The sequence below is a fragment of the Eubalaena glacialis genome, chromosome 11 (genome assembly GCF_028564815.1).
Source record: "Eubalaena glacialis isolate mEubGla1 chromosome 11, mEubGla1.1.hap2.+ XY, whole genome shotgun sequence".
Lineage (NCBI taxonomy): Eukaryota > Metazoa > Chordata > Mammalia > Artiodactyla > Balaenidae > Eubalaena > Eubalaena glacialis.
This window is the reverse complement of record NC_083726.1, coordinates 31539324-31611412: the sequence shown is the minus strand read 5'-3', so window position 1 is coordinate 31611412 and position 72089 is coordinate 31539324.

Sequence of the window (72089 nt, the reverse complement as noted above, 5' to 3'; positions counted from 1 at the left end):
TAAATATATCTTTTTAAGAATTTGTCTCTGTGTTTATCGTCTGTCTTCTCCCATCAAAATGTAGCCTCCATGAGGTCAAGGACCTTATATATCTCGTTCACTACAGTATCACTTGTATATGAACAGAACATAGCACATAATAGGGACTCAATAAATATTTGCTGGATGAATAAATTTCAGATATTAAAATTATAAATATAAAAATGTATAGCTTGATGAAAAAAATCTTATAATTGCTTAAACACAAACAATATAAACTATGATTATAACTGTTAAATTATTTTGCATATGAATTAAACAATTACAAGAGCTTAATTTACTGAGGCAGAATAATTATGATTAACATTTTTCCTTATATTATTAGTTACTTTAATATCATTAAAATAATGTTTATGAATTTTTAATCATCCAGCCAGATCTTGCTCAAATGTATTAAATAACATGAAGGGACATCTTGGTGTTTCTGGTGAAAAAAAGCTAGTGGACGGTAACATAAACTCGAAATGCTCACAGACTAATTTACATATAAGGCTTAAATTGATGACCTTAACAATTAGATAATAAATCTTGGTTGAAATTAACATGTTTTTCCAAAATGTACATCTTAAGGTCTGCATTGATCTTAGATGAGTTCTTGAGCTTTAACATAGAGGAAACATAGCATCATCTAGCTTATATGCCTTCAAGTTTTTCCTTAGAGAGTAATGACTACTCACAAAAGATTTGTTTCAGTATAGTTGGCCTCACCATGCCAATGAGGATGATGATGCAACATCATTCCTTTAAAAGGTCCAGGCTGCATGGGGTATGTACCTCCATTATAACAATTACTTTGTAATACTTTGTCATTATTTGTTTATATGCCTGTCTCCCCTATCAGACTATAAACTCCTTGAGGGCAGGAGAAAAGATAAGTTAGTTGTTGAACTAAAATTATTTAATAGTTTATACTTGAGATTAAAGCACCTTAGACACTGATGTTTGCAAAAACCTAGATTTTCAGATAAAAAAATATATCATCTATTTATTTTGTGTATTTACTCTCAAACATGATCCATAAGAATCTCAGTTGGTTTACAATAAAGAATCACAAAAGAGAATAGTGAATTCCAATTAAAAATTTTTGAAGCCAGGGAAAACTTAATTTAAATGTATAGTCATAGCAAGGCCAGTTAGAAGAAAGAAGAGAATCTTGTCTCTAGAGCAGTGGTCCCCAAACACTTTGGCACGAGAGACCGGTTTCGTGGAAGACAATTTTTCCACTGAGGGGAGGGCGTGGTTTCGGGATGATTCAAGCACATTACATTTATTGTGCACTTTATTTCTATTATTATTACACTGTAATATATAATGAAATAATTATACAACTCACCATAATGCAGAATCAGTGGGAGCCCAGAGCTTGTTTGCCTGCAACTAGATGGTCCCATCTGGGGGTGATGGGAGACAGTGACACCCAAAGTGCTTTGCTTATGTCCAGTCTACTGTAAGATGAGGCTTAATTGTCACTTGCCACTCCCTGATAGGGTTTTGATATGAGTCTGCAAGCAACTGATTTATTACGGTCTCTGTGCAGTCAAACCTCTCTGCTAATGATAATCTGTATTTGCAGCCACTACTCAGCGCTAGCATCACTGCCTCAGCTCCACCTCAGATCATCAGGCATTAGATTCTGATAAGGAGTGCGCAACCTAGATCCCTCGCGTGCACAGTTCACAGTAGGGTTTGCGCTCCTAAGAGGCTCTAATGCTGCCGCTGATCTAACAGGAGGAGGAGCTCAGGTGGTAATGTGAGCGATGGGGAGCGGCTGTAAATACAGATGAAGCTTGGCCCGCTCGCCTGCCTCTCACCTCCTGCTGTGTGGCCCGGAACCTAACAGGCACTGGTCTGTGGCCCGGGGGTTGGGGACCCCTGCTCTAGAGAACATAAATCACAGCAACATAGTTGCTGTAGTTGAAGCTCAGATTTGGTGTTGATATTCTCAGTAGCAAAAGCAAAAAAAAAAGGACACAGTCAAGTTATAGTTTTAATTATCATAAAAATCAATTAGGCGGGAGAAGAAACAAATCATTACACTACACACTGAAATGATGCAGTTGGAAGCAGCAACAGAATACTTCACACCAAGTAAATTATCAGTAATAGATGTTTACATGAGAATAAGTTCATACATTTTTTAATGTATAATCAATATGTTATTAATATCCTACGATGTGCATACTGTGCTGGTGGCTATAGAAAAAGGTATGGCTCAGTTCCTTTAGACAAGAGACTTTAAATCTAGCTGGTGAAACACATATTTAAAAGATAGAATGAGAGCCCACAAGGCGTGTTTTAATAAAGTGCTAAAAGAAAAAAACTGACAGTTAAATGAACTATTACCATATTGTGTTGAATTCATTCCCCATGAAAATCAAACAGGAAAGAAGTCAAGTGACCCAGAGTTCAGTCCCAACTGTGACGTTTCCCAGCTAGAATGTAAATTATTTTATTTAACAGTGTTAAGCTTGTTTATTTTGCTGGATTGCACACACTTCAGCTCTAGAGAAGCCTGAAATTGTTATTACACCACCACTAAAAAACTAGATTTCTGTGGAAGAGCTTCTGTGAAAAGGGTTTAACAGATAACGGGCTCAGTTTGCATTTTCAAGGTTTTGGAAACATTTAAAATAGCATAATATTTAAAACACTCCAAGGAGTTATGTACCAGATGTTAACACATTGGAAACCACCAATACATGAACTCCTCCTTTCGGTTTGACTCATTTTCGAATGGGCCTCAGAATAAAGGCTTCTTCTACAAGAATATCCTGAGGTTACAAGGTGAGCTGCTTAAAACCTCCCATTTGCAACTACTTTTTGGTGTAAATCAGGATTTTTTGATAGTGTGCAAACACATAAAAATACTAAGATAAATGAGATGGTAAGGATTGCATGAAATCACAAGTGTCACACAGTAGCTGTGATTCCAAGTGTTTGTATTAATCAAAACAACTCCATGAGTTTCATTTATTCACTATATAAAGAGTAAACATGTTCGGTTTGAACTTATAAAGTTATTTTTACTAATAAAATACCATCTGTTTTTATATAGTAGAGTTCCATTTAAGATTTTATTTTAAAGGAATTCTTTCTGCTAAAAAAAAAATCCATTAGAAGGGATGATCTGAGAAGTCTTTTCCATATCAAATAGTGTATGGTTCTTAGAGCAAAGCTCTGTTTTACAACAGAACTATAAAGCAATTACCTTGTGTCCTAAAAGTTTATAATATCACACACTATACACATCATATGTAAGGCAACTGCCAGAATCTGCTTACTAGTTATAAAATATTTGCTCTTCCTACTTGCTTTTGCACAACACCTGCAATTTAACCAGGATGTTTTTGGGTGTGCCCGCATTTCCCTGTCAACATTACAGTTTTGGGCAAATGCCAACCTGTAAGAGATTTTCATCTTGAGACTGTTTCCCTTCTTGCAACATTGGTTGTACTTTTGCCAAAAACATCAACCTACTGAAGGAACGTCCCCTTTTACTCACTCCCATCCATTTCTGGACTCAAATGATAAACATTTAGTATTGATACTTACATCTGAATTTAACTTTTTCTGTCCTTTTCCTTAGTAACTCCCCTACAACAATCCTCACCAACTTCATAAGTCATTTATTTTCATGTGTTCTTAATACCTTAAGTATTGTTACTCTCTATTTTTTTTATAATCAATATTTTTTTGAAGTGTAGTTGATTTACAATATTGTGTTAATTTCTGCTGTACAGCAGTCATTCAGTCTTACATATATATACATTCTTTTCTAATATTCTTTTCCATTATGGTTTATCATAGGATATTGAATATAGTTCTTTGTGCTACACAGTAGGACCTTGTTTATCCATTCTATATATAAAAGCTTACATCTGCTAACCCCAACCTCCCATTCTATCCCTCCCCCAACCCCCTCCCCCTTGGCAGGCACCAGTCTGTTCTTTATATCTGTGAGTCTGTTTCATAGATAGGTTCATTTGTGTCGTATTTTAGAGTCCACATATAAGTGATATCATATGATATTTGTCTTTCTCTTTCTGACTTACTTCACTTAGTACAGTAATCTCTAGCTGCAAGTTACTCCCTATTTTTAATTTTTGCTTTTGTTTTTTTTCTGTAGGAAAGATTTTCATAACATTTGGGACTTCCAAAATATCTGTTCCATCATCCTGAGAGAACTCAGTCTCTAATTCTACACAGGAGTAGAAAAGTCATTCTGTCATTCCTACCCATTGTGGTATTTTAGGATGCTAACTTCCTTTGTACCAACAAAGAGCTTTGTCCTTGCTTACACAGTGTCCATTACTTCTTAACAGAGATCAAACCCTGGAGCCCATTTCCTAGGGAGATGAAATGCTAGGGGAGATAATTCTGATGACCAAACAATGACTCAATGTATTAAAAAGACAAACCTAAGCTAAAACAATGTTGTGGAAGATAGGCATGGTTTCCTGAAAGAAGTTTACGGACAAGAAAGCTTTATTTATCTAGATCTAAGTCTGTATTCTGTTAGACAGATGTTTTTTCCATCGCTACTGCATTTTTAATATCAGAGCAAACTACAATTGCTCAAAGATGTTAAATATTTATACTTTCTCGGAAGTCCTAAGAGGAAAATGCAGCTAATAGAGACAATCTGCTAGAGTGGTCAATAGGCCTGGTTCGGACTATGGCGGATGATATTATTAAATCTGGTGAGTTATTTAGACTTGGATGTTTCAAGGAATGGAAATATTTGATAGCTAAGTTCTGTCACACTCAGTAATTATCTGTATAGTATTGAGGATAAAACACTGTGCATATTTTTAGAAAAAATTATCCTGTGTCTGTTCACCTGGTACGCTCAGGTTCATTGCATAGATGAGCGCAAATTAGAAGCAAGTTTACCTTTAAATGTGTAAAATATAATAGTGAATGAGATAACAAGTCCTAAGGCAAGAATAAAATCAAAACTCTTTCCTGTGGCCTCCAACACACTTCCGCACACTTGTAATCTTTTCTCCCTCGCTCATTCCACACAAACCACTCTGGACTTCTTGTTCTTCAACATACCTGGCTTTGTGCCTGCTTAGAGACTCTCTACCTACCATTCCTTCTTTGGAAATGGTTTTCCCCAGTTCTTCATAAGACTTAACCACACAGCAGGGACTTTTTAAAGTGGGGAGTTGGGAGCGGGAATCCCAGGACACAGGGAATTAATGTATGTAAATGACTAGAATTTAATTAAGTGATCAATCACTAGAGATCCCTATTGTTTGGGTTGTCATTGCTACCCTTCTGTTCTCAGCTCAAGGATTACTTCCCCCACACAGACAGGTTTCCTCTGAACATTGAATGTACAGTTTCTCCTTCCTCCCTTCTCCAAATGATCACTTTCTGTCATATCACCCTTTTATTTTCCTCCATGCACATGAGGGTTGCCTAATGAGTAGCATTTTACAGAAAAGCTAAACTCGGAATGGATGGCTTTATTTTTAAGAGACAGAAAAGCTTTCTCTAGTTTCTACAGGTAGAAAATATATTAAACCTGTCACAGTGATAGGAACGAAAAGTCAGCACTTATTTTAAAATAAGTGGAATGACAGTGTAAGTGGTATTAGAGCACTGTGGTTTGTTGTTTATGGGAAAAGGGGCCAGTGTAAGGAAATCATCTATAACGTGCTCTTCTCCTCTGGGCATGTCAAGGCGGTACTATCCCCTGGAGATAGTGACTAAGAAGGTACTAGGAAGAGTCTTAATTCTTATTTTCAAATCTAAGATACTTACATTGAGTAATGTATACTAAGTTTGTGTGGGAAGGATGTATGGAGAAGAAGGGAGTCTTGGGAGTGACAGTCCGTTCTCCTCTCAGAGACCATTATTCTTCTCTATCCTCCCTTGAAATTTATGAAATTACTACTTCATGAAAATCATCACCAAAAAATATGCTAGTGGAAAACATAAGTTTGTTTGAGAATATGTTAGTTAAACTCTTGCACAATAGATGTAGTGAATCATTAAACATAATGTTTATCCCTTTGGAAAATTGTCCTTCTTGGAGACAAACCAGGAGGACAATGTGCCTTGGTGCCCCTATAAGAACAGTCCTTAGGTGGCATCGCTGATTGCTCTGACCACTCCACCCCCAATACGGACACCCTGATATTCTGATATTCGTTCTTCCCTTCCCTCTCTCAGGTCATCCTTTTACTCTTTCTTTCTCATCTTCAGACCAAATGAGAGAGAAAAGAAAACATCACCAGTATAAGGTGGAATTGGGTCGGATATTTTGGAAGAATCTATTCTTTCTTCCTCTTCTCACACTTTAATCTTCAATCTAAAATCACTCTGTCGGAGAGGTCAAGAGTCCAGATGTCTTGATTTCTCTGACAGTGATGTTTCCACCAAACACTTTCCCGGTGGCTCTTCACCATAACACAGCTCCAGTCACCTAAGGCAACCCAACATTCTCATTGCACAATCATCTGTTTTACAAACAAGAAAGCTGAAGCCAAGAAACAGTGAACAACTCCTCAGGTTTATTTCAAATCAGTAAAGAAGATGATATCGAAAGTCATTGCTCATACCTTTCTTGACTCATGGATAAAGTGAGAAACAAGTTGCCTCATTTCACACTTTGAAATAACCAAGTATTTATTCTCAAGTTTGCTCTTATAAGTATATATTCTCAAGAGCAACCTGACTCTTGCGTAATCATTTGGAGTAGGAGAATGGGAAAGTCCTGTGAGGGCGGGTGGGAGAGGGAAGGGTGGAGTGGGTGGGAGGCTAAACCCTGGAAGTATGCTTCATGGGCTATGAAGAAACAGTGGGTCCTTGGGCCAACTGGTCTGACTCAGCCCCAGGAAACAGATCATTATCATCAACTTTGTCTTTTAAAGGAAAGATTGGAGCCATAAATGAACATGCAAGTACTTGTTGGACAAGTGGAATAGATCTTCATGTTTATGTATAGGCATATGATTTATTGAGCACTTATCATGTATAATATGTATACTAGGAGCTTTGAATATATTATCTCATTTAGTTCTTACAACAACCCTAGAATGAAGGTATCATTATCTTTATTTTAAGACTAATGCAAATAAGCTTGGAGAAATTAAGTATCTTGCCCAAGATCGCATAGTTATAACATGGAGAAGTCAAGCCGCTAATCCAGATCTTCCTGATTCTAAAAGCTTAAACAAAGGTATTTAAGACTCCCTTAGGAAAAAAAAAATCTCTGTTTTCACAGTGAAAAGTCGTATGTCTGTATATATACCTGACTTTGACGCTGCATGCTCCTTGGGAACATAGAATTTTTTTGTTTGTTTTCATATCTATGTCTTCAAAGCAGCCTAGCCCAAATCCTGCCATACATTAGGTGCTCAATAAATGTCTTTTATTTCTATATAAATGCTCACATTAGCAAGGAGCTAACTGTGATTAATAATAGCAGCAGGAGCTGATAGATAAGTGACAGCAGTAAAATCCCCTGCCCCCTCCCTCACTTAAGCATTTCCAAAGAGTGGTGGGCAAATGAAGCTGTAAGAGGCTACTGTGAGAGTGGTCCAAAATGAAGGAACAGTCAAAGAAAGAATCCGTCAAAGAGCCACAGGTTCAGCATACCCTGTCCTACTTTCACCATTAACCATGTGGCATAGAAGGTGGAGAGTATGGGTTGTACTATTATGGGCTCATTTTAGAGAGGTATTTTTGGCCCCTGAGGTTGCAGCACTTTTCATATCTTCCCTGGAAACACATTGTGTATGTATTTTCATAAGTTCTATCTCAGCCCCCTCCTCCCATCCTCACCATCACCATGTTCTTCCAAAGGCAACCAGCATCACTAATTCATGTGAGGGGCAGTGAATTCAGAGACTTAGAAACAAATGCATTGAATGTTCTCCATCTTTCTTTTTTTTTTTTTAATTTTATTTATTTATTTATTTATCTATTTATGGCTGTGTTGGATCTTCGTTTCTGTGGGAGGGCCTTCTCCAGTTGCGGCAAGCGGGGGCCGCTCTTCATCGCGGTGTGCGGGCCTTTCACTATCGCGGCCTCTCTTGTTGCGGAGCACAGGCTCCAGACGCGCAGGCTCAGCAATTGTGGCTCACGGGCCTAGTCGCTCCGCGGCATGTGGGATCTTCCCAGACCAGGGCTCGAACCCGTGTCCCCTGCATTGGCAGGCAGATTCTCAACCACTGCGCCACCAGGGAAGCCCGCCCATCTTTCTTTATTAAAGCTGTCTACTACAATAAATTATAGCCACCATAAGTTATTCTATAGTTCTTTATAAGCTGTCCTCATGAAGACAATTAAGTTACAGAAATTAAATTACACATATGATCTGGTTTTTTTTTCCTCTATGAACAGAATTTGGGAGAGGAAATCACTACCTATAACATGTTCTTTTCAAACTTTCTCTCAAAATGATAGTATTTCCAATTAAGTAGTGAAAAATTCTTCATTGAGAACTTGCTGTGTACCAAACTCTGCTTAATGATATTGGGAATTCAAAGGAGTATAAGAAAAAGTCACCTGCCACTGAGTTGAAAATCTAGATGTAGAAAAAAGAAGCATCATCTATCAAGGTAAGCAAGAAAACGGGCTGCATGTGCAAACTTCAGATAAGTAACGTGCTGCAGAAATGAGAGGGGAGAGCCAGCTGATTTTTGCCTCAGGTGATCAGGGATGTTTTCATGAAGACAAGATATGATCTAGAACTTGAAGGACTGGTTAACAGGAAAAAAATGGTAATTATGTATTAACTTCTCTTAACACTTATACTATGCTGTGTTTCTTCCCTTCTCTTGATGCTTTTCTCAAATCTCTGTTCCTCTCAGTTGCCCCCTGAAACCTAGAAGTCATCTATAACACTTCCTTCTCCCGACCTCCCCACATCTAATCTGTCAAGGAGTCTTGTTGATTTCCGCCACAAATGAATCTCAAATGCAACCACTTTTCTCTATTTCCACTGCTAACACCCCAGCCTGCAAGACCACTGTATTAGTCCCCTACCTGTCCTCAAGACTACTCTTACCTCTCTCCAAACGCTTCTCATAGTAGCCATGTAATCTTTTATTAAACTTAATAGGTTATTTCTTGAATAAGATCATTCAATGGCTCCTCATAGCCCTTCGAATAACATAAAATGTCCTTCATATGCTCCTTAAGGCTGTGCATGTTTCTGGCCCTCTTTGGCTTCTACAGCCTCATAATCTACTATTCTCTCCTGGGAACAAACACCAACCCAATAGAACTCGACTGCTGCAAAACTCAAGAAGTATTTCCTGACCAAAGTGTTCTGGAATATTCTTCCCCTCATAGAATGGAACAGAATGGATGACTTCTATCCAACCATTATATCTCAGTTTAAATACCCTTTCATAAGAAAAATCTTCTTGTATGTCAATTTAAATTACCCTCTCCCCCTCAGTTCCTGAATATCTCTCAAATGTCCTATACTCTACAATTACATACAGTCGTCCCTTGGTATCCATGGTGGATTGGTTCCAGGATCTCATGAGATACCAAAATCCAAGGATGCACAAGTCTCATAATAAATGGCATAGTATTTGCATACATCCTCCAGTATACTTTAAATCATCTCAAGATTACTTATAATACCTATTACAATGTAAATGCTATGTAAACAGTTGTAAATACTATGTAAGTAGTTGCTGGTAGGTGACAAATTCACATTTTGCTTTTTAAAACTTTCTGGAATTTTTTTTCATATTTTTGATATGCAGTTGGTTGAATCTGCAGATGCAGAACCTATGGATACAGAGGGCCAGTTGTATTTAGTTTTATTAAAGACTGTTTCCCCATTAGTCTCTAGGTTAAATGATAGCAGGAACCATGTGTATTTTTTTCACCACTGTGTTCCTAGGTTCTTGCTCCCCACCAAAAATTAAATGAATAAATGTTACTCGATTTCAATACTCCTGTTAGTTTCCATTCTTTGCCACCAACACTGATCCAGTTTGCTGTAAGTGACAAAGCAAATATCGCGCTTAAAAAAGTTCTACAAGTTTTCAGTATCCAGGGATTATGTATATTTCCATATTAGTCTGTGCCACAAGTTCTGCCCTTCCTTCCCTCTCAGATCTGAGGAGTTAAAAGAAAATTAAAATCCCATGCTTCATGTAGCTTAAAAAGCACTTTATTCCACACCTTTACTTATTCAATGTCTTTCTAGAAAAAAATTATTCTTTCTGGTTTTGCTTCTAAATTTTTTTCCAAACAAGCAAAGCCAAATCACAATGAGGAAATACCTGTTCTTTTAAGACGGATCTCCAGAAGAAAGAAGAATGAAACCCTTTAGAATCCTCAGATGGGAAGAGAAAGAAAAGAACCTTCATCTCCCTAGAATTAGGGGGAGAATGGAGGAAGCATAGCTCACTATGGAGGCCAGACTCAACCCCCAGGCAGATTCCTATTCACAGGGCTTCAAACATAGGCTCTTCCCTCCCCTGGCCTAATTCAATATTTTATCAAAAACATTCATAGGTTACGACAATTCCATGGAAAAGAAAGCAAGAAAAACCTTGCACCCTCTCTAAAAATGTACCCCAGGTTTATTTTTTAATTAAAATAATAATAGTGAATTGAGTGCTTAAAATGAACCAGTCACTTTGCTAAGTGCTTAACATATATTAAAGCATTCAATTCTTCCCCATAAACCCTAGGTACTAGTCATTACTCTCATGAGTCTGAGGAAATGAAGCCCAAAGAGGGTAAATAACTTGCTTACCCTCACAGAGGTATCTAGCAATAAAGCCATTTTTCTGTGATAAAAATCTTACTTGTACCATGTTGCCCTTGTTACCCACACCAGACATTTGCAAGAAGACTAACTGGGTAAATTTTGCAAGTATTCATTCATTCAACACTGTGCTGGACTTTGGAAATTCAAGGACAAGTAAATCATTGCCCTTGCCTTCCTAAAGCATATATAGTCCAATAAGAAAACAAAGCAATAAATAGCACAGCTGACTTACTCTGAATGGTATCAGAGCTCCAAGTAGGAACTGGCTTTCAGTCTGGGGACATCTTTTCAGGGAAAGTCACATCTGAATGGCGAGTAATGTAGTGATTAGTAAGTGATATCACAGGTAAATATGGAACATTCATTGAACATACATACTCACCACTGAGAACCCCTTTAACATTACATAAAGTAAATATTTAACCCCCAAATTTAAAACCGAAAGAACAAAGAGAATTGGTGAGAGGTAGAAGGAAGCTTCAGAGGTGACCAGTGACTGAGCAGAGAGAAGAAGGCTGAAATCTATTGTCTACAGCAGGGGCACACCAGTGTGAGTTGAGAGGATTTGCTCCATACAACACCAAAAAGGCTCAGACACGGGAACTACTGGGCACCTCTAGGAGCCAATGTACAGACTGGAGCTGAGAACAGGACTGGTTAAATACTTATAAGAGGGAGGTACAAGCTATTGGGTGTAAGATAGGTTACATGGAGAATATAGCCAATATTTTATAATAACTGTAAATGGAGTGGAATCTTTAAAAATTGTATTAAAATATATATGGAGGAAAAACACATTTTTAAAAAAGAAAAAAAAATTTATATGGAGCTTTTAGACCCCTCCTACCCCTTTTACCAGGCTGTACAGCCAGTGAACTATCCCTTCTCAACTCCAAGCAGAAGACAGGGAGTTTACTCCCAGAAAAAGTTGAACCTGATTGGCTCTTAACTCAAACCCCAAGCACAGCAAAGACAAGGTACCATATGGGAAACGGGAGGTTAAGTGAAAACCTATATACTGGATAGTGAGGCTTTTGAGCCCTTTTCCCATGTCTGGAGTTACCCATCCTAGGCAGGAAACTGGAAGATTCTTCTGGAGGAAAACAGAATGGTCCAAGAGAGGAAATCTATGGTTATTGACACTGGAGGTCTACAGGGAGGAGCTGGGTTCCAGCCTAAGGAAGGCCAGTGCTGCCTTGGCACACCAAGCTTCTAAGGAGCTTCTAGGGCCCCACTCGTAACTACGCACGCCCAGTCAGGGATCTCCAAGTATTTGAGGAAGACTTCTAACATGAAAAACAGAACAAAGCAAACAGAAAAAATGTGGGAGACTGGGTTGGATGTAGAAGAAATAGAGATCAGTGCAGTGAGCAGGAAAAAAAACTTCAGGGGAAAAAAACTTTAATAAATAAATTTAGGAAAATGGAATGAGAATATATTTATGAAACAAAACTGGGAAACTAAAAAAATACATACTTTAAGCACAAGGATTTTGTTGTATTATCCTTTTTATCTTTTTGTATTCTAAATACCCTTTAAGGGCTTCCCTGGTGACGCAGTGGTTAAGAATCCGCCTGCCAATGCAGTGGACATAGGTTCGAGCCCTGGTCCGGGAAGATCCCACATGCCGCGGAGCAACTAAGCCTGTGCACCACAACTACTGAGCCTGGGCTCTAGAACCCGCGTGCCACAACTACTGAAGCCTGTGCACCTAGAGCCTGTGCTCCGCAACGAAGAGTAGCCCCCGCTCACCGCAACTAGAGGAAGCCTGCGCGCAGCAACGAAGACCCAACACAGCCAAAAATAAATAAATAAAATAAATAAATTTATTAAATAAATACCCTTTAATTTTTTTAAAAAAAGAGAAAGAAAAGCTAACTAGACTAAATTGAACTTCATTATTAGTAAATATATATATATTAATTTTATAGACTTCAACAGAATTATGATAAATTAAGAACAAGGATAAACAGAGCTCACAATCCATATGAAAAATGAACAATCAGAAAATAAAGAAGAGCTCTTGAAATTGAAATGATAGCAGAAAAAAATCAACAGAAGGGTTTTAAGACAAAATCAAGGACTCTCCCAGCAGGTAGAACAGGAAGATGAAGAACTGGAAAATGGAAAAGAAAAGAAAGAAAATAAGAGAATCAAGAATATTCAACATCTGAATGAGTTTCCAAAATACAGGATAGAGCTCCAGCTACCAACTTATGTTTCCTCTTTCCTTTTAAGCAAAACTCCTTAAAGTAGAGCGTTCCTACCAAGGCTTTTGTAAGCCGAAATTGTGTAAAATGAAGAAGCAATTACCTTAGGATACGTCTCGCTAACTGATGCACAAAATAAATCGAGATATAGCACAGATGGTCACAGACCCAGGTCAAGACTATGGTGGCTTGATGCTGAGATACTGAGTTAGCTTCTGGGAAGGAGCTTGGCGATGCCACTGGCTGCTTGGGTTGAGCTGCCTCTATAACGGCTCACTGCAAAACAGACGCTGAGCGCTATTTTTACTTTTCACCTTTTTTCTGGTAAAAGCAAAAACACCCTTCTGATTTCTTTCCACTAGTGAAAACAGGTACTAATGTATGTCTTTCATAAAAGCAAAGTGGCATAAAGTGAAACTTTCAAAAAGTGGGGGAATCCTGTATTATCATTTCCTTCTCCTCTATCTTAACCCACTCCGATCTCATTTCACTCCAACCACTGACTAAAACAGTTCTTAACAAGATCACCAGCCCTCATAGTACTTCCTTCTCAGCAGCAGATGACAAGACAGCATTCCCTCCTTGGAAAACTGTCTGCTTGGCTTGTGGAACTCCACATACACCTGCTTTTCCTCCAACATTTCTTGTCACTTCTTCTCAGTCTCTCCTGCTATTTTTCACTTATCTCCCTGATCTCTAAATGTGGGCAGTGTCTCCAGACTCACTCCTTATATCTCTTTTCTTTATAATCTACACTCACCCCCTAGGCTACCTTGTCCAGTCTCATGGTTACACGGACCATCTAGATGCTGCTGGCTTCCACATCTGTATCTCCAGCCCATGGACCTCACCTCAACATGCAGACCTAAATGTCAAACTGCCAGTTTACATCTCGACTTGGATGTGTAACAGGCATCTCATACTTCCAATGCTCAGTCCAAACTTCTAACTTACGCTCTCCTCTTTCTCCCAAAAAACAAAGATAAGATCAAACTTCTCCTCCTGTACTTTTCCCCTTTTCAGTTCTTGGCAACTTCTTCTTTTAGGCTCATGCCAAAACTCTGAGCCATCTTCCTTCCTTTTTATCTCACACCTCAGATACGGTCTGTCAGCAAATCATAACACCTCCACCTGCAAAACATATAAAGAAGGTAACCACATCTCACATCTTCACTGCCACTATTCCAGTAGAAGCCACTATTACTTCTCTCCTGATTTGTTGCATCAGCTTCCTGAATGGTACTCTCGCTTCTACCCTTGCTCTCCTTCAGATTATCTCAATATCCCAATCAAAGTGATCCTGTGAAGACATACCTCAGATCATATTACTCCTCTGCTCAAAACCCTCCAATGGCCCTCTTCCTACCCACAAGGTTTTGACATGATCCGAGCCCCAATTGCCTTTAACCTCATCCCCTCCCACTTTCCTATTTGTTTCCTTCACTATAGTCACTCTGGCTTCCTCGCTGTTCCTTAAATGCATCTGAACCTTGAACTCGATATTTCTTCTACCTGAAAGGCTTTCCCGGTGGAGATCTACCTGGTTAATTTTCTTACTTCCTATAGTCTTTACTCAGACCTCAAAGCTCACTCTCAGTAAAGCCTTTTCTGGCCACTACATTTAAAATTACAAATCTCTCTATCTCTCTCTCTCTGTCTCTCTCTCTCTCTCTCTCACACACACACACACACACACACACACATACACACACACACCCCAAATCATAGCTCCCTTCCTGGCATAATTTTTTTTCTTAGCATTTATCACTACCTAACATACTTTTTATTTTATTTATCTATCTCTATCATTAGTATGTCTACTCCCTGAGGGCAGGATTTTTGGTCATTGTGTACACTGCTATATCCCCCAAACTTAGAAGAACTCACAAGCATAACAAAGATGTTTATTGATGAATAAAATAATGAAGAAAATAGGGAGCATGAAATGATCAAAGAAATAATTCAAGAAAATTTCTTAGAACTTAAGAACCCCAATTTATAATTGACACCTTGATACAATTGATATCTTGCTGATAAATAAAATAAGACCCACACCAAGATACATTATGAGTTCCAAAATGTTAGGGATTCAGAAAAAGATATAAAACTTCCTGTGAGAAAATAACTGGTTGTATACAGACTGTCCCTGTCTTATGATGATATAATTTTTTGACATTACAATGGTGCAAAAGCAATACACATTCAGTAAAAATCATACTTCAAATTTTGAATTTTGATCTTTTCCTGGACTAGTGATGTGTGGTACAATCCTCTCTCCTGATGCTGGGCAATGGCAGTGAGCCACAGCTCCCAGTCAGCCACGTGATCATCAAGGTAAACAACCAATACACTTATAACCATACTCTACCCATACAAATATTCTGTTTTTCACTTTCAGTATAGTTTTCAATAAATTACATGATATTCACTTTGTTATAAAATAGGCTTTGTGTTCGATGATTTTTCCTAACCATAAGCTAATGTAAGTATTCTGAGTATGTTTAAGGTAGGCTAGGCTAAGCTGTGATGTTTGGTAGGTTAGGTGTATTAAATGCGTTTCTGACTTAGGATATTTTTGATTTACATCATGATGTGACTCTACTGTAATTCAAGAAGATCTGTACAAAGAACTGGGAATAATATTGCCATTAATCTTCTCAGTAGCAATGTAATATACTAGAAAAAAGGTGGAATGCTTTTAAAATTCTGATAAAATTTTATTTCCAATCAAAAATTTCCTGTCCAAATAAATTATCATTTAAACATGAAGGTTAAATAAAGGCCTTCTCAGGCATTTAAGGTTTTAAAATAAATTACATTCCCTGTATCTTTTCTCAGGAAGCTACTGGAGAATGAGCTTTACCAACATGAGGTTGTACACCAAGGAAAAGGAAGGAATTGGTTCCAGGAAATGGAGAATATAAATAGGAAACACACAAAGAGAATTTAGAGAATAGTGTTGCATATCAGGTCTAAGTGACAACCGGTTCATATTGAAACAAGAGAACACAAGGTTGCAGTAGGCATCTAAAAGGCAAAAAGAGAATTATTAGATTACCTAACATTTTTTTCTCATATTAAGGGAACTTCTCATACTTTGAGAAGATTTCTATCTTGGCATAGGAAATTAAGTGAACAGAAACAACAACAAAAATAAATCCATGCAATTTTAAACTCCAGGAAAAACAAAAATCTTTAGGGGGAAAAAAAGATAAAATCAGTCTTACTGGTTTTGCTGGGATATGTAGCATTTGTAGTCATGATCATTTAAATTCTGTTTATTGAATTAACCAAAAATTGTCACACATACACTGGAGAGGGAAAGTATCTTAGCCTTAAGCCCTCTAGAAAAATAGGGTCTGATAAAGGGATAAAGATACTGAGGCTTTATTGGGGAGGTACAAATCCAGGTCAGTGAGAGACAGAAATAAATAAAGCAAAGCAATAAGAATGGGAAACAGTAAAGGCCATTTGTTATGTGCTGTCTTCTCATTGGTCAAAATTCACCCACAGATATTATTCTCCTTCATTTCTGAGTTGGGTAATCTGGCCCCTCCAGCAGCCGCTAGGGATACTGAATCTCACATTCTGAGAATTGGAGCTTCATCTAAGTCCATATGTGGTAACAAGAGTTAGAAATGTTGGGCATTAGTTAGTTGGCCCAGCTGTGCTGCTGGTAGCCAAGAGGAAGGGCCCAAGATTCCCAGGGCAAATGACTGGTTATCTCCTGTGACCAGCACCAAAGTCTGGGAGGTGGAAAGCACCAGGGGAAACTGAGGAATCAATCAAATAAGACCAGTACCCAATACAGAGGGTAAACCAACATTGGAGAAAGGACGGTCAAGGGAGCTAAATTCTAACTTTCGACAGTAGTACTTCGAGACAATATCTACATTTTTAAAATCAGAAAAGAGATACCTCGCTAGCTAGCTAAATAGATAAATAAGGAAAGAGGAGCACCAGAAATACTAATAGTTGAATCTGGTGGTCCCTGGAGTTTTCCATGAGGGGCAAAACAGGAACAAACTTGTAGTATGGTTTGCATGATTAACCTACGTCCATGTATTATAAACTAATTAAGTTTAATGTAGACTGAGTGAAAATCTTATATGCAAAGAAAAAGAGCAATGGCCTCTCAGCAGAGATGTCAGCCTCCAGAAGAGCCGAATTTGTAGACAATGAGGGTGTGGCTGGAAATGATTGGAGATAAGTCTGGGGATGTAGGTCGAAGGTAATTATAAGCCATGCTAAAGACTCTGAAATAGATCCTGCAGGACTTGAGGAGTTAGTGAAGAGTTAGCAGGAAAGAAATATGAAACTTGCATTTTAGAAAGAGCATAATGGCTGTACTGCAAAGGATACATTAAATGAAGTCCTAGAGGCAGAGAGTCCCTTTAAGAAGCTGATGGAATAGTCATGTAGAAAGATAAAGGTCTGAATTAAGTATAGTGGAAACGGGGAGAAGATACATCCATCCGTTGTGCAGGATCTGTAGACCAATTGGGACCCACCTCCCCTATGAGCCATAAGGGAGAGGAACAGAAAGAAGCCAGTTGCTCCACATAGAAATCAAACATATGGCATTACTCTTGGGAATGTCATCCTAACTCCCCTTTCTACATAATCTACTGTGAAACTCTCCAAGAGAGGTTTCTATTACCGCAACAAATCTATCGTGCAGTCTACCCACTGCAGTCACAGTTACTTCTTGAATATTTTAAGTGAACATTTATGATGAATGCAATCACACATTTCTAAATTACTAAGTGGGAGTAAGTTCCTGTGAAAAGTGACCCCTTAAAGGAAGGAGTAGTTTTAAATGCTAACTCCTCCTCATGCACCATTTCTTCTCTATAAAAAACTCTTGCTCTAACCCATACCGAGAGTGCTGTTTATGGCCTAATCATCTCTGTCTGTACGTCAGTATCTCCTCCTCTTCTGCTCTCAGCAGTTACAGCTTCTTCTCCTTTCATTCCCTCGTTCATGCTGCCACGTTTCTCTTCTACAATCCCCATTAACTTGTATTATTCACTAATCAAAACTCTTCAGGCTTTTTCCCTCCCTGTGAAATAAATACATGCATGCTGTGTACTGTACTTTCCACATCTTATCCCCACTAATTATCTCAACAATTTAGAAAGTTGAATCATTGTCCCTGTTCTGTAGATAAAAAGAGCAAAGGGGAAAAAGCAATTTCTCAATCAAAATTGAATAGCTTGGGGCTTCCCTGGTGGCGCAGTAGTTGAGAATCTGCCTGCCAATGCAGGGGACACGAGTTCGAGCCTTGGTCTGGGAAGATCCCACATGCCGCTGGGCGACTGGGCCCATGAGCCACAATTGCTGAGCCTGCGCGTCTGGAGCCTGTGCTACGCAACAAGAGAGGCTGCGATAGTGAGAGGCCCGCGCACCGCGATGAAGAGTGGCCCCCACTTGCCGCAACTAGAGAAAGCCCTCGCACAGAAACGAAGACCCAGCACAGCCATAAAATTAAAAAAAATAAAAAATAAAAAAAAGACTACAGATTTAATAAAAAAAAAAAATTGAATAGCTTTCCACTTTTTCCCCCTACTTTTATTTAGGTTGTTATCAAAGGGCCTTTAAAAACTGCACACTCCAAGGCTGTCTTCCATTAATCTCACTGGAAATGTGGTTCTTAAGTGTAGGGAGTTACGAACTGCGCTGGAACCCGTCCTGGTATCCATGGGTAGGCTACATGTATTTAAACCCCTAAAAATGTATATAAAATTTTGCATTTTTATATGGTCATTTTTTGGGAGGGGAATTCAAAGTATTTATCAAATTTTTAAAAGTATCCATACCTTTGAAAAAAGGAAGAACACTACTTTGAAGGAAGGCCCAGCTCTAGGAGATCGGACTACTTTCTTCCCACTCTGCTCCTTCTCTGCTTCTTCTTTTTTGCCTTGGATATTTCCACTCATACAAAGTTAACTTTCTTCCAATACCAGGCTCCAATCTCTCTTCCTCTATGTAGTTTTTGTAGATCACTGAAAGCCAGATTGTCCTCTGAACTGTTAGCACTCGTGTCCTATATAACAAATTTAGTAATTAACAATATACCACCCTGTGGCATTGCTTGGATTTTTGTATATCTGGTTATTAGATAACTCTATTTTATTGTTACTTGCTTCATCATTTACATTTTAAGAATCTCTAGCATCTTAGACCTCCTCATAGTCTCCATAGCATCTTGCCCAGAGCTCCACCCAGCATAAATGTTCAATAAATATGTGTTGCTATGGTTTGAAGCTAGTATCTTACTTTTCATAAAAGTGCAAGCATTACTCAGGTGCTTATTAAATGTCTATAATGCACCAGGACCTATCATGGAGGCGGGCAGATGGGAGTACTCCCCATCCAAGGCAGTGAGAGAACCATTTGCCCAGGGCTCTATACTCACAGTGGGCTTCACCATGATCGGAGGGTGGAAGTCATGAGAGAGGGGTCATGCCCTATGAGATGTTTAAGAGGTACAAAAGACAGAACTTAGTGACCCACTGGTTGAGGACAGGAAGGGAAGAAGAACTGAGGATACAAGAAACAGAGAGAAACCGATTGCCCCTCAAAAGGACCAATCACATGGCGGAGGTGAAGCCAATCAGTCTTCCCTTTATTACACAGAGAAAAGTCTAAAAATCTGCATTGGCTTATGATCACTCAACAAATATCTATGTGAGGTTTATTGTGAGACAGGGACACACTGAGGGGACTGCAATTTTTAAATATACCTCAGTTTTAACGTACTAGCGAACAAAGGGACTTCTAAGAGCTTCGTTTCTAGCTCTGTGAGGGCCATATCAACTTACTAGGTACATCTCACACTAGCAGCTGTGATGAAGAATACTGTACTCCTTACCATCAAGATACTTCAAATATAGTTGGTGAAAAAAAGATACACAAATATGGACCAACAAGACAGCAGATACCAGAATGCTAAATGAAAATATACGAAGACACTAAGTGAATTTGCTATTCCTTAATTATTAAAATTCTGAGTTTTTTAATGGTGTCATGAAAATTTTATTGCCAAAAAAAGCCCCAAAATATTTATTTGGTAATACTATGACACATTGTCTTCCAGATTATATCTGAGAAAAATTCATCAGAAGCATTTTTCACTATTGGTTAGCACCCCTGGCATCAAAATGGCTCTAAGAGGAAAAACAAAGTCAAATCAGCAAAGACTGTAACACAGGCTATCAGTATTGAAGTTCACAGAGGATGATAATATTCAAAAAGCTAATTTAATTATATTTCAGGTTACTTGAACTTTTAGAAAATCTCCTGTAGCAATGTTTTCATTGTCTGAGATCCAGGAACATATAATTAGACAGATTAATTTCACTGGAAATGAGTATTTCAAATGGCATTATATAAATAAGTTTTAAATTTATTATTCTTTATTAAAGTAACTTTTTCAGAAAAACAAACTTTAATATTCCAAGTAGACTTTTATCAATAGTTTTCCTTTGGATAAAAACATCTTTTAATTATTTTGAAAAAAGATCATTTTAAAAGTTAATAAATGCTCAGTATAAAAACTTTAAATATGGCCAAAAAGCATAGAGTATAGAGTAAAATGCATCCCTCTCTCCAGCCCCATCCCATGACTGCAGTTTAAAAACAGCTCCATAAAAGTAGCCAAGGCTATATTATATTCTTAGATTTATTACCTATACAAATATAAACACAGATATGTCTATTATTTTTTTCTATTTGAATGGAGTCTTAGTGTATATATGCTTTTATAATTTTATTTTTCCCTTTAATAATATTTCCTGATCATCATTCCACATTAGTAGACTTAGAGCTGCCTCACTCCTTTTAATGGCAGCATGATATTCCCTTGTTTGAAGTGCCATGATTATTTAACTAGTCCTTTATTAAGGGACATTTAATTTATTTCTAATTTTCTCTATTACAATAGCAAAGCAATGGCAGTGCTATATAAATATCTGTGCATTTTTACATATGTATATTTTAAGGGAAATTTCTAGAAGTGAGTTCACTGCCTTTAAATGCATTTTAAATTTTGATAGATTATTGCAAAATTGCCCTTCATAATTATTGTGCCAATTTCAGTCCCACCAATAATGTATGAGAGCCGTGTATAATAACAATTCCACCAAAAATATATGAAAGTCCCCTACGAATACCTTTTTGAAACACAAATCTGATAATGTAGCTCAAAAAATCTTCAAAGGTTACTCAGTTTCTACAAAATAGAGTTCAAAATCTTTAGGATAAGGTTCATGGCCCTCTCCAATTTCACCCCAGCCTAATTTTTTTTTTATAGTAATCTTTTATTTATTTGTTTATTTTTATATTTATTTTTGGCTGTGTTAGGTCTTCGTTTCTGTGCGAGGGCTTTCTCTAGTTGCGGCAAGCAGGGGTCCACGCTTCATCGCGGTGCGCGGGCCTCTTCACTATGGCGGCCTCTCTTGTTGCGGGGCACAGGCTCCAGACGCGCAGGCTCAGCAATTGTGGCTCACGGGCCTAGTCGCTCCGCGGCATGTGGGATCTTCCCAGACCAGGGCTCGAACCCGTGTCCCCTGCATTAGCAGGCATATTCTCAACCACTGCGCCACCAGGGAAGCCCCCCCAGCCTAATTTTTGAAAAATATTATCTCCTTCCACTTAGTTGAGGTGAAATTGAAGAGGGTCATGAATCTTATGCTTGGAAGTCTATTCCCTAGGGGAAAAAATGCACTTTTTCTATAGCCAAACCATCCCAAGAAAGCATCATACTTTCTTGTCTCAGGGCTTTGCTTGTGCTACTTCATCTTCCTATGATTCATTCATTCATTCATTCACGGCTGCCGAGCTCTCCATGATCTGTGTCTGGCTACCTCTCCAAATTCATTGTTCTTCCTCTCTGTTCTATGGCACGTCATGCATGCTTCCATCTCGTGGCCTTCGGACTCGCCAAGTTTCTGCTTAGAACTTTCTTCCCTAGAGAATGGCGTTAACTCACTCTCTCACTTCATTCACACCTCTTCTCAAATGTTTGCTCCTCAAAGGGACCTACCCTGATCAACCCATCCAAGATAGCACCCCCGGTCCCTCTCTAACCTCTTACTCTGATTTAGTTTTCTGCCTGGCACTTGCCATTACTGGAAATTTTGTCTATCTTCTGCCTTCATTCTTATAGTTCATATATATTATTATAGCTTATATATATTCATATATATTAACTATTTTAATGTTATAATCTGTTACTATGAAAACAAATCCAATGAAATGTAAGTGTCATGAGGACATAGACTTTTTGATTTGGTTCACTGTTCTTTCTCAATGCCTAGAATGACGCCTGGCATATAGTAAGCATTTAATAAAAGCTAAATAAGTAACTCAGCAAATATATTGAGCTTTGTATTGTCCCAAGCATTCTCCTAGGATAGGAAAAATATAAATAAGACTGATTGTGGTTAAGGTAAGTATGTAAAATTAACTGTGTAGTGTGATGCATGTCATAGCAGAGGCAAACTAGAGGTGGATTCTTAGAGGACAGAGGAAGGTAGGTAATCTCTGTGGCTAGAAATCAGGGATTGCTTCAAAGATTACCCCTTACTCCTTCTTCATGATGACTCAAATGTCAACCCCCCTGGGAAATCACTTTCTTCTGATTCCCCAAGCTCATCAGCCCACCTCCTAAGCCCCCTCTTGACATTACTTCCCATGTCCCATCCAAACCATATTTATCACTTCTTTATATTCTTATATTTTTTGTTCATAGAACTGATGGAACATTTCACACATATAGGTATCTCTTGCTACCTGAATTCTCACCACCCATATGTTTGCCCAGATGAACGGCAAACATTTTTTTACACAAAGTTTACTGTATATATTACAAATCTACTTTATTAAATATGCCTGACACACTAGTGAAAATGTTAAAAGTACACAGTATTGTAAGCAAGAGGACGTGTCTTACCTGGCTCTCCAGCCTCCCTTTGTTTAAACCTGTTATAATCATCTTCCCCACATTTTAAGGGAAAATGTTTTCTTAGAAAGTTGAAAAGGCTGTAGAGAAATTAGATGAATCTAAGAGCTCAAGAACAGCCATATATCTGAAGGAAGATAGAAATGTGAACACGTATATCAAAACAAAATCTTGGCCATGCATGTGTCACCATTACCACATAAGAATTTTTCTAAGTATTGTTAGCTTTAGAAAGTTTCATCATGTTACCCAAGCACTAGACGTTATCTTTTGACAACTAGAGATTTCTTGGTGTAATAGATTAATAGTTTTGGTGTGTTACCTTTGAACAGCATGTTAAAATAGAAGGCATTGAATATCCTCAAGGACTAGAAAAGAATTAAGGAAGAAGGGAATTGATTCAGTGAAGGAATGGAATTTACAAGTCCACTATAGGCCAAAAGATTTAAGTGTATGCAACACCGCATAATTTGACGATCATAGGTGAAACAATTTCCACTTATAGTGAGGTTGCAATTAAATGGTTTATTCTACAGATAAATTTCAATGGTAAACAGGAATAAAGAAGCAAACGTAGAGAATGGACTTGAGGACACGGGGAGGGGGAAGGGTAAACTGGGACGAAGTGAGAGAGTGCCATGGACATATATACACTACCAAATGTAAAATAGATAGCTAGTGGGAGGCAGCCGCATAGCACAGGGAGATCAGCTCCGTGCTTTGTGACCCCCTAGAGGGATGGGATAGGGAGGGTGGGAGGGAGACGCAAGAGGGAGGAGATATGGGGATAAATGTACATGTATAGCTGATTCACTTTGTTATGAAGCAGAAACTAACACACCATTGTAAAGCAATTATACTCCAATAACTATGTTAAAAATGCAAAAAAAAAATTTTTCAATGGTAGTAAAAGTGTCACATTCATTTCAAAAGAAGAGGAAAAATTGCAAGGATATTCAAATACATTCAAAGATAGGATTTTAGATGGATATTGTGAAGATAACATTAAACTAATACCTTTGAAAACCACAAGGCCCTTAGAGAAATGGTGAAGAGTGAATTATATTATATACAAATCATAAAGAATGATAAAGAAAATATTTAATTACTTGAGATGGAGCTATTAAAGTCAATCAAAGTATACAAAAGAAGTATACAAAGAAGAAAAATCTTGGAAACAAGATTTTATTGATAGTAGACCAAGTTCTTAGACATTCTTTTAGTGCTGTGATTACAGTACTAATATCTTAGTAGTTTTTTTGCCTTCCATAACATGTCACTTTTATAACCTGTGGATCAATGTACCATCTCACATGCAGTATCTTGTGCAGAGGTCTGATGCAGGTAACACAGCTATGATGGAGAATTTATGAGAGATATTTGGTATCTTCATTGGCCTGGATTATTAGAAAACAAAGTTGAGGCACAGATTAAGTGCTAATATTTTTAATGGATATGAAATACCAGGGCAGCAGGAGTAAGGGAAAAGGGAAGTGAGACAGTGAACAATCTAAAGGAATACAGGTAATGTATTACCATGCTAGCCACTGATGTAAACTGTGTTACAAGAAGACACATGCAGTTGCTAGGTAGGATCCTTTAGGACACATTATGTAACATGATATGACAGGACTTTAGGCTCTACAGAGAAAACTTGTCTTAGAGTCGTCCACTGGAAAGAGGAAGGGAGCTAAAATTTATTTTTCTAGGTCCTTCCCATCCCTTGTCTCCCAGTGGGCTCTGAGTTTCATCACCTGTCCTAATCATATGTCTTATATCTTTATCAAGTGTTAACTTTTTATCAAGACATGTGATTGGTTGGCATCAAGCAGAAGAATGATGTAGCCCATGAGTGGCAGGAAGTGCCGAGAGAAACTGAGGAGGCACGTGAGATGTGTCCTACACAATATCAAAAAGACTCAGATTCATCAGGCAGGGTGGAAGATAAGAATCAGAATAAGAAGGCGTGAACGTTACAAGAAGCTGGTTTGGCCATTTCTTGCTGACTTGCGAGGTTTTGAAGAAATGGTGCAAAGCAAAAATCTTAGACCATGCTAAAGAAGTTGGGTTTAGTGGACAGTGAAGATACTGAAAATGATAAAGATATTGTTAGTATCACAAGGACAGAACTTATACCTAAAGAATTCATTCAAGTCAGTGCTTGTCATTGGTTGTCTACTGGGGAAAGAGGAAGAGGAGGAGCCATGAATATTCAATGCCAGAACTTTGAAAGAACAGAACAATTGCCATTGCAAGTGAATGTGGCCAGCACGTGTGTAGAAGCATCCCATTCAAAAACGCAGCATCAGCACAGTCACAGGGTTTCAGGAGCCATCCATACCAATCGCTGTCAATTTTGAGTTGGTTGTTTTGTGCTACTGTTTCATCTAAGATTTCAGACAGTGGTTCATAGTTGCATGCTTCCAGTGTCTCCAATGTCAAGAAGGACATAGTCTGTCCACAATTCCCTGGCCCTGGACATAGATAAACCTGTCATATTCTGTTCCACCACTCCTCCCCCAGCACATTCCTTCACCTTCACTCACCACCAAATAGCAATAGTGACCACACCTCCATTTCTCTCTTCTCCTCACACCACCAACCCCACAATTCTTCAATCAATAAGTACTTACTTTAAAATGGACTCATTTTATTTTGCTAATTGTTATTTGAATTCATTGTGTAACTTTAACAAATTTCATTATTTCTCTACATTGTACTTCATGTCATTTCAGGAGGAAATTATAAGCCATATCTGATACTGCACATTATTATTGCATTGTGGATTCAAACCTATACACTAATGACTGATTAATTTTTACATAATTAGATTGGTGGTTTTATAAATGCTTTATATCATGCAAGAAATCTCTTAGAGTTTGTATTTAAAACTGTGATAGGGTATTTGAAGAAATAGGATGCACTGGTAATGTATTACTTTTTCCATTTAAAACAATGAAATAAAATATAAGCTCTATTTACCAAAACCTTATGCAACACATCAAAAATGCATTTGATTACCATATGATCCAGCAATTGCACTCCTTCGTATTTATCCAGAGGGGGTTGAAAACCTATGTCCAAATGAAAACCTGCACATGGATGTTTATGGTGGCTTATTCATAATTGTCAAAACTTGGAAGAAACCATGATGACCTTCAGTAGGTGAACACTAAACTGTGGTACATCCAGACTATGGAATATTATCCAACTCTAAAAAGAGAGCCATGAAAACACATGAAGGAAACGTAAGTGAAAGAAACCAATCTGGAAAAGCTACATACTCTATGATTCCAATGATATAACATTCTGGAAAAGGCAAAACTATGGAGACAGTAAAAACATCAGTGGTTGCCAGGGGTTGAGAAGGTGGGTGATAAATGGGCAGAGCACAGAAGATTTTTATGACAGTGAAAATACTCTATATGATTCCATAATGATGGATACATTAGTCCAAACCCATAGAATGTACAACACAAAGAGTGAACCTTAATGTAAACTATGGTCTTTGAGTGATTATGATGTGTCAATGTAGGCTCATCAATTGTAATGAATGTACCACTCTGAAGGGGGATGTTGATAATGGGGAAGGTTATGCATAGGGGTAAGCAGGGGATATATGAGAAATCTCTGTACCTTCTCCTCAATTTTGCAGTGAATCTAAAACTGCTAAAAATCTGAATAAAAAAAGGGCTTTTTAAATATAAAAAAGCATACAATTTGGATAACAAAGGATTCCATATATGTGTATGTATGACTCATATACATATGTGTTTATACATATTTGTGCTTATATACATGTATATATAAATATATATGCACTTATGTATGTGTATATAAATATATGTGTGTTTTTTTGTCTATATGTATATATACATCTCTTTTCACCATCCTGAGATGAAAAGAATCAGAGCCATGGAGGCAGACAGATCCAGCACTGAATTCCAGCTTCCTCACACACTGGCTGACCGCCCCCCCCACCCCCCCCCCCCAGTTCTTAAGTGATAAAATGGCTGTGCAATATAACATCTACCTAGTAATTTTTCCATAAGGATTAAAGTAATAAAGCATACAAATGCCCTAGCAAAAGGGCTAGCAGATAGTTTGGTGGTCAATAAATTTTAGCTTCCTCCTTGTATATACTTATGACTCTCTCACTAAACTGTGAATTCCTTGAATCCAGGATTAGGGCACATTTATTTTTGTGTTTTCAGTACCTGCCACATACTAAGCCCTCAGTAAGTATTTGTTGAATACAGGAGAAATATGTATGAGGGCTATTAAGAACTAAAGTACTAGTCACTAAAGGATTTTGAAGAGCTTTCTGATTTCCTTCCCATCACATCTAAAGTCACTGTAGGAAACTTATTTTAAGGCTGTCTGTAATTTTTCAAGAAGATATTACAGAGAAAAGTTTTCCTTTTCTTGGGCTTTTCAAATTTATTTTCTATCTGACAGTTATCTAAGTAAAAGTTACTGCTCTTTATGGCAGTTTTATTTAGAAGTGGCAATTTCTATATCCTTTGAGAGAGAATGATCTGTTTTGCATTCCATAGGAATAGAATAAAATCAAATTTAAATGCAGACTAAGGGACTTCCTGGTGGCACAGTGGTTAAGAATCCATCTGCCAATGCAGGGAACACGGGTTCAACCCCTGGTCCAGGAAGATCCCACATGCCGCGGAGCAACTAAGCCCATGGACCACAACTACTGAGCCTGCGCTCTAGAGCCCGTGCTCCACAACAAGAGAAGCCACTGCAATGAGAAGCCCGAGTACTGCAACGAAGTGTAGCCCTCGCTCGCCGCAACTAGAGAAAGCCTGTGCGCAGCAAAGAAGACCCAACACCGCCAAAAATAAATTAAATAAATAATTTTTTTTAAAAAATGCAGGCTAGATCTTGGAATTAAATAAAAATTTTCTGTTTCAGTCTTTTACCTTTGCAATTTACTTGTAGAAAAGAAAATTTTCTTATACTCAAAAGTTTATGTTATCAATTTTCATCATTATTATTTGTTTTTAACAAAATAGACCTTTTATTCTTTTCCTATTTACTACCCTTTGGTGCATCTGGCTTCCCAGTTGTTAAGAAAATGGGCAGAAGACGCTATTGAACTATCATGTGTTTCCCAAACATAGGCCTTAATTTCAGTTGTACCCATGCAAGGACAAAAATAAAACCCTAGTAAATGTGAAACATCTGATCATCATAGCTTTGAGATTGGCCAGATCACAATCAACTGGAACTTCCTTCTACCTAATTTTAATTCCATTTGAGAATTACCCATGATAATTTGACCCAGGTCTCTTCACAAAGGAGCATTATCTTCGAGTTTACAATTTTGTTAACCTCTTGTGATTAGAAAAGGGAGTATTTCAAAACTCCCACTTGATTACTCTGAGCTGTGACGGTTTGCTTTGCATGGGTTAAGCTTGTCTTACTCACATTTAACATGGCAAATTCAGTGTGACCAAAGCAACCCGATGCAGAGTCTTCACAGAAAAAATACCATGAAGGAGTTTTATTGAAATCATACTCTGCATCACACTGGCAGAATCGTAATTTTTAAAATCAAAACTACTAAATAACTGAGAGACAGTTTTGACCGAATTCAAATCAAAGAATGAATGAATGAAGAATCATTTAAAAACCTACAAGATGCTGACTTACCTGATTGAATAAACATTAATAGTTTACTTCCTTAAAATCAGAGAATGAAAAATATTAAAATTAAATCTGGTAATAACTTTCAAAATCTGAGCTAGAGCTCAGAGTAATGAAATGGGAAGTTTGAAATATGTTTTCTAATCACAAGAGGTGAACAAAATTGCAAACTCTAAGATAATGTGGTTTTTTGAAGAGACCTACATCAAACTATCATGAAATTAAAATCAGGTAGAAGCTTGAGTATCATTTTGCTAAGTCCTCATGCACTGTAGTATATCTAAAAGTTATCATATGTGATTTTAAATGTGATGTTTGTTTGATCATTAGAAGCAGAAGAAACATTTAAAACACGAAGTTCAGTAACTGGGGGGGATGTTTAGAACTCTTTTCTTTCACAGGTTTAGGCAAAGCTAGAATGTAATTTTCTAGTTCTACCTTAAATACTTTCTGAAAATAACAATGATAAATAAAATAATTTTTTTGAAGTTTTAGGATATAATATTTAGAGATTCTGTAAACTTCAATTAAAGTTCATACTTAAGCTATTATGAAAAAAATCTTTTTGACTTTTCCACAATTAGAAATACCTACTCAGTGCAATTCTTGTAGCCCTAAGACCATAAGCTCCAAGAGGACAGGGCCATGTCTATTTTGTTTCTGGCTCTATCCCCAAAAAAGAGTGTAATGCTGGCTCATTTAATATACTTAACCAGTATTTGTTGAATGGATGAATACCGTAATTGTGTACATGTACTACTACAAACAGATCCCATTAATTTACTAATAATAGCTCCCATTTGCTCAGTCATTCAAAACGAACTTAACAAATATTTGTTGAGGACTTCTATGTACCAGTGTCTGTTCTAGGCACTAGGGATACAGCTATGAACAAAGCAGACAAAAAGAAATCCTTGTCCCATGGTGTTTACCTTCTAGCAGGAGGAGACAACGGATCAATGCTATAACTAAGTAAAATACATAGCGGGTTAGTTGGTGATACGTATTTAGTAGAAAACTAAACAGGGAAGGCAGACAAAGGGTATCAGGTGGCAGGGAGAACTTTCTGGAATGTTTAAGGCACAGCAAGGGGAGGCCAGGGAGGCTGCAGCAGATAGAATCAAAGCGGGGCAGGGAGGTAAGAGAAAACATGCCTCCCATTAGGAAGCTTTTACTCTGAGTGAGATGGGGAGCCAATGGCAAGTGTTGAGCAGAGAAGTGAAACCATCCAACTTACATGACAACAGGATCAACCTGGCTGCCTGTTGAGAACAGAATGAGGCAGAGCTGGAGCAGGAGCAGGGAGACCAGGGAGGAGGCTATGTCAACAATCCGGCGAGGTGATGATGCTTGAATTTATTGTTCATCACGTGCCAGGTGGTGTGAGAACTGCTTTATGGGTTTAATATTTACATATTCTATTACCTAATCCCCACAAACTTCTGAGGTGAATTATTATACTGCCATTTTTTGGATCAGGAAACTGAGGCTAACAATGTTTGACTTGCCCCAAATCACCCAGTGAGCAGGTGGCAGGTGTAGGATTCAAACATAAGTCTGTCTGTTAATGACTCCACTGCAGTTCCACCCTAAGTTTTCATACATATTTATCAAATGCTTAGTAATAATTAGCATCAGTATATCCAGAGATTATGAGAATACCGACTTTAGGGGTGAGGTGGTATTAATAATAAGAAACCGACCCATCCTTCAAGATCTGTCCTCAGTTTCTCGCTGCTGGGAACCCCCTACACCAGCCAAACCAACTGACTTATTATCTCCCACATATTTCTTGAACATTCCCAATCTTAAAAATTTAGAATTTAAAGAAAACTTAGCCAACCTGACACTCAAAACAGAAGCCCTGTCTACAGCAAGTCTGATAATTAGGTCTGGTCTCTGCATATTTCCAGGTGACAGATAAGGTGTTCAGTGCTGGCTGTACCTGTTCATGTGCTCATGTCAGACAGCACCTGGGGAATCCCAGAGGTTCTTGCAATCGATCTTGCAAAGAGTTGGCCACATTAAAAGTTTGGTTATAGGGCAATAGCATTCATATTATAGAACATTTCTCATCAGCCAGGCCTCTTATTATAAAAACAAAACCAAACCACGTGGCGCTAAAGAAAACTGGGCCTTCCCTGTGGCGCAGTGGTTAAGAATCCGCTTGCCAATGCAGGAGACACGGGTTCAAGCCCTGGTCCGGGAAGATCCCACATGCCACGGAGCAACTAAGCCCATGCGCCACAACTACTGAAGCCCGCGTGCCCTAGAGCCCGTGCTCCACAACGAGAGAAGCCCCCGCAGTGAGAAGCCTGCGCACCGCAACCAAGAGTAGCCCCCGTTCACCACAACTAGAGAAAGCTCGCATGCAGCAACGAAGACCCAACTCAGCCAAAAATAAATAAATAAATAAGTTTATTTTTGTAAAAAACAGAAAAGAAAAGAAAACTGGGGCTTAGGGTAAAAAGGAAACCAAAATCCTGCTTCTCTTGATATTAGAATGCTAGGATTTGTTGGCTTGAGGTCCCAAATTTGATATTTAGTTGTTAATTTTCACTTTTGTCTGTAACTCATAAAGGAAGTCACTGTTTGAGGGACAGAAAATAGAACCATGAGTTATACTATTAGAGTCTCAGTCCTGCATTCACTACCACCCAGATGTTGGTTTCAGAAAGTGGCTGACAACCATCTTATTGCTGTGGACAATCTATTCTATGGCCTGACACTTTAAATTCAACCCCAGGCAATGGGCTAGGATGGAGGAGAAAAGAAAATCGCAGTAGATAGGACACTTTGAGAAGTCTGCCTGTTGACCTGGCACTGTGGGTCCCTGGATGGAGATAAACAAACCCTCAGCTATCAAAACCATTATCTGAGTTTGATAAAAACACAACACAAGAGGTAAGAGTCAGGAGATATGATGAGACTGCTTTCGGCTCTTCCACTTTTTATAGTGCTTCAGATAGTGACAGTGGATTTATGGTTATAAAAGCCCCTCATTTCTTTAAAATGCCATCTTGTTCCATTCCCTGGCTCCAATGCCTGAATGCCAAAAACTTTGGAAGAACAGGATTAGAGCATAATTAACTGGCGAAGTTTAACACAAAAACTTGGAACAATTGCCTCCATTCTAGCCGCACAAGTGACTTTAGAAAACCCAAGTTGACTACTGATTGCCTTAATTCCTGCACATATGAGGTTAAAATTAAAGCATATCTGCTTACACCTAAGGATCTTTTAAAAGTCAATTTTACACTTTCCTTGTGTATTAGCACGAAAAGTTTCAGGCATACTGAACAGAACTGAGCCCTGACTAGAAGTCTAAGTTACTAAAATAAAGAGCTTTGTATGGTGGCTTCTCACATTATTAATACAACAACGTCGTCTAAGGACTCTTTCCTTGAAACTTCATTCCAGGCTACTGCCTGAGAAAAACACAGTATGGTCCTCAGGCCGGCTCTGAGGCAACTTCTCTAGAACAGGATGTGCTTCTTCCTTGAGGTGACAGGTTACATACTGCAAGTTTTTTTCAACCCTATTGAAAACATCTCATTTGCTGCCAAGCTATATGTAAGGGAAAGAAGCACGGTCTGCCCTCAGAGGCTCCCTGGAGACTGAAACCAGAGAATAGCCGGACATACACGCAGTATGAAAAGCCTAAATTAAACAATGGCTTTACAAGAGCACCTTCCCATGTGACTTTGAATCAGAGTAAAGGGAAGTTCACGAAATCAAAGCAGTAAAAGGGATCTTTATTTGGAAAGGACTCATTAACTCAGCAAAGCAAAGCTTTAAGAATTAGATCTGGGAGGAAAATCCTCCTGGCAATGAAACCAGGGCTTTGATTTCTACTGGCTCATAAAATAAATAATAATATCCACTTACAGTTCTATATTACCTTTCAATTTACAAAGTGCTTTCCCATACTTTATTTTATCTTCACAACATTCTTGTGAGTATTGAGTTATGATTATTCTTTCATGGGTTAGGAAATTGAGGCTCGGTGAGCAGACAGGATTTCCTCAAGGTCACATAGTTATTAAGAAGCAAAGCCCAAACTGAAATGTTGGTCTCCAGACTCCCGCTTCGGAGCTCTTGCTCTGTTGCCTCTGTAAAGGTAGTAAGCCACAATTCCAGATTATCATATCTAGTTGTAGTTAACTGGGGAAATTCTAAAAGGCCACTGGTTACCCAGTAGCTTGAAAAAAATAGGCCAGAATTGGAAGAAAGCAGACTTACAAACTGCCTTATATATGTTCCCTATGACAATGGCAAGAATCCAAGGTACATTTTGAGGTCAAACAAAACTAAAATAAACTTTATTTTTGAACTTCATAATAATGATATCAAAGGCTGAAACTACTGCATCAGAAGTTCTGCCAGTTGAAAAAAAGAAAAGTTCCCTGACTAATTTATAAACTTTAAAAGGTTTTCTAAGGTTCTCTCTCAAGTGAATTAAACACTGATTTGATGGTGAAAATACTTGAAACTGACTTTTGGTACCTGGAGTTGGGTTTTCTTTCTTTCTTTCTCTCTCTCTTTCTTTCTTTCTTTCTAACAAACTTGAGACGGCGTAAGGCAGAGAACTATGGTAGAAGGGCAATGCTTTGGTGACCAGGGAGGCTGGCCTTTGAATCCTGGCTCCAGCTAAGTGACCTGACCAGTCTATTTAACTACTGAGGGCTTTATCTATAAAATGGAAGCAAAACTATTATTGTTTGGTGGCTTAGTCAGCTAGGGCTATGCTATGACAGAATACCCCAGAGTTAATGGCCTAAACATCAGACAATTGTTTTCTCACAGTTCTGGAGGCTGGGAAGTCTAAGATCAAGGTGCCAGTGAGGTTGGTTGTTGGTGAGGACCCTCTTCCTGGCTTGTAGATGGTCACCTTCTGGTTGTGTGCTCACATGACCTTTCCTGGGCATGTGTGCACAGACACAGAAAGGAAGTGAACTCTCTGGTGTCCCTTCTTACAAGGGCACTAGTCTTATCACGTGACCTCACCCTCATGACTTCATCTAAACCTACTTAGCTTCCAAACGCCCCACCTTCTAATACCATCACACTGGGGGTTAGGGCTTCAACATACGCTTTTGGGGGAAACAATCATTCAGTCCATAGTACTTGATTCCCACCCTAGTATCAAAGCAGACTGGAAGAATAAGGCATTTAGAAAGAAAGAAGCAGTACTGTTAATTAAGTAGGAGCACAAAACAGTGGAGACCACTGACGCCCAGAACCCCTGGGTCACTAACGTTAGTCACAATCTGTCAGGCAGCCTTTCTGAAACAATCGACAACACGGATGGGGATGCTAGGAGAGAATGCTGTACTTGAGATCCCAGTCATGACTGGCTGCCCACGACCTATTTTCAGAGAGTCCATCCTGTTTGTACCAGATGACACCCACCACCTTACCTGAGGTGTAAACAGCTGCCAGGAGGAGAAACCACCCATAATTCAGTTGAGCAAATCAGATTCTCCAACCAGGGAATGAAGCATTAGGCTTAACAATTGAAATAGTGAGATAACAGTTGGTTGGGGAGGGGGTGGAGAGACACATTGACAGGTATAGAACCAAAGTCAGGCCTGGACCCATTTAAGCAAAAGCTACTACGTCCAAACGGAAGCGAAGAAGGAGCAGAGCAGCCGTGAGGAAGGTGGCAAATCTGGAAAGCAGATCTGAGCAGCTGGGCCAAGAAAAGTAGAATCAGGAGGTCAGTCATTCAGTGAGAGAAGGTAATAGACTCAGGTACTGATTTCGCAATCGCGGGGCCTCCTATGGTCTGGTTGTACTTTTTTCCAGACTCCAAATATTTCTGAGATTCCCTGGTATCCTTTCACTAAATTCTCTTTTTACCAGAAATAGTCTGAATGGCTTTCTCTCTCCTGCAACCAAAAAGCCTTAAACATAATAAATACAATCAATCAATCCGTCAGACAGATTAATTTGATATAAATTAATTTAATACAAATCCATGTGAAAATGCTAAAGCACAATCTAAGAGCCACACAGGTGAGGGCTGGGAAAAACCAGAGTGAATGTGCAATCAGAGTTGGGTGAGGTTAACCAAAGAACCCTCCCTAAAGACATGAACTGAATCAAGTATGGAAAGTAAGGAGATGCTGTGACTGCAGTGAGAAAGGCATTTATCTAGGAAAATATCTGCAAAGAGACATAAACAGCAAACCACTGAGGGTGAGTTCGAAAGCAAGCTAATACAATAGCCTGCTCTTTCAAAGAAATAATATTTTTAAAAATTAATTTCATTTTGAATATATTGATAATATCTTCTAATGAACATTTTAAAATTATTAGATTGCTTTGAAACTCACATTTTCTTCAATTCAATAGAAGTACTGTTTTATTAGTTTTGCTGTTTTTAAGTCCAAAATCATGTGTGTCTTTAGTTTGTGGTCAGCTGCTAACTATCAATTTTCAGTGAATTAAGTCTCAAGTTCTGTTTATGAGACTTAACAGAAATCTCCTAGTTCTTGGCTTAATTATGAAAGGGAAGAACTTTTCTTAGGCTAAATGTTCAACAGGTTTTAATGCTATGACTTAACAACTTGCTATTAATCATCAATTCTAACATTTGTAAGTGTTAAGACCCTTTGACATAAAAAGATATCTGTATTATTTGCTTTAAATTCCAGTATTTGCTTTAGTCTCAAAAAACTCTAAGCACCTCTTATTAGGAGATTGTCACAATGGATTATCTGAAAAAGCATATGAGAGTTTTAGAGCCCTGACCTTGTTTGACACAAATGTTATGTGTCACCAGCATGACCAGAGAAGCGTCAAGTCAATCAATAATTACTGGCAAAGAAAGGACAGGTGACTCTAATGGGAATGACAGAAAATGGATGGGAACAGCTGTTCTATGGCAGTCTTTCCCTTTAGGCACAGCACAAAAAAAATCTTAAAAGTGTTAAGAAAAGCCAAATACAACTGCTTATATCTTGCTATCATATTTTGGGGGGAAAAGTTCAAACTTATTAGCTTAGTACTTGAGGCCATTCGTCTCTTCCACAAATATTTATTGAGCTCCTATTATGTGCCACGCTCTGGATGTATATTGCTGAATGAAAGAATTCCTCTTTGTGGCACTTATGACCTAGGGAGGACCCCTTACATACAATTGCTTCAGTGTGTCATCCGCATTCATGCCTCCGTGCCTTCTGCTACACTGTCACTCCTCCACGGAGGATGTTCCCAACACACAAACCACATATACACACGTGTGAGGGCACCCACACAAGCACACATTCTTCGTGTAGCTCTTTCTTACTCCTCAAACTTCAAATATCACCTACACCGGAAATTTTGATCCTAATTTCCCTTTCTTTCTTGATTTAAATATCCTACCCCCTGTGCTCCCATATATCCTGTTCACACGCTTATCAAAGCATTCATTATAATGCATAATCTGCCATCTTTGCTGATTTATTGTGGGTCTCCCCTATAAAGATGGGGGCCTAGATCTAGCATTATACTTGATACACAATGGGTGCCCTCTAAATGTTTCTTAAATGAATAAATAAATGAACTACTAAGAAGCAGTGGTGGCAGATGGGCTAAGAAAGGAAATGATCTTGGACATTGAAAACAATAGATTTAGTCAAAATCAAAAAAGATTTTGACATGTGAACAGGAAGAAAGGACTAATCATCTTACATTGTCTTAAGAGATTGGGAACAGATTCTATTTAATACCAGAATCTTTTACAGATATTACAGCCTGCCCTCCACCAATTCAGCACTTCAATTTAACCAAAGTCTGTGACTATAGTCAGTATGCTTTGATACTGATTGATCTAACACACATGGCAAGTACAAACAGACACACACACACACACACACACACACACACACAGTACAAGTCTTCTCCTTAAGGTTAATTCATCAGTTTACCGGTTGGGGCACAGCACACACAAGGTGTCACATGACGGATATTCTACCGGGGAATTAATAAATAAATCCTTTAATTTCAGGAAAAAAATCCATTTTTAAAGTTCCACAAGTGTGAAATTTTAGCAGATGGCGCTAAATAACTTATCACATCTCTGGGGCCTGGCTTATGCCACATCATGTTGGGCCATAGCTAAACAGCCTGGCCTCCTGATTTAAATTCAACCCAGGGATATATTTGGCATTTCTATGACATTGAATGAAAGGCTTTAATGCATGCTCAAGTTGCTGTTACACAACCTGAACCAGAAGTGAGCTAGAGAAGACATGTAACATTCTGTCACTTTCAGTGGAGCAACTGGGGGAAGAAAACTCTGCTTCACCATCTTAATTCGCACTTTGCAGATTCCCAGCTTTTTGGATTTGGATCGTGGGCCATTACCATGAAAGGGGTAAAGGAGATTGAGAACGTGCCTCTCTACAATTGAAAGCAAGGAGGCAAGAGTCCAAAGATTACAAAGCCTCCAGCAGAGATTGGCAGGTGGAGAAAGGTGATGGGCTCTTTAAACCTGGGCTTCTTAGTCTATGTACCAAAAGATTAGGACGTGACTAGGACACAGGTCATGGCACATGGCACTTACCACCAGAGGCCAACAACATCCAACTAAACTGGTCTATGTCCAATGGACAAGCCCACTGATCACACACTTAGAATCAGGACAATGTCAAATTGCTTTTCTGAATGCTTGCTCTCAGCTTCCATACTTGCTTTATTCCAGACAGATAATGAATAGTCCCATGCCAGTCTAATAGTCAGTCTGAAGGCCACACTTTTGGTAGCATTTGTCTGAAAGTCTTGAGTTTTCCTCTCTGTCTTTTAGGTTCACTGGCAAGGACCAAGCAAGGTAGTTGAAAGTGAATGGTGGTGACTTGTTGGTTGTTTGCTGGCAATGGTCAGCTTATGGAATTTAGTCTAATGGATGCTGAGAGCAAAAGATATTCAACAAGGGATTGACTTTAAAAATGGAATGCTTAGAACTCCCAAATGAGCAGGGAAGCAGACTTGCTTGTTTGCCTCAGCTGTGGCCCTTTTTTAAGGATGTTATCTAGATAGAGAGTTATTAAGGAGGACAAAACAAAAAAATACAAGTCCAATTGAGAAAGCATCTTTACCAGGATGTGTGAAGGCGACAGGGATGATGTCAGAGGTGGCAGGAAGTTTGTCTCTCTCTGCATTGTTTATCTTCCTCCCTCTCTGAGCCTTCAGGCTCCTGAATTCAAATGCTACAGATAATAATTACTGATTCCCAGCATTTGAAGGAATACTATGGAGAAAATAGACTTAACATGGGTTTTTCAGCCTATCCTAACTCCCTGCTAAAATACCTAGGATGATACAGAAAATGACCAAAGACAAAAGTTACTGTTATAAAGCAGAAACTAACACACCATTGTAAAGCAGTTATACTCCAATAAAGATGTTAAAAAAAAAAAAAAGTTACTGTATCTCCAAAACTAAATCTGGTAGCCTATCATAAGAATCTGTTGGGGATTCCTATGAAGTCTAACAACGGAGCTGAATTTTAAGAAAGTCAAGAGCCTATCCATCCTTCATCTGTTGAAAGAGAACATCTCAGCCACCTAAAACTATGAAGAAAAATATAGGAGGAGTCCTTAGAAGTCCTCTTTGTTCTTCTTCCAACCTCTTCACCCTGACTTAGAGATACAGAGACTACAGTCCTGCTACTGGGTGGCACTTAGGGGCAGCCAGAATCCATCAGCTCTTCACTCAGCATCATCCTAAAGCCATTTGGAGACTAATTCCAAGAGAAAAATAGGGTGAAGACTCTAAAGTTAATGGGTACATACAGAAAGCATTCTAGCCATTGTTCTTGGCATTGTAGATTTCCAAGTACTCTGTTCTATCACAAAAAATTCTCAAAATAAGGTTCACAGAAGAGTAGCACCATGAAATGGCTTTCCAGAAGGTTTTGTGAACAAAGAATTTGAGGCAAGGATGCATAACCCCTCCGTGGTTAGTCACAGTACCCCTAACAGTTTTGAGACATCCTGCAGGAAATAACCATGTTTAAATGTGTATCCATCATTGGCTAAATTCTTTTGCCTAGATGCAAACTTACTAACATAATTCTTAATATTCTACATAACAAGTATTTTGCAGAAAACATTGAGGAGAGCTTGTTCACATCGGAGAAGCAGAAAGTAGAAGTAAAACCAGATCCCTTTACCGTACACAGAGATGCCCTAGATGAATGTCTGGCTGATCGGGAAAAGTGGACAAGAAGACTTGCCCATCAATTACCTAATGTAATCAAATTATTCTCCAGTTTTGATCCTAGGAGAGAATTCATCCAGCACTGACAGCGTCAGTGAGGAAAGACAAAGACAATCTACAAACCCTGAATGATCACAAACACTGAGTTGAAAAAGAGATTTCTCTCTATTCCAGGATGAATAAAGAAAGAAACTTAAGTCTATAAATTAGTGCAGAAATAGGAAAAAGGAACGTCATCTGGAAGACTCCAAAGAGCATTCTCTAGAAATAATTCTATGTGTCAATATTCTAAATTTTAAAATAACAGTGAAACCACCATTTCAATCAAATGGCAGTATAAAACTTACAAACAAGCCTAAATAGACTTAATTTACCTGAAATAAAATGAAATCTTTATTTTAAAAACTAGTCCTAAGAAAAATTCTCCAGACTTAACCTATTTTATGGTTGCATTCTTTCAAGAAATAGATACTTGCCACACTGTATAAACAATTCCAGGATACATAAAAAGACACAAATCCTCCTCATTTACTTTACAAAGCGGGCATAATCCTGACACTAAAACCACACACACACACACACACACACACACACACACACTACTGCTGATACTGATGGTTACTGACAATTATCAGAATAAGAATGAATGCAAAACTCCTCAATAAAATTCAAATATGTATTAAAAGCATAATCCAGAATGAAAAAGTAGGATTTACGCCAGGCACACAAGGACTGATGTAATGCTAATACCCAGTGATTGGCAAAGAGCAGTAAAATTAAGACTCTAGTACCATGTGTGAAGAGTGAGATCCTAAGGTCCCTTCCTGCCCTGTTTCAAAGAAGCAGTTAGGGCCTCAGTGACTCATTTCCAAAGTTTTCTTCGGAGGAGAAGACAGAATCTCCTTGAAGACAAAGCTGCTTCTTGGTTTGGGGGAAAGCCCAAGTTCACTGAAGCAAAGATGATGGACTTCTCAGAGAGGGAGAAGTGTCCTTGAGGACAGAAATAGAAGGAGGACATTGACTGCATTACCATGGAGGGAGGTAGGTGTCAACAAGTCAGAGGCAGTGGGCGCCAGTAGACCGCCAGTGTGGTTCGCCAGGGAGACAGCAGATTAGGGTTGTAGACAACATGAAGGGAGCTGGGCCGCCAGCAAGGGGCTCTAACCAAACCCAGGGCTCCTGTGCATGAAAAGTGAAACAAAAGCAGCACGTGAAGAAGCCATGACAGCTGGGACACTCGGAAGTTCTAAGGTAGATTGAGGACAAAAGAGGACTGTCCCCAGGGCTGTAGTGGGAAAGCAAGATCCACAAGAGACACATTCATTCCAGTGAGTCAAAATCATTAATTTACTTACAAATATTTATTATGTACCAGGTGCTAAAGATACAGCAGGGACAAACAGACATATCTAGCACTCAGGAGCTTACATTCTAGGTTGAGGAGATAGCAATAAACAATTAATAAGAAAGTCAATTATATAGTATGTTAGAAGTTGCAAAATGCTGTGGAATAAAGAATGAAGAAGATGGGTTAGAGGCTATTGTAATCTAGTCAAGAAAACATGGTGGTAGCTGCAGAGGAGATAAGTGGTCAGATTCCGATATATTTTGAAGGTAAGGCCAACATGACTTCCTGACAGACTGGATGTGGGGTGTGAGGCAAAAAGAGTAGTCAAGAATGACTCCAGATTTTTCCATTGGAGCAACTGCAAAGATGGAACTGCCATCAGCTGGTCTGGGAAAGACTGATCTAGAGCAGATTGGGAGGCAGATTTGAAGAGATCCAGATCTCTTTTTCTTAACATAGCACATATCAGTTTTCTTTTTAACACCCAGGTGGAGTGTTGACACCTACCTCCTTCCATGGTAATGCAGTGGTTTAAGCTAACTTTGAAAAGGAAGGCAGGGCGGGAGGGGAAAAGAGGGAGAGGGAGCAATAAGTGTGCTTTTAACACAACAGGTTTTTGGGTCAAAATCTTTGGATCGAAATTCTATTCCACTACTTTATTATCAGCAACGTATAGTGTGATATTCTAAGGTTTGTACAGAATTTAGCCAGGGGGATGTTGGCAGCTGTCAGGGAGATTTCACAGAGAAAACGACATTTAAACTGGGCTTATATGGATATATATGAGCTCAGAAGCTAAGAAGAAAAGCAGGAATGTAAACATGAAACTTCAAAGTGTAATGGTAGGTAACCCCGTGTGACCAGAACCTTCCATAGATGGAATAGAATGACTGCAAATGAAGCTGGGAGAGTAGGCTGGGTCAGATTTGGAAGACCTTGTATAAGGTGCTAAGAAATTCAACTTATTTTGCATGAATTTGTGTAACAGCAACTGAGAACAGAATGAAAGACAAAGACAAAGCCATGGCCGTGGAAATGTAGTTGTTGAGTTTTTAATAGGTGCAATAGAATGATTCTGTGCTTTAAAGCCTGAGTAATTGCAGACAGACTAAGGAGTTACGGCAAAGTATTGCATATTTACTATAAAACTGAGCAGTTCAGATCTAGTGATATCAAAGAAAAAGTATACCCAAGACAGAAAAGAGACAATATTCTAAGCAAACCTGACTAATAATTTAGCTCCCGTCCAAGGGAAGAGCAATGGGGAGATACCCCAGGATCGTGCTTTAGTCCTACCTATAATTCTTTGTATTTACTCTGTGTCTATGCTTAAATTAACTGATAAGAGATTGTTAATGTTAATTTTCTTAGTGTGCATTTAGTTCTTCCCAACTAATCCTTTTTTAATCAGTAGCATTGCATTAAAAACACTTTGGTTATCATTAAAGGTGCTTGAACCATAAAAACGCAACTGATGTCTGCATTCAAAGTAAACTGTTGAATGGACCAATTAAACAAGCTCCTAGTAAAGAGATAAATCACATCTAAGATATGCACAACTTTATGGATATTTCTCCTTTAAGCCCTCAGGTCCTATAACTCTAAGGGATACCTCCCAGCTTGCCAGCTATTTACTGTGCCCTAAAGAAGAGATGGCTCAGACAACCAGACCCATTTTTCCTTGGGTTATGAGAATAGGATTAGGATTAACTTGCCCTTCCATGTTGACCACATGCTTCTTTTTTTTTTTAATTTTTATTGGAGTATAGTTGATTTACAATGTTGTGTTAGGTTCTGCTGTACAGCAAAGTGAATCAGTTATACATATACATATATCCACTCTTTTTTAGATTCTTTTCCCATATAGGTCATTACAGAGTATTGAGTAGAGTTTCCTGTGCTATACAGTAGGTTCTTATTAGTTATCTATTTTATATGTAGTAGTGTGTATATGTCAATCCCAATCTCCCAATTTATCCCTCCCACACCTTCCCCCCTGGTAATCATAAATTTGTTTTCTACATCTGTGACTCTATTTCTGTTTTGTAAATAAATCCATTTGTACCATTTTTTTAAGATTTCACATATAAATGCTATCTACCTGAAAAAGAATTCAGGGTAATAATAGTAAAGACGATCCAAAATCTCAGAAAAAAATGGAGGCACAGACTGAGAAGGTATTTACAAGAAATGTTTAACAAAGAGTTAGAAGATTTAAAGAACAAACAAACAAAGATGAACAACACAATAGAAGACCACATGCTTCTCAATTGTACATCTCATGTGCAGCCATCGGCAGGACCACGGAGACCTGATGCAAGGTTCAGGGACATACAGGTTCCCTATTACGAGCAGCATGAATACTCATCGCCTAGACTCTGCAGTGCTCCCTGGGGTTGCTGCGTTACCGGTGCAGTTTGAACATCGACATGCTCTGCATTCCACTTTTTTATCAAAGCCCAGAAATCTTTTCCAAATAGCCTCAAGATTGCTCTCACTCTTAGACCTGGACATTTTCAATAATCAGTTTAATGCTTCAAATAATCTTCCTCTGTCCTTTGACATAGCCTTCTACTCCCACTTCAAAACCTGGATTGAACACCTTTTTTCTCTAGTGGAGCTAGGGAATATTTTTAGGCAAAACCTAGCCAATATAAAATAGATGATCAACAAGGATATATTGTATAGCAGAGGTAATTGTAGCCATTATCTTGTAAAAACTTGTAATGGTGTATAATCTGCAAAAATACTGAATCACTATGCTTGTATACCTGAAACTAATATAATCTTATAAATCAACTATACCTCAATTTAAAAAAAACATATCCATTAAAACATATAAAGAGTGTATAGATGGCAAACCGTAAACATTTAGAGCAAACAGTGAAATGAAATACTATGTTACCATTTGTAGATATAGTTATAGGCAGCCCACAAAGTAATTAAATTTGGTAAAGCTTTATAAAAATCCTGAGTGTTTGACACCTCCAGTAGTAAAGCCATCTTCAGAATATCCAGAACCATGAAACTGAGAGAGTCTCCTTTTCTGGGCACTAGAATACCTCTGGATTTAACCCAAAGCTCGCACTGAGTCATCAGAGAACTGCACTTTCTTTCAAAAGAAATCAGCCAAATTATTTTTACTTTGAAATTCTGGTGTGGGGTATGAATGTAAGGGAGACAAGTCTTTCTCTTTTGTTTTTCATCTTGTCATGAAATGAACATTCGGCGCTATGTATTCCCTCCCACAATAAAGGCTAAAAGTTTAGCCAGAGACCTAGTTATAAATGTATATCATCAACTCTAAGTTAATCAGTGTTTAATTATGTAAGTTGATGAATTTTTCAGACCCAGCCTCAACTAAAATTTCTCCTTTTATATTTTATATTCCACTTTATGTTCTGTAATGAGGATATATTCTTTTATCTCCCCAGCACCTTTTCTTTTTTGGTGAGCTCCACCCTCACTCCTATTCCCACCTTTTTCAGGAAATACTCCTCCCCCACTCCACCACATGGTCCAGGTGAGAAATGCCAGTTACAGCATCGCATCCACTGGTCAGAGAGGCTGCGTGTGACCTGAACTGGACCTTCCCTAAACTTCTACAAATTGAAATTTAAGCAAAAGGGACAATCCCTCTCTGGTATCAAGGCTTAGGAGCTGAGCCTGAGAGGTGGCGACCTCGTGGAGGAGGGCTGTAGGAAAACATGTTGAAAGGAGTAGAAATGAAAGCTAGGAGAGAGAGAGACTTGAAGAAACCTGAGTCCCAGTTTCCAATGATTCTGGAGACCCAGTTATATCCTTGCCCTTCCCTTTCGCCTAAGTTAGATCAGGTTGCATTTCTGTTACTTGTTTGCAAAGGGTCCTACTTAATATGCACTCTCTCATAATTCCTCCACTAATAAGGGTGGAATAATCTTACCCTGGTCAATCTTTCATTTTGAGTCACTATTGTCCAAATCAGAAAACAATTTGCTAGATCTGAAATTTTTCAGAATTTTTCATGAAAACCTGGATTTTTAATCACCTTTGCAGAAAGAAAGAAAAAGATTTTTGTCCTAGGACAAATAGAAAATACTTTATGGGGGTGCCTTTCTCCCTTGTCTCCAAGCAGTGTTCTTAAAATCAAATTAGTATTTTATTACCTGCCTCTCCCAGACCAGAGCTGATAGAATCAAGCAATTCTTGACAAAGACCAAAGTCAAGCTCATTTTGTTTCCGACTCAATGATGTTCTTTCAAAGCCTTGGTACATTCCTCTTGTGATAAATATTCTTAGATTTGTGCAAGAGAATTTGTTGGGAAAAAAATAAATCCTGGCCCTGAATTTGAACCTGAACTAATCATCAGGCAGTCTATAAAGCAAGGTGTAATCAGATAAATTCAGCATAGCAATATTTTTCAGCATTATTATCCTAACTGGCCAGTGAGCTCCGTGGATGGTTTTAAGCGGTTTGGCTGTTTTTTTTTCGGGGGAGTAGTTATCCATGAAAAGATGATTAGCTTTCAATTACAAGTATGAATACTCTCTCGGGTTTCTTTGCCCCTACCCCTTTCTCTCTTTGGGAAAAAACATACTCAACCTCTCAGACAATTAACTCTCTATGAACTACACTAGTACTCCTCCAATAGAATAATGCCCAGGAAACACAATCACAGGGCCAGCTCTGTTGGTCTTTTACTGAGTTCTGGGAAAGTCATTCCCACCAAGTATGATAGATATTTTTATTGAAATTGCCCTGGAAACTGCCAGCCAAAGAGAGATCCAGAGAAATTTTATGGTTCACAACATACCTTGAGCCCCTAAATAAAGATGTTGCAGAAACATGCTGTGTCAGCCAGTTTACTGAGGATTGGGCTTTCTTGCCATATGAAATGAAAGACTCTTTAATCATCGTTAGCTCTTACTTTAAAATTCACTGGCACGGTTCTTTCCGAGATGGTTCACTTCTGACAATGCTGCTTGTAAAGAAAAAACAAGCAATATCAAAGTTGAGAATCAGAGATGTTAATGTACTTAATTAAGGGGACTTCCCTGGTGGTCCAGTGGCTAAGACTCCGAGCTCCGAATGCAGGGGGCGCGGGTTCGATGCCTGGTCAGGGAACTAGATCCCACATGCCACAACTAAGAGTTCCCATGCCTCAACTAAAAAAGATCCCGCATGCCACCACTGAAAATCCCACATGCTGCAACGAAGATCCCGTGTGCCGAAACTGAGACCCGGGGCAGCCAAATAAATAAATAAATAAATAAAAAGTACTTAACTAAGATTGCACAGCTAGTCAATGACAGAGATTGGATTTTAAACCCACAGGTTACTTTACTATTTTACTTCTCATGAGATAATGTGAATGAAATGCATATACACGATTTCTAAATTTTTTATCCCCTCTGATACATTTTTTTAAAGATTAGTATTTCTATAGCCAGTGCTCAGTGTTTTAGTCAAGATTACAGTCAAGATTGCTCTTTAGAAGAACCCAAGCAAACTAGTTTCTAACTTGTCCTGGGTCATTCAGCTCTTAATTCTCCATATTAGTCTAAAGTGGCAGAAGTCTGACAATTCTTCCTATTCGCTTCTGGAATGTATATTTTGAGAATGAGTGCTTCTCATGTTCCAGTAATTCACACCAACTCAATAAAAACTGCCCATGATCGCTCCCAACTCATCCTTGTCACTCCATCTCACAAAGAGCTAACCTGCACATGAAGCACTATCCCGAAACTTAGTATAAAATTCATTTTAAAGAGTATTTCCATGTCTTATAATCTAGCTACATAACAATATGGGCTCTAATTTCCTTTTTAAAATGGGACATTAACCAAAAATTAAATCAGAATGTTTCCTCAGAATCTCCTGTCCTCTTTTTCTATTTGATGAAGCTAGCAGCTTGCATCTGCTCACCAAAGTGGCGAAAACATGACAGGAAATGAATCTAACCGCAGTGGATATGTAGCAGCACAACATGAGTTGTGTCTTCTAGGTCATCTGAAAGGGGTGCAGTCTCGGTAAACTGCAGCTGCTTTCAAATTTTCCAATAAAAGTTTTCTGTATGTGATTGTCTTTTGAAGAGAAAGAGAAAGAGAACAATTCGATCCCAAGAAGGTGTTAACTTAAAACATTTGCATCTAACATTCTAAGAAGTTATAAAAGTTAACAGAGGAATAGTATACAACAATAAAAAGGAACAAACTATTGATAAAACAATAACATGCAAGAATCACACAGCCATTTTGCTAAGTGAAAGAAGCCGGAGACAAAAGAGTATACGTTCTATGATTCCATTTATAGGAACTCATGCATGGAACTCAAAACAGTGGTTATCATAGTTATCTGGGAGGAGTATTAACTGGGAAGGGACAGAAAAAAACTTCTAGGTGCCAGAAGTGTTCTGTGTTCAATCTGGGCCGTGGTTATGTGGGTACATATGTACATGTGAAAAATCACTGGGCTACGTGCTTAAGATCAGTGTTCTTTAAGTTCTTACTCAATGTATGTTATATTTATTCTTCAATTAAAAAAAATTTTTTTAAGTTTAGCCCAGCCATATAGATGAAAGAAAGGTTATATAATTCATGCCTTGAACCTTACTGATAATTCTGTTTTCTGTGGTACACAAACTTTTTTTAATACTACTTACACTCCGTAATTCCTTACTTGCAGTGATGAAGTGCAAAAAGCTATGAAAACCAAAGTTTTCCAGCTGATTTGAACTGATGTGAAGCTATTTACATCTTTATTCATTCCACATTCTACCTACTGCAAATATTCACATGCCCCTCTGTGGCCATGCTGTTTGATTATAAGATGTCACCCACACCCCCACTGTGGTGTTACAGAATATACAGTACATGCACCTTATTACCTTTGTAAAACCTCAAAATGTTCTAAATTTCTAAACACTTCTGGATCCAGTGGTTCCAGATAGGATATTGTTAAGCTTTATTTATTTGAGGGTACATTTGAAAAGGTTTAACCAGCACCCCAGACCTGTGATTTCACAGATATCTTATTGCTTAAGATGAGGCTGAATTTATTTAAGTAAACTGTGAGCTGAATTATTTAAATAAATAAATAAAGAAATAAATCGTAAATAATAAGGTGGCTCACAGCCAAAATTATGGAAATGACTGAAGCTTAAGAAACATCTTTCCGGCAAGTTCAGAAAGATGTTAACGTGTCCATACAGAAGGCCAAGTTGCCTACAAAAGACAAAGGGTGAGGGTAGGGACTTTCTGTGCATTTTGCCCAGCACCAAGCAGGAATCTGCATTCAGTATCCACTCGACAAAGCCTTGTTAAACTGAATCTCCAACATCCTTCATCCTTTGACTTCTGTTACACACCATCCCTGAAAAGGAAAAATGAATACTTTTTTAAAATAAAATTTAAGGCCTTTGGGAAATAGTACTTTGGTTCCTTTCGGTTGGTTGTAAGAAAAGATAGAACCGCATCTTGGGTTTTAACTTTAGGACATGTCTCTACTGGAAGCCCTCAAAGACTCAAATCAATCACTAATTCCCTGCTGTTTATTCTGTTCATCCAAGAACAGAAATCTCACAACCCAAACCGCATGAAATTCGCCACTGACTCTAGGAAAAGATTCACTTTTTTTGTGCTGACTCTCCTTTGCACCATCACTTCTGAACGGCTGCTTTCACATTTCTTTGCTTGATTCCTTTATATTTTCCCCAAGGAAAAGAACTGATTGTAAGGATTCTGCCCAAATATATTCCGGAAGTGCTGTAAGTGTTTGCCTCATGCTTCTGTATCAGTTTCAGGACCGTCGTAAATCAACAGTCTGTGGATGGAGGTGCTCAGACCGAAATCATGCCTTTGAAAAACGCATAGCATCATTCTCCTCGAGCAGCTGCAGCCTTTTATTCATGGCTCAGGAGGCTTTCACACCTCCTTTTAAACCCAGCGCATTTGAAGTAATAAAACAGGGAGCAGTTTACAGGCAGGAAATATTAAAATATTTAATTGCTTTTTTTCTTGGCACAAGGCAGCCAGCCTCAAGCGTTCTCTAACACATGAAAAAAAGGACACCTGTCCATGCTTGAATGGACATGAAACAGGGGATTGCTAAAGTGAACACATCTGTGACCAAACCACCTTTAAACCCACATCAAGCCCATTTTTTTTTTTACTAGTTCTAACCATTTCCCTCCAACTACTTTTCATTTTCGTCTTCCTTCTCCTTGTCTCATTACAACAAAGCACAGAAGAGAATAAATCGATATCATGCCCGAGATGACTCCCTAATCTGTCTCAAACAGAAACAGAGCACAAATTGAACCTGAAACTCTTTCCCATTGTCTGATCTGCACTTTATAATCTAGCCCATTGAACCCTTCTCAGAGAAAATGGGATCTAAATGTGTGAGTACGAATGAGATCACTAAACCTTTTGAGAAGTCTATCTATATGATGGTCTAAGGCAACCTGAGGTCAAGTTCCAGCTCTGCCAACTGCTGGTTGAATGACTTTGGAGAGGTTGGTTAGCTTCTCTGAGCTTCAGTTGGCTCATCTGTAAAATGCGGATGGTCAATAGTGCCTCTCACATGAGGCGGTGGAGGAGGTGGGCATTAAACGAGATGTCCATTGTCAAGTGCGCAGTATTGGTGTTCGGCACTCTGTGAGGCCCTAGTGTTAGCTACCCTTTCATTATAATTCATTCTAAAGAGAATTGTTTATAAAACAAAAGAAGACATGGCTAACACTCTTCCACAAACAACTGACAGTAGTACAAGAGTATCTTGCTGAAATTTGAAGTGGCTTTCTACTGCTACATAACAAATTTCCACAAACTTAACTGCTCAAAACACCCTTTTATTAGCTCACAGTTATGCAGTCAAAAGTCCAGCAAGGCACGACTGGGTCCTCTTCTTCAATATCAGAGGCTGAAATCCATGGGTGAACCAGGTTGAGTTCTTATTTAAAGACTCTAAGGAACAACCACTTCCGTATTCACGTGGGCACTGACTGAGTTCATTTTCTTGTAGTTGTAGTACTGAGACCCTGTTTGCTTGCTGGCTCTCAGCAAGGGGCCTCTCTTAGCTCTTAGAGCTCACTCCTCTCCTTCCCTTGACAATTTCTCCATCTTCAAAGTCAACAACAGAGAATTTCCTTCACACTGAATCCCTCTAATGCTTCAATTCCCTCTGACTTCTGCAACCAGCCAGAGAAAAGTCTGCTTTTAAAGAGGTCATGCGATTGGGTTAGTCCAACTCAGATATCTCCCTATTTTAAGGGAAACTGATAAACTTAATTTCATCTACAAAAATCCCTTTTGCCATGGAATGTAACATAATCAGGAAGTAACACCAAGGAGCTGAGGTCCTGGGAGCCATCTAAGAATTCTGACTACCATAAAATTTTAATGCTGGAAGTTGGGATGAAAAACCATATATTATATTTCAAGGCAGAGCCAGAAAACAAGGTAGCAGCCTCCTAACCACTCTTTCTGGTCTCCATCTTGCTGCCTTCAAATTCAATCTTCATAGAGCTGCCTGCATTAAATATCCAAAAGCAAACTTTGTAAGCTCCTCATTGCCTACAAGAGCAAATCTAAAACTCTTAACCTGACCCACAAACCCTCCATGATTTGGCTGGTCTCTCAAAACTACCTTTGAAGCTCCTTGCTAATTCCAGAATCAAGCTTAATGATCCAGAAACTCCAAACTGCTTAGAGTTTCCTTCATCCACCATGATGATGCTCACTTGTGTCTTTATTCAAGCTGTCCTCTCAGCCCAGAACCCTCTATATTTTCACCGCCCCTTTGTCTAGGTAACTCCTCTTCATCCTTTAATTTTGCTCATGTGACTTCATTCACTCATTCATTCATCCAATAAATAACTACCGAACATCCACTCTATGACAAAGATGAGGCTATGGTGAGAAAATAGACTCATGCGGTCCCTGCTTTCAAAGAACAGACACTGTTGTTGGGGGTACAGGCAATTAAACGAACGAGTACAGCTCAGTGATAAGTACAATGAGTGGAGGAGGGCTGATGCACCCAACAGAGGCACTTAACCAAAATCGGAAGTTTTCTGGAGGAAGTGACATCCAAGTCAAAAGTCGAAGTAGGAGTAGGAGTTGGCCAGGTAAATGGGAGTTTGGGAGAGGAGGAAGTTCCAGACAAAAGCAATAGCATGATAACATGCAAACACACACTTGTTAGAAAGAACATGGCTCCTTTGAGGGACCTAAAATAGTTCCGTTTCACTGGAGTATGGAGTGCTGGGGCCAGTGTAGGATCTTGTCCTGGGGTAATGAGGAGGCATTGAAGCTTAAGACTAGATTTCTGTTTAGCGACATCTCCCCAGCTGGTCTGCAGATAATAGACTGGAGGAGGGGCTGACAAGAGGAGAGGAAACCAGCAGGGAGTCCAGGGCAGTCATCCATATCAGACATGACAGTAACTAGTTTTATGTAGAGGCAACAGAGATCAAGGGAAATGGAGAGATTTGAGGGAGGATGCCACCTACAGGAGCTTGGTGATGAATCAGCTATTGGGGATGAGGGAGGGTAATGCCCATGTCTCTGGCTTGGGCAACAGGGTGGATGCCAGTGCCTGTCACTGTCAGCGAGAACATGGGTGGAGGAGCGGTTTTGTGGGGGAAGATAATTGTTACCAAACGGCTTCTGGGATAGCCAGTAATTTACAGAGACTATTTCAATTCTTCCTAGCCCACCTGTATGATTCAGCTACATTAAGCAAGAAAAGAAGCTAATTTGTTGAGTGTAAGGGGAAGAAGGGAAAATATAGAAGTGACACTGTCACTTGTTCCCCCAATTATCCACCTCTGGTCCCACAGTAGAAGAGTCTCATCATCTGGGATTTCTTGTTCATTCTAGGTGAGGATGATGGAGAATGATGGTAATGACCCTTTCCTCTGATGTTGCGCCCTTCCCCAAAATATCTGCATGGCTCACCCCTGTCCTCCCTTCATCCAGAGCTTGACTTAATTGTCATCTGATTAGAGGGGACTTGTTGAACCCCCTTAATAAAGAGCAAAATCTCACACTCATACTCCAGCAGTCCCTAGTCTGCTTTTTCTCTATAGCGCTTTTGACAGAATGTGTGTGTGTATATATAAGAGAGATTGTCTTTTTCAGTAGAATCTAAGTACCACAAAGGCAAAGACTTTGTTTGTTCACTGTTAAATCTCTCTCTCTAAAACGGTGTTTGGACATAGTGGGCACCAGTAGATACTTGTCTGAGTAGACGAATAAGTGTAGGAATGAAAGTCTGTTGCTCAGAAGACTGACCTTGGCTGGAGAAAATTATGCGGGAATCCTCAGGATAAAAAGCGTATTAGAACCATAAGAGTAGATAAATTTTCTCAAGAAGAGAATACAGAGTTAGGAAAGGTCCCTGAGGAATTCCAACATTTACCAACCTTTAAACGATAGCCTGTAAGGGGAGGAGTCTGCAACAGAGTGAAAAGGGGCAGTCAGGGAAGCAGAAGAAAAACCAAGATTATTGGGGAGTGAGAGAAGCCAAGGAGGAGGAGGATAATGAAAGAGGTGTCAACAGTGACAAATGCAACCAAGAAGACAAATAAGAAGAGTTACAGAAAGTCTCCATTGGGTTTAGCCATCAAGATGCCATTTGTGGCCCTTATTGAGAACAATTTGAGGAAAGGTGAAGATGAGGGCCTGAATTCAGTGGACTTAGAAGTGAAAGGTGAGAGAGGATAAGAAAAAAGTAGTTGAGGGAAGTAAAAGTAGAGTGATGCTGGGCGGAGGAGAGTTGTTTTTCTTACAATGGTAGAACAAGTTTAAAGGTTGGTGGGAAAGACACAGTAAAGAGGAAGACGTTTAAGATAAGAGAGAGCAAAAAAATAACCAATACCGGGAGATCTCTGCAGTACAGGAAGCGAGGCTTCCTCCTTCCGGAAGCCTCCTCTGACCTCTCCCTGCCCCTCCTCCTCTCCATCCTCTTCCCTACAGCCTGTGTTAACTGTGCCTAAGTCTATTATTAAGCTTATCCAGTGAAATCGTAACTCTGCTTGTGTCACTGTTGTGCCACTAGGTTATGAGCTTCATTAGGTAAAGGACAACTTCTGATTCATCTTTTTATCCCCATGAACTAGCACAGAATCTGGTACATAATGAATACTCAATAGATATCCAATAAGAGAATGAATGAAGGAATTGATGGAATAGACTTATGACCCTCAACAAGTATGTACTGATTCTCACTCTGAGCCAAGCTCCACTCGGGGTTCTGGTCATTGAGCAGGAACAAAACAAAGCCCATGAACAAGTGAACTGAGGAAAGGACACAAAAATGTGGAGGGAAAAATAAAAGCAGGCTTGAGGCAAATGAAACATCATGAACCAGCACTTCATAAATTCAATAATGTTGATGCTTTAGAAGGGACACCATGCCTCTTCACAGCCAATTTTTTCCACATGTGAGGGGAGGATTTACTTACCATTTATTAGGATTGATTATAGTCTTGCTTCCTCATTTCCTGTTTTTCATGACACTTGTAATCTGTGAATCACTTGCTTGAATTTGCCTTTCTCCATAAGCTCTCAAAAGTGGATTGAACTGGTTTTCCAGCTCTTTACTAAAAGAAAGACAGATCCAAGCTCCCAGAGTACCATGGGGTTAAAGCCTTGACCATGCCTTATTCCAAAGTAACTTCTCACTCAGGACCTCAGTCATCATTATGTCCTCCTACAGGAATTAAATGGAAAAGAGGAAACCAAAAAAAAAGCAAGGCTTTAGGAGATATTGCTCAAACATTCCCAAATGGGAGTGCCTATGTTTGAGTCATTAGTGTGCATTCAGGAACACCCAAGCCTCATAGATAGGAGGGATTGAGGCATCAACACACAGCAACACTACTGTGATGCCAAGAAGCCGTTCTAGGTCACTTACACAAATGACACAAAAGTTGTCCAAACAAACAGATAAGGGAACATAGTAGTCACTGTGGAGCATTTAAGAAGCCACATCCTCAAGGCTCTTGGATATCGGTGTTAATCAAACACCTGTGTTCTCTTACTGTGGCCATATTTTCAAAAATAAGAATTAGGTCCTTTGTTGACTCTTTCTACTCCAAAACCTAGTTTCTAATCTTGGTTGACCCTTTCACCTCTTCCCCAAATGATATCATCCAATTGAACAATCACTTCCACATGGTTTGCTCCCAATTCTTCAGCCAAGTGCTCAGACCTGCGTTGTAATCTTCTAGCTGGATATCTGGATGTCCCTCCAATACCACAAAGCAAACATCCTCAAAACCAAACTCATTCTCTTCCTCTGCAAAACTAGTTCTTCCACGCAACTTCCCAGGTTCCATTAACGATGCCGCTATCCCACTAGGTGAAAACCTTCCCTTTTCGTACCTTTCCATCCCTTCCATTCTTCAGTTCCGTTGAGAGACTTTCTAAGACCCATTTCCAACATATCATTCCAACCCATCCTCCTTAACATCCAGCTCCTTTTATTCTCACTGCCTCCAGCCTAGTTCAGGCTCTTGTTTTTCTCACCTGGACTGTCGCAAACACTATCACTGGGGAAAGAAAATTTCACAACCAGATAGATTTGTATTCAAATCCTGGTTTCATCTCTTTCTAGTTGCGTGATCTTGGGCAATTTCCCCAAACCCTCTAATCCTCAATTTGCTCCATAAAATGATGGCTCATTTCAAGAGTACATAAAACAATGTAAGTTAAAGTGCCTAGCACATAATTGCTCAAAGCATCAATGACTCTTCCCCCCCCAAAAAAAGTGTTCTGCTCATGTCTTTTCCATACTCATAAACTTCGAATGATTTCCTTTTTTCTACAAAAACAAGACCCAGCTACTTACTTGCCCTCCACAATATCACCCAAGCTACTTTCCTAGCTTTCATCTCCCAAACTCGGCCTCTCAGTCATCCTCAAACATGTCCACATTTTTACTATGCTTATCTTTCCACCAGATATGACTTTCCCATTAATCTCCACCAGTCAAAACTCTACCTATCCTTTAAGAAACAACATAAATGCCACCCCCTCCATGAGGCCTAATTCTGATATCCAAATATGTGTTCTGCCTTTGAATGCCCACTTCACTTTCTTAACATCTACATTATGGAATTTATCGTATTCTGCTTCATACTATGATCGTAAGCATTCTGTCTTATTCTATGTATAGAACTGTGAAGTAACTTCTTATTCATCTCCAAAGCCTACTGCTTTTCACTTGTTTGATGCTCAGGAAATGAGTAGAACTGATTGTAAGTACACGTCCCTAGAAGAGTAGCCTTTATCTGTTAGACTACAAACTCGACAAGGGCAATCATTTTTGTCTATTTTAAACAATGATATATTCTGAGTACCTAGACTCATGCTTAAAATATAGTCAGTGCCCCCAAACTATCTACTGAATGACTTTATAATCCAAGATTATTTTTTTGAGCCAAGAAAAAAATCCCATATAATCCAATTTTTAAAGTCATGCCAATTAGTAACACCTAAGCTCTCACGGTCTCACCATCTCCCACCAGGGACATCATAACGTGTGTGATTGACATGAAATGGGCACCAGATGTCCACCCAGGGAGAGCACTCAAAGAAAGAGAGCCCGGTCCTCATGCCCTTGGGTGCCCTTCACTAAACAGGCTTGTCTACAACTGCCTGATGACACTCCAATTGCTCTATACACACCTTTCTCTCTGGCTTAGACACTGGGCCTGCAATTTGGCAGGGGCATAAATTAAAGCCCGAGAGAACAATCACAGGAACGCTGGCCTCTGAAGTCAAGGCCAGCCAGCAATATGATTCAGGCCCTGAATGCCGCCGCCCTCTGCTTCAGTCAGAATCCTGAGAGAAATCACTTGCCAGCCCAGCCAGGGTCAGAAAAACACCGCTGAGTTGCTGGCCAGGATCCCCAACAAGCACGCTGCAGACACCACGTTGCTAACTGACAAAGCTTTAAGCTGTGCCTCGGCCTGTAGAATCAGCCTGTTCATTCCCTGCAGTGGAAGGTGGGAGAAAAGAGGGAGTGAGGAGAGAAAAACCTTTCAAGTCAGACAGACCTGGCTCTGAATGCTGGCTCCCCCTCCTAACTAGCAGCAAAGCTGTGGGCATTTTATCAGCCTCCTGGGCTGCAGATTTCTTATCTCTAAAATAATACCTTCCTTACAGCATTGTTGCAAAAATGAATGGTGATCTACGTAAAGCATGAGGCACTAGTATTGCTGGTGGTATTATTGTTATTATTAGATTAGAGAATCAAAGAAAGTAACAACAGAGATTAAGCCAACATTCCTAACGCAATCCTAAGAATTCATCTTTACTAATTCACTAGAATATGGTTCATTTTGTTCCTTGGAAGGATAATGACAGATTTCTAAGAAAAATAATCAAGAGTCAATCCTAAGCATTCTAAAACCCAACTGACAAAAACTTGCAGATGAATTTTTGGAACTTACCCCTGGCAGAAAGTTCACTGGCTTGACCTCATTTCCCCTCAGCCCCTGAACCTCAAGACTTAATGAACGGTGCCCTGAAGTCCCTGTGCCTCTAAGTCCCTGCCACCCACAAGGATCGCCCCTCTTCTTAGCAGTTGCCTACTCCGCTCCACATCTTTGATCACCTTCTCCCCTCAACCAACACACACATGCCAGACCTCCTCAGTCATCCTAACCCATCCTCAGAACTCACTCAAACTCACTCTCACCCTCATTCCCACGACTACAAGCCTCCAGAGAGGGGAAGTGTCAAAGAAGGGGCTTTTTTTCACAGCAGCCATGATCTGACAAAATGCCAGTGAACTTGGCAATCACAGGAACTACACACTTACTCAGCTGTCACTCATTGTTCTCACTCGTTAGGTAAGTAAAGTCTCTGGTCCGATTGCATCTGAAACACATCTTTTCTAAGGTTTATCCTGTATCCTATATCTTACACAGATCCTAAGTACATTAACCACACAGATTACTAAATGTTATATTTCCCTTCTTGTGGGCCATCCCAGGTGATGTAGTCATGTGCTGAATTGTCTGATTTTCTGAGTTGAGCTCCTTATCTGATTCTGTGATACCCAAATTCAAACTAATTCTGGAACATTCTCCCCATTGGCTAGGGAAGGCAACATCTTAGCTTTTCAATTGTATGACCTGAAGTCTGGTGGAGCTGGCCTCTGTAACTGAAACTGAAATGGAGGAGTTCTTCGAGAATTATCTTATGCATCGTGTTCTATAGCATCCACTGTATTTGCTCATTCTCAACTTTCATGGAAAGTCCTCAAAATTGCCTAGTTTCATTCAGTCATCTCTTGTCCTAGCCTCAACCCACATCATTTCTCATCTATCTGTTGCAACCACCTCTTAACTCTGGTATCTGCCTCCAGGCCAACCCCACTTCAGCCCCATTCTCCTTCTCTGATATCTTCTTCTTAGCGGAGTGATTATTCTGGACAGCAGCTCTTCCTAAATTACTGCATTACTCACAAGCACTTAATGGCTCCCAGTGCCACAAACAATCCAAACTCCTATGAGTAGCACATGAAGCCCTCTGTGAGCTCATCCTCGCCATCCTTATTTCTTGCAACAGGCTTGCTCTGTCCTATGCTAACTACCGAACACATCATGCTGTTTCACATCTCCATACCTCCTATTATGCAGTCCTCCCTGCCTGGAAAAGGAGCATCTTCTCTCACCCATCTTCTAAACCTGGAAAGCTCTGAGGCCTCTTTCAAGAATCTGCTCAAACCTGACCTCACCGGCTAGAGATGCTATCTTCCTTCTTTTCACTCTCACTCTTCCTCATCCTCTTATTTGTGCTATTGTGTCTATCACACTGAATGGGCTTCTGTTTGTTTCTGCCTCAACTACTAGCCTACGAGCTCTTTGACAGTAGGAACCACATCTCATTTACCTTTGGCTCCTTAGTGCCATGCAAAATGCCTGGCACATAGTAGGTGTTCTATAAACTTTTATTACATTGACCTTTTCTCATTCCTTTAGGGAATCTTTTGACAAGAATCTGTCTTAAAATGACATCAGGTTGAAAAGACCAATACTGAAAGATTTCTTCCTACCCTAATTGCTTGGCATATCATTTCATATTCCAGGAACACCTGAAATATATTTTCTTTTGATTCAAATAGTTTTTCTTAGAAAGTCATCTCATTTTGCCAGTTTGAACAAGCCTGGAAATTTTGGTGTTTGTTTCGAAACTGAAAAGTGCCGTAAGAGGTACTTTGTGCACTTGGACAGGGTTGAGAAGAGACCCACAGAGATGATTAAAGGCTGGAAAACAGACTAAGAGAACTGGAAGGGAAAGCTAAAGGCAATTCAGGAATCGACGTCAAGCGTGTGAAGGGCTGTTATTACCGCGGAGGCTGACGAGCCCGTGATGTCCATATCCTCTCGGGGGAGAGCAACAGGAAACGAGGTGAGCTGCAGCATAGAAAACGTGGGTGAGAAAGAGAGGAACTTTCCTGGCAGAAGACATTGCTAAACACTGAAGGATCCAACAGGAATGATACCTCTTAGTCTTTTTTTCTTCAAAGTTATAGAAACATAGAAAACTTTCCCAACTATCTGGGATGTTCCACGTACACTACTACCTAAATGCAGGGATGGAATCACACAGTTTTAAGGGACCATCTCCAGATGGCACATAGATTTTTGGCACTTCGGTACACATAGTCTGACAGAGTCCTTCTCACTCTAAAATTTTGGAGAAAGTATCTCAACGGAACTGAACTCACTCAACTCTCACTTTTTTTTTCACTAAATCTTTACTAGGCCCCTTCTTGACGCCAGCGCCTTTGTTAGGTACCGTCACAAGGACTAAGGCATGGTTTCCTCTAATGGAGAAAAGAGCTGATTATCACCCATCTCTCATAGGATGTCCAGGCCTCAGCTCTCACCTACACCCTACCCAGCAAACACCCAAGCTGCCTGCATTCCTTCCAGTAACACCTGCCGCTAGCTGCTCTCACCTCCAGGCCTTGCGTATGTTATTTCCTCTACCTGTAATGCCGTTCCTACTACCTGACTTAGGGAACCCCTTCTTGTCCTTAAAGCACAGCTCGGGTGTTATCTCCTCCAAGCTGCCATTTTGTCAAAGCTATTATTCCTTTCACCCCCATTCTAGATTATGACACTCTTTCAGGATTCCTAACTGCAGGCATTAGACACAGACTCAAAGTAACTCTAATAAAAGAGAGTTGACTGGAACTGTATCAGGAGCTCAAGAGTACCTAGAGGCACAGGCTTGGAAATGCCCAAAATCCAAGGGAGTGAACAGCAAGAAGCAGAGGGCACATTTGCCTCTTAGCAAAAAGAGGCAGAAAATAGTTCCTGTGTCCTACTATCAAAGTCCTAGAAAAGGGTCTAATTGGCCAACTCTGGGTCCCAAGATTAGCCTGACCAACCTACGGCTGCCCTCGAGTGGGAGAGGAGGATCATTCTCTTCCATTTTCCCTAATGGGAATTGGTCACTAGAAATTTTCCTCCCACTTTCCTCGCACAAGGGAAGAAAGGTAATTCCCTCCCAAAGAAACTGGAATACAGTGGAAGAGGAAGTGCATGCTAGATGGCTTTCTCCCACACTCATCCCCTTGTGATGCAATCCTTAGTTTTCCTGTCTGTATTCCTGGCAAGCCTGTGTGCTCCCTGAGAGCAGGAATTGGATCTTTCATCCCTATCTCATACACTGTTGGGTAGAGTCAGTGATCAATAACCTTACAGATCAGACTCCTGATCAATATTTGTTGATGACACATGAAGGCCAAGACAGGATTCATCCCTGTGCCTATCAACTCCAAGCTCAGTGCTTCTTCTGCTATATCATAATAGTAGCAGGGATGATATCCATTTCTTAACCTAAGGAGCAGGTTGTTGGTTTTCTTAATAAATTGAGATTGTTATAGTAAGTCTTGGTTATGACTGGCAAAAAAAAGTTCTCAAACTATTTACAGAATTTAAGTCCATGATATGCAAATCCAAGTTTTTAAGCATCCCCTTTATCTTTGAGTCAAACTATAGCATCCATCAAACTTCTCAGACAATGCTACTCATAGACTTTGATTTTTCCCTAGTTAATGGTAGCTATAGGAGAATAAAATAACAAGAAAAATAATACCATAAGTTTGGAAATAAGTTCTAAGTATAATAAATAACTATCATGAAATAGTGCATGAGTGTTTCTATGGTCACTATCAGGCAAGTAAGCATGACTGTCTTGGTAAATTCATTTCAATACTATTGACAGTGTCTATGGCCATTCAAGCTTGTGACTTTGCATGGCTTGTTTAATCCAATTTCTATTTCATTCTGAATCATATTTGGCCCTGTACAGAGTGCTGCTTTCATTGAGATGAAAAAATGTACACCTTGTTAAGAAGAAAATAGAGTCTTTGGGAATTCATTGGCAGGATTTCAAAAGTTTAGGATTAAGATTGTATAGATGACTAAGAGGTAAATTGATCTTCCCTTGGAGATGCATTGTCATGAACATTGAGAATAACAGTCAGGTGCTTGGCCATGAATTAACAATGCATTTTGGCCTTATGTGATATCTATTGCCTTAGGTTTCAAGTCATCAAGGTCATATTAAAGAAGCTAGTTTTGGACACCAAGCTTATATATCTATACAAAATTGGCTCAGGAATCAGTCATAGGTCCTTCTTCAATAAACCTTTCACATGAAGCTCACATATTTTCCACATTTTCTATATAACTATAAAAGATGAATCATATAATAAGAATTCTGCATAATTCAGTTGGCTGGATTACATCTAGGTGTCTGGAGAAACAATGTCTGCTAATATTAAGCATTAAGACATTAGCAAGAATGTTACACAGATTCCTATTTTGAAGGGCTTGTCAATTCAGATATATTTTAAACTCAAATTTAAGACCAAACTGGCATATGATAGCAATTTGTGCATCTTTATAACCATGATTGCCCCCATCCCATCCCGTAGAATTCCACTTAAAAATCATTAGAACAGCAGGAGAGTTAGTACATTGGTCCAAATCTGGATTTACAGTTAGCTGCCCTCTGGATATGGAGGACTTGAAAGAAACTACCAACTACCCTCAAAGTATTTTGAAGTTGCCTTTGCTGATGAGAATCTATGATGGTGGACCAGTTTGGCAATCCTGAATTGTTTTCAGCGCAGCTGTGGATTACCTGTCGTTTCAATGGACTACTGTGTATGCTTTGTTTATTTTATCCCTTCTTCCTGTTGGAAAAACAGCTGGAGAACAGACATCCTGCTGTTCAGAGCCTCAGGCCTTGGAATATTAACAGGAAACCACAATAAGCATCTTCATTACTTCACCTGTGGCATAAATGGCAGAAAGAATGAAGCCCATCAGGAGGAACTGATTTAAAACAGAATGAAGCAGTTTGTGGACCATATGTCTGAACATCCAAGTAACTGCCACTGGCCTAATAAATTGGCTTCCTTCATGCAGAGTTCAACCAAGGGGAAGAGGAAAAGTCAGTTTCCTATAGAAAGGAATAAAGGCAAGCCTCAGTAGCCTGTGGCAAGAAATGGAATAAAGTATTTGGTGCATTAGACCAAGGAGTTTTATCACATAATTTACATCAGTTGCTTTTAGCTTTTAACAAAAGATGTGGGAATGGATGGTAGGGGTATGTGGATGGGAGAGAAGGAAGCTGATAGCCTTACAAGATACTTTCATGTGTTTTCCATCATGTATAATTACTCGTCCTAAGGCAAGAGGAATATTGCATAAACATCACTTCAAATATCTTCCTAGTTGTTTTTTTGTTTTTGGGTTTTTTTTTTTTTTTGCAGGGATGGGGGTGTTGCACAAAGAGGAGACGTGAGTATAAAGCATAAATGTCCCTGTTCGCCAAATGAAGAGACAGGGCGGAGAGGTTTTATGATCTGAGACTCTATATAATGTTTACATCATAGTGGGTCAGAAATACTCCTGGAAATGGAATTCCCTGGTGCAGATCCATCTTCCCCTCTGTAGACTGAGGCTGTGGAAAAAAATAATTCTGGAAAAAAACATTTACCCTTTAAACATAAAAATGAGCTACCGAACAGAAGGACAAAAGCGGGAATAATAATCTTAACATTCATTATTGAGGACCCATTGGAACGCTTCCTCATTCTACTGTACTTAGTAAACATTTAAAGACCTGTGGGGTGTTTAATTCTTAGAGCCTTGATACATGCAGTCGACCAACTTTACTAAAATACACTTAGGAAAGAAACTCCAGCAGCACAAATACGGGCAACAATCCTCAGAATCAGGATTCAGGAAATCCATTATACCACGTAATCACTCTGAGTCCGTGAATCAGACAGATCTAGGCACAAACCCCAGCCGTCCTACCTTTAGATGAACTTGGATAAGTTACTGTACAGTCCTGATTATTAGCCACTCCTCCATTTTTCCAAGGAGGAGGTTAAAAACTTTTCTTACCTATTGGGATTGTGTAAACTTTTAGGAATATAGATGAAATCATCAAATGTCTGCTTATAATATTTAATTTATTAATTTAGTCATGTAAATGCTTAAATCATAGAAATCTCGATTTAGGAATTTTTTTTCACTCTTATTTTACCAAACAGTTTTCTTCAAATTCTTGATTCGCAGCATTGGCATCCGTGTCACCTGACATGGTCTTCACGATGCACCATCTTTATTTCCGGATGGGTTGTTGGATGCTGTCATTGGAAATCTTATCCCAAACCACAATTACCCGTTCACATAAAATTAAGACACTTGCTTTGTTCATTCATCCTGTCGGTGAATATTTGTGCTGTTGTGTTCACTTAATGTAATATAATAACCGATTTCTCGCTTTTGAAAGGCCTCTCTTTAAAGGTTGTGTATGATGACATTCAACCCTTGCAGCTGTGAGATCACCACTGTACCCACACCCATCACAAAATTCATGAATAAATCTCTGTTGAATTTCTTTGCCTCCTTTTTTAAGGGATTCTGCAGGTAACATCTATAAGCTTTTGAGACCAGAATTTTCTGAAGTCATCTTAGGCCTATGTGACTTTAGAAGTTGAAAAAGAACCATACAATTCGAGAAACTTTATGAAGATTGAACTAAAGGTAATCCCCTCCTTTCTGAGGGTTAGGTTTGGAAACTATCTCCTCTCATATTTTAGCACATACAGTACTTAATCTCTCTAAGCCTCTGTTTCCTCCACTATAGAATAGAGCTAATAATAGTACTTTGCTCACAGAATGGCAGTGAGGGCTAAATAAGATGACACACTACAAGGACACTTAGCACCGTGCTGTGCACCTAGAAAGTAATAGATATATCAACCGCTACTGCCCCAGTCTCGGGTTCCACAAATAAAAAATGCAAAACTTGAAGAGTTATGTCCAAAGAAACCCACAAAGATTTAAGATGAAGCAGATGAGGACAGGTTAAAGGAAGCTGGATTATTATTCCAAAGGGGAAAAAAAGAGTAATGTAACAAATAAATTTCTAAAACAGAAAGGACTCTCAAACAAAGAGTAATAAGTATTTCTGCTCTTCTTCCTTACTCAGTAAGATGGTCACAGGATGCATCCAAATTACAGCATAAAGGACTTATGTCATATTGAAGGAAGAATTTCTATTCAGTGAAGGTTGTGAAAGAATTGAATCACTCTGCTAAGGACTATGAAGAACCTTAAAAAACAGGAATCATAGTTCTGTCTAAAGGCAGTATTATTAAAGGAATGATATGGTGAGGTCCCAATTAGCCCTATGTTTCTGCAAATCAAGATGAGCTACTGGGGACATCCCTGATGGCGCAGTGGTTAAGAATCCACCTGCCAGTGCAGGGGACATGGGTTCTATTCCTGGTCCAGGAAGATCTCACATGCCGCGGAGCAACTAAGCCTGTGTGCCACAACTACTGAGCCTGTGCTCCAGAGCCCGTGAGCCACAACTACTGAGCCCGCTTGCTGCAACTACTGAAGCCCGTGTGCCTAGAGCCCATGCTCTGCAACAAGAGAAGCCACCGCAATGAGAAGCCCATGCATCGCAACAAAGAGTAGCCCCCGCTCACTGCAACAAGAGAAAGCCCAGATGCAGCAATGAAGACCCAACGCAGCCAAAAATAAATAAAATAAAATAAATAAATTTATTTTTAAAAAATGAGTTACTATATGAAAATAAAGCATAGGGATGGAACACCAGTAGGAGAGCATGTTAGCCAGGCAGGAGCGGAGACTAAAGAGATGGCATTTTTTGCTGAGTTCCTGGGGCATCATGCAAATTTATTTTTTAATGTCTCTAATCAGGGGATTTCTTTCCTTTCACAGACTACCACTACTATTAGAAAAAGCATAACCTTCGACCTCTAAAGTCTTGAGTTCAAGTCTCAGCTTTTCTTCTTACTATGTAACTTTGAATGAGCTTCTTAAATTTTTTGATAGTATGTTTCAACATCTGCAAACGATGCATAAAAACATCAGTGTTATGGGGCTTTAGCAGGGATTCAGTGAAATATTTATGAAATGTCCAAGCTCAGCATCTGGCACCCCATGACAACTTTATACGCTGATTTTCTTCTCCCCCAAATTGTGCTTCTAAACATACTCCAGTTTCAGAAGCTGAAGTCATTACAGCATCATCAGCTGAGAGCCTTACACCTGAGGAAACATCAGAGCCTGGTTTAGTTTTAGGTAACAAATTCCTCAAAGACAGAACTGGAGAGAGGTGAACAAACTTCAGGGAGGGTGTGGAGTTGTAACCAACTTTCCCATGAGCAGTTGTGCTGGGAATGACTCTGCTATGTAGACATCCTCTTGAAGGGAAACTTATTCTTCCTTATAGTTGCTACAGATGTCTCCACAGCCTCCTCTTCATCCAGGCATAAATGGTTCAGAATGGTTTTAAACTCTCTAGCAAGGTATATTAATTAGGACAAGGCTTAGCTGACATTAAAAAATTACCCAAAATACAGTGACTTAAATGAGACAGAAATTATTTCTTTCTCACATGATAGTTTGGAGGGAAGTGTTGCAGGGCTGCTAGGACAGTTTTCCTCCCTCAAGACACGGGGCTTCTGCCTTTGGGTTCTGGGCAACATCCATGAAGTGAGAAGGGCAGGGCAGGGAGCACACCACACATCTTCGAGTTGCAAAACCCATCAGTCACACATACTTCAGATCACAACTCATTGGCCAAAATTTAGTCACATGGCCACACCAGCTACAGGGGACACTGGGAAATGCAGCCTCATGCTGGGAAGCCATGTGTCCAATAAAAGCTCAAGAAGAGAGGAATAATGAATATGGGGGCGAGACCACGAGCAACGTGTGCTCCATAAAATTAAAGAGGAAAAGTTGTCTAGATAGCTTACTCTTTATTCAAAGACGATCTAAATTTTTGAAAGTCCAGACAATATACCTTTTAACCTGAAACAATGTGGTATGGATCAAGGTCTGGATAAAAATGTGATGAATAAAGACCCTAGCAACATAAATTGAGGCAGTAAGTATAAACCTTCCTGTTTATACAACAGAAACTTGAGTCATCAAGTCTTACTGAGGCCAAGCTACATCTGGGAAAATCTGAATATGCTGACCCAGAAAAGAGTTGGAGAAAAGAGCTGTGTTGGAACAATGACAGCGCTTAGCCTCAATCTTTTAAAAATTCAAAAGCTATGGGGACGGCCCCCTGAGCAAGCCTGGGCTAGCCTGGAGAACTCCAGAAGAAGAAAGAGCCCACTCTGACACAGAGTTTATGGTTTATGAAACACCAGGTCGGATGAAGTGGCAACACCCCCTATTCGACTGTGAGAAAATATCTCTTGGGCCAAAGAATAGTAACTCCTATTTGCAGTCAAGGATGGGTTTACCAGATGCCGTTTTGCAAAGTCTTATGGAAATCTTTTCCAGCCTGTTTAGGAGACTTCAATATGCTACTTTAGTTCATTGCCTGAGCTTCCCATTTATTTCACTCCTGCAGGAAATGCAAAATATTTTATCATTAAGTGCTTGTTCATGAATTTAAGAGTTTGTCCTAATCTCACAAAGGTTTTCATTCACAATTGGTTCTCTTCTCTGACTATAGAGAGTTTTCCCCGTTTTTTTCAACAAGAACAAGAGAATCCACAGGAATTTTTAGATCTTTCGAGAGTAAGAAGAAAGCCACCAAAACACAAGCAAACCAAAGATCAGTCCCAATCACTTGTTTAAAATCGACATAACTAAGAGGAAGTATATCCCTTGAAATATTCGACAGAGGAACTGGGGACATTTGCTATGAAATTAAAATAAACAATCTCTACTAGTTTTTTTAATTCTTAGGTAAAAGAATTGCTTTTTCTGATGGAGAATATTCTGGACTAAAGCCAGAAAATTCAGTTCACAGCCCAGATCAGCCAGTAGCTAATGGTGGACTTTGGCAAATCCCACAATGTCTTTGGACTTCGAATTTCTCATTTGTAAAATCAGGAAGTTGAAAGATATTTCTAAGGTCTTTTATAATTTTAATAGTCCTCAAGTTTATGAAACTGCTAGTTACTGAATTTTTTTAAAATTCCACAATCATAAATGTCCCAGAATCATATTAATTTTTTTCCTACTTCACACACAAATTAGTGAGTGATAAATTCCCCCCAACAATTAGGGGGAAATCCAGATTCTGAAGACATCTTGCACAGTTAAAATTTGTAAAGGAAGAACTAAACTCTCTTCTCAGGAGCTTTCTGGCCCTTAGAGGTGAGTGTGCCACTTTATTGATTCTTTGTGCCAAAAGGGTATTTGGATAAGGTAGCTGTTCCCTCCAAATGTGGATTATTTATGATTCATATCCTGCTGCCAGTAAAATGTTTATAGCAGGTGATCTCCCCATTAATGTTAGTTTCAAAGGATTAAAGCTAATTAAGGCATTGGTCTTGATTACACTTAAGTTAAATTTGTCCCAGTGACATTACAGTGAACGCCTGACTTCAGCCTCATCTCCTGAAGCATCAGTCCATCCATCTTCCATGTAGGCACCAGGGCTTTTCCTAAAGTACAGGTGACAGTACTTTGACAGCTCCATAAGTTCCATTCTGCGCTCTACAAGCTATGACATGATATTTCACTCCTCCCTGGCTTTACACGTGCTGCATCCAATGCCTCTAGGGTCAGTCCTCTTCATGGATATAAGGAAATATTAGTGCTAATACTCAATAGACCTTCCCTCTAGGCAGACATAGTTGCAGAAGCCAGATTCAGAAAGTAGAAGGAACTTATATGTAAAGAAAAGGGTACCACCTTCTCAGTAGGGAAGCAGATGTGCCTCAGAGTGTATGCTGGGTTTCAGGGCAAAAACTACACAGTTGTACCAGGTGGCCTGGTTTTTCTCATCCCTTTATTCCCTCCGCCATGTTCTTATTGCCTGCCTTACAGTTCCTGATAATGGATAAAGAAGATGTGGTGCATATATACAATGGAATATTATTCAGCAATAAAAAAGAATGAAATAATGCCATTTGCAGCAACATGGATGGACCTAGAGATTATCATACTAAGCGAAGTACGTCAGACAGAAAAAGACAAATATCATATGATATCACTCACATGTGGAACCTAATTTTAAAAAGTGATACAAATGAACTTATTTACAAAACAGAAACAGATTTACAGATGTTGAAAACCAACTTCTGGTTACCAAAGGGGAAACGTGGTGGGGGAGGGATAAATCAGAAGCTTGGGATAAACACACGCACACTACTATATATAAGACAGATAATCAACAAGGACCTACTGTATAGCACAGGGAACTCTACTCAATACTCTGTGATAACCTATCTGAGAAAAGAATCTTAAAAAGAATAAATATATGTATATGTATAACTGAATCACTTTGCGGTACACCTGAAACTAACACAACATTGTTAAGTCAGCTATACTCCAATCAAATTAAAATTTAAAAAGAAAAAGAATTGACTAAAATCTCACCTTCTCTGGGAAGACTTCACTGTCTTCTCCACCTCCTCCACAGTGACAGAAGTTTTCTCCTCTGTGAGCCCACGGTACCCGACACCTAGCTCTACTGTATCCCATTCTGTTGTCACTGATCCCCTATGTGTCCCTCAGTCCCCTCCGATTAGGACCACTGGTTTGCTGACTGTTTCTCCTCAGTAAACCATAGTCTCCTCATGGGTAAAAAAGTCATAGCTCATCTCTACCTGGGTTGCCTAGGACAAGTTCTGTTCCCTTTAAGTACTTAGTAAATGCCTATTTAAAGGAAAGTCTGTCTGGTTGATGTTAAAGCAGTTACAACATTTAAAATCCATGCAACCAAACAGCCTAAGAGTAGCATCAAATGTTGGCTCATGTTCCAAATATACATATTATACACAGCCATTTTCCTTTTAAAAGAAAGATAGTGGATTAATAACTTACATCCTTTTGAATTGGGATGAAAGTTTCATTTTCTATTAAAAATTTCAGAAGTACAATGTATAAAATAATTACTTTCTAAATATTGTTTTGTATTCTCTTTCTGTAAATTTCCCTGCTCCCACATCTCCAAAAACTCAATCTTTTCCCCCAAAATGTAAATCAGCTAAATTCTAAAATGAAGAACTGATCCTTATTGACTAAGAAAAATTTAGCCCTTTACACAGGAATGGAAATTCCCTATTTCCACAGATTAACAATCTAAATGGACATAAATCTTCTGCTATCTGTTAATGAGGACCAAGGCATCTACCAAATGTGTTAGATAATGAGGCTTAATTCAGGGTCTCTCAACTGTGACACCAATGACACTTTGAGCCAGCTAATTCTTTATCAGGATGCACAGGGTCATCCTGTGCAATGTGGGCTGTTTAGCAGTATCTCTGGCCTGTACCCACTTGATGCCAGTAGCAGTCTCCCAGTTGTAACAATCAAAAATATCTCTAGACATTGCCAAACACCCCCTGGGGGGCACAGTTGCCTCCAGTTGAGAACTACTGCCCTCAATATACTCAGAAGGTAGATATATCAGGCTTTAGAACCAATCATACAAGTAGCAAATACCAGCTCCATCGCTTAGGAGCCACGTGCCCTCGAGCAAGTCACTTAACTGCTCCAAGCTTTAGTCTCTTCATGTAAAAAATGGTGCCATTAAAATATATTTTCACAGCCCGTGGAAGACTAAATGTAACAAGGTACATGAAATGCTTGGTTAGCATAGTACCTGCTATATGGCAAATACTTAATACCAGAGTCTGCTTCAGATGTGGTCGGGGAGGATCACAGAAGAAGAGAGCTCCTCCCAGAAAGTCGGAACCAAGAGCCGCCAGATGCGCTAAGCAGGAGACTTACTCCTCCTCACTCCCTCTTCACTCTGGTCCAGCAGGATCTGATAACTGCTACAACCAAATGACTGAGAATTATTTGCATTCTCTCCTTTTCCAAATAGGAGTTTTTGCTACAGTTATAATGTTACTACTACTGGTGAGATGGGACCAGAAAAGTATGGACCTAAAAAACCCTATTCTGACCTCGTAGAAGGGACCAAGCATCACCCAGAGTTTCTGAACCTTGAATCCTATTGCAATAACTGGGTGGGATTTTTGAATTGAATCCCTTGAGAGAGGAGGTGAGTGTCCTCTGCATGTGAAAAAGAGATACACAGAGCTTTTTAGGTTTCCACCTGGACAGACCGTGGTAGAGATTGTAGGATGTCTCTAAATTTGTTCTCCACTTCTTCCTCATTATTAGAAGTCCAAAATTTTAGCTGGGTACATGGCTGCCCAAACAGTTCTCGGCTTCCCCTGCAACTAAGTGTGACTACGTGATTAAGTCCCAAGCATGGGATGTAAGCAGACCTGATGTGTGTAACTTCTGAGATGTGTCCTTAAAGGTAGGGAGCATGTCCTTTCCTATTTCTCTGTCCTGTTTTATGGAACTTGAATGTAAGGGCTATGCTTCATCCATGAGGATGAGGGTCATGTACCCAGTTCACCAACCTTGGTGAGATGGGCGGATGGAAGTAACCTGTGTCCCAGATGACTGAGAAGCCATCATCTTTGGCCTCTGTATCTATACCTTTATATCAGAGAAAAATAAATAAATCTATATCTTGTTTAAGCCAGTGATATTTTGGGGTCCCTATTATCCACAACAGAATGTATAGTTCAACTAATAGACTGATCTTATGCATTTCCTTTTAGCTGTAGACCTGAAAAAATAAGAATAAGAACTAAGGCAGAAAACTATCATATGATTCTTAACTCTAATTCCCCTGACCCCTTGAGGAAATGTGTCACTCATCCTCTGCCTATGTCTCTTGCAAATGAGTCTGAGAAAAGCAAAGGAGACAGTATAGGAAGTTGAATCAAAAATGGAAGAGATGTTACCAAGACTGAGTGATTGGTTTAGAAGCAGACCAGCGTGACTCACCTCCCTGAATACTGTCCTCATAGTGAGTCAAAGGAAAGATGCTTGAGAAAGAAGGAAAAGAAATTCAGAGATGCATCCTGAAATGGGCTACGCCAACTTTCCCAGTTATCCAGGTCCATCTTCATCCATAGGTGATTTCAAAGTGAAATGAGGACTTTCATAAATTTTAAATTTGGTTCTGAGATAAAGGAAAGGGAAATAGCATCTTGTTTGAAAAGTGCTCCTCGGTGCATACATGCCCACCCAAGAGGACTATGGCTCTCGCCCACGCAATTCCCATCGCTATTAACGAGAATTGTGTTGATAAAGCCTCAGCCATCACATTCCATCTTTTTCACAAGTCTGCTAGCCTGCACAATGTTTAGAAACCATCCTGGGGGTACCACAGTGACGGTTACAGCAAATAACTTGTGTCCTCATCCACAACAGACTTGCATAATCATTTTCATAGACCCCATTAGCCAAAGCATTTTGAGAGACATGTTGTTTAGCCCAATTTGGTAATAGTAACTACATAGATCAGTGACTGTTTGGGTCTGAAGTTTTGGAGTTAGAAGTAGACGGAAGAGAAGCATGAACTCTTTTTAGAAGAATTTACCTGAATTCAATAAGAAGTCACTGTAAATGACCCAAATGAACCCACTTCTCAATCTAGCTTGCTATATTAAACACATTACTTCTTGCCCCTAGCAGCAAGGCTGGTTACAGCCTAATTTAAATCTCTTACACATTATAATTCTCTGCTAAGTGGGGTAAAGAGCACATGGTCTCAGTCACCTGCTAAACATATGACATGGAGTGTAAATTCATTTATTTGAACCTTAATATTAAAGGACTTTCTTGAATTTAAATCATCCGATACCAAGTTATGACTTCAGTCCAAAACAGACATGCCCTGGAGAGTTAAGAGACCTTTTCAAAGACAAAGAAGGCTTCTAACCTGCTCACAATTAGCCATTACATGCTACTAGGGGTTGTTTAATTGGGACTGCCACTCTCAATTAACCAGCAACAAGTGAATAGAAGAGTGAGTAATCAAAATTAGGTACACATGGTACCAATTATGTACATTAGGGAGTGTGATGAAAGTATGTTTTGCTTTGCTTTTTCTTTCTTCTCTAGCTCCAAGAAGTTAAAGTAGTGAGGGAACAGAGCTCAAACATAACTTTTTCCTTCTAAGTGTAAGAAAACCACGTACATCGAAGCCCCTGCAATTCTTCACCTATAGTCCGCTCTAACTTCAGCATTTACTCTGCGTTGGAGCTGATAGGAACTCCCTCTGAGGGCCTCCGAAAGGACCAGGTAAATATGTTGTGATGCAAACATAAAGCTCATTCTTCTTTTCTTTACTGAGCAATAACAGAGATCATTTAGCCAAGAGACAAAATTCCCCTCCTGTTCACTAAAAAGCAAGAATATTCAGTTTCTCTGCTGTGATTCCCTAGGTTTCCGATTGGTAGTATTTTAGTGGGGAAATGGAAGGGAAAGATAGGAAAGCCACAGTTGATGATGCACTGAGCTGAAAAGATCTTCAGCTTAAATCTGTATTTGGAACTGGTTAAAATAGCCATCCCCCTAGAATTGCACTTTAAATTTGAATTTCCTGGACTGGACAGCTTTAAAATTTATATTTAAATGTGTGTTTTCAACTATACAGATTTAAATGGACACACGTATCTAAATATAGATTATTTTAAACTGGGGGGTTGTACCAAGCACTTGATATAATTTAATCATGAATGAAAGATAGACAGTAAAGAAAATGGGTCCCATTAAATACTAATCCTGTTTCATACCTTCATTTGTAGACAGAAAGAACTACAAGAATCCAGATGTATTGGAAACTATAATTTTTTCCCCTATAAATATCATCCAGCTGTTTCTATAATAGAGTCAACTGAAACAATTGTCTTCCTGTGGCTGTGTTTCTGGAGGTTCCACAGATTATGAGACAGTAGGAGAATTTGCATGACTTTAAACTCTTCCGTGGACCACAGAGATATCATAATGTGACGCTGATCTAAAAGTTAAGTAAGTTTTCATGACTGACCTTTCTTAAACTTACCAAGAATGCTGAGAATTTGAGTCTTTCAGTTATGGGTAGGGCCAAATCAAGAGTTCATGACTTTTTCAAGCACAGAGACAATCGTGTAGAGCAGCGGTCCACAAAATTTTTCTGTAAGGGCCAGATCGTAAATATTTTAAGCTTTGCAGTCCATAACATCACTGTTGCAACCACTCAACTCTCCCTTGGTACTGGAAGCAGACATAGACAATATGTAAACCAATGCGTGTGGCTGTGTAAACTTTATTTACAAAAACATACTGCAGACAAGATTTGGCCCTTGGGGTCTATAGTTTGCTGATCCTGTTTTAGCTCTAAATCCTCTGATTCTCTCTGATCATTTTTAATTTTCCATCTCATCACCCCAGAAAATAATCAAAGAGACTTTGATGTCATGGAGCAGGAGTTCAGATTTGAAGGGAATGGTCTAGAATTATTTGAGGAGCTTGATAAAAATATTGATTCATATGCCCTCCC